The sequence below is a fragment of the Callithrix jacchus genome, chromosome 22 (genome assembly GCF_049354715.1).
Source record: "Callithrix jacchus isolate 240 chromosome 22, calJac240_pri, whole genome shotgun sequence".
NCBI classification, from domain to species: domain Eukaryota; kingdom Metazoa; phylum Chordata; class Mammalia; order Primates; family Cebidae; genus Callithrix; species Callithrix jacchus.
Genome location: NC_133523.1, coordinates 51170130 through 51237570, shown reverse-complemented (window position 1 = coordinate 51237570; position 67441 = coordinate 51170130). Strand labels below are relative to the sequence as shown.

The following is a 67441-nucleotide window of genomic DNA, read 5'->3' as shown; positions in this document are numbered from 1 at the left end:
CTCATGCCTATAATCCTAGCACTTTGGGAGGCCAAGGTGGGCAGATCACTTGAGTGATCAGGAGTTCAAAACCAGTGTGGCTGCTGATATTTAGTAGAGATGGAAACCCCATCTCTACTAAAAAAAAAGAAAAAAACTAGTCAGGCATGGTGGCAGGTGCCTGTAACCCCAGCTACTGGGGAGACTGAGGCAGGAGAATTGCTGAACCCAGGAATTGGAGGTTGCAGGGTGCTGAGATCATGCCACTGTGTTCCAGCCTGGGCAATAGAGTGAGACTCTGTCTCAAAAAAAGAAAAGAAAAGAAAGATGCAAACTTCTGAAGGAAGTAAATAACACCAAGGAATATGTGAAAGTTGCCCAGAGTCCAAAACATTTGGATTTAGTTGGAGAATAAAAAGGAGACCAGCAGGAGGAAAACAGGGACAAGCGCTTTAACCAAAAGCACTAAAGAACAATGAATCAGGACACATGGAAGCTCTGCTCACTAGGAAAGAACACGCAGCCATGTGTGGCTCAGGTGGATTCTACTGGACATATGATTTAATACTTGGGGACCTGGCCAGTAATATAAAGACAGCTATAATAATAGAATTCCACACACCTTCTTTCTTAGAGTATTAAACTGGAAAATGCAAGGTTTTCTGGTGCTTAACACTCCAAATTTATGGTAGGTATTTTTATTAACATCATAATCACTATTTGAGTGTTACAATACATTCACCTTCTTTTGAATTAAGTAGGATAATGATGGAAACTGACAATAATTTTAGTCCCATATGGTTTCGTATCAAAAAACATAAGGTAGATTAGCAGAGATATCATTCCCCCCCATTTATAGACTTAAAGAGTAGATGGTAAAAACTTCGAGGGAAGAGGGAAGTCCCTGGTGTTACAGGATCATAGAGGAGGCATTATTTTCCATGGTGTTAGAAGACTTTACAGAACTACAGAACTTTACATTGTCCCGCATGTCACTGTGGTGTGACTTGAGTTTCTACATACAAACTGTGAAGCTCAGGCTTTGGGTGCACCCTCAGGACAGAGCAAATAGCACCTCCACTGCCTGACAGCAGAGAGCACAGGGGCTCCTATGATGCCTAATGAAAGAAAAGTGCCTGGCTTTGCTCCTATTCCTATGTCCATGACCACCCAAACACCTTTGTGGCCCTACTGAGTCAGCACGACCGTGATGATACAGAAGCATGTGAGTGAGGAAGTTCCCCATAGTCTCACCTTTCTGTAAAATAATAGCTTCAAGACACTCAACACACTCATAAAAGATGCAGGTAAATACATGATTACATGAAAGAGCTGTAGAAGGACCCAGACTGAAAATGCAGGAGACTGAGTTACTTTTTATTTTTCTCTTCCCTCAAGAAAGGGAGGAGAAAAATAATAAGTAACTCAGTATAGAAACATGTATACACATATACACACACACAATAGAGGTCAGAAATTAGGATGATTTTGCTTCCAGTTTCTTGGCTGCTAGCTATTGAATACCTAAATAGACTCAGAATGTTTATATAGTCAACATTTTACCTACAACTTTAGTGCAAACTACAATTCTCATTTTCATGTGAGAGGCATATGAGTAGAGCAGGAAAGTTAAGTATATAACACAAAGTCACAAAGCCCATAGTGTTATTGCTCTTGTTGAACTTGTATCAGTCTGTTTGTCAGGGTCTAGTTTGTTTTCTTTCTCTTTGTGGCCTAAATATGCCAAAAGTTGGGAACTTGTCACTTTTCTTACACCAGAAAAGACACAATTCAAACCAAATACACACACAAACACAGGTACTCAGTCATTTACTCCAATCTAATCCAAGCCCAGAAGAGAACATTTGTGAAGAGATTATCTCAGGTCCATGATACTGTGTGTCTGTATGCATTATTATTATTATTATTATTTTTTGAGATGGAGTTTCACTCTTGTTACCCAGGCTGGAGTGCAATGGCGCGATCTCGGCTCACTGCAACCTCCGCCTCCTGCGTTCAGGCAATTCTCCTGCCTCAGCCTCCTGAGTAGCTGGGACAGGCACGCACCACCATGCCCAGCTAATTTTTTTGTATCTTTAGTAGAGAGGGGGTTTCACCATGTTGACCAGGATGGTCTCAATCTCTTGACCTCGTGATCCACCCGCCTTGGCCTCCCAAAGTGCTGGGATTACAGGCGTGAGCCACCGCGCCCGGCCCGATAACCTATTTTACTAAACTAGGCAGTTGTCAGCTAAACAGCCCTAAATTTTCATATTACAGGAAACAATGCAGGTGAAAATCAAATAGTAAAATTGACATCATAATGTACAGAGAAAAATAGTCTGGTGTGCTAGAGGGAAACTAAAGTGGATTTGATTGCCAATGAAACATAAAATTATAGAGATTATAAAAGCCTTTTAAATACATATAGGCACAAACACAAAGATCCTATAGTTTTTACTTCCGAACTTTAGCGATGAGATAAATACAAATTCACCAACTTTCCAAAAGAACCTCTTGGATCTAAACAGTGATTTTTATCTTAAAAGAAAAATAGGCCATGAACAGTGGCTCATGCCTGTAATCCCAGCACTTTGGGAGGCTCAGGCAAGCAGATCACCTGAGGTCAGGAGTTCGAGACCAGCCTGGTCAACATGGTGAAACCCCGTCTCTACTAAAAATACAAAAAATTAGCTGGGCGTGGTGGCGCGTACCTGTAATCCCAGCTACTCAGGAGGCTGAGGCAGGAGAATTGCCTGAACCCAGGAGGCGGAGGTTGCAGTGAGCCGAGATCTCGCCATTGCACTCCAGCCTGGGTAACAAGAGCGAAACTCCATCTCAAAATAAATAAATAAATAAAAATAAAAATACAAAGCTTAGCCAGGCATGGCAGCATGCACCTATAATCCCAGCTAATCAGGATGCTGAGGCAGAAGAATCACTTGAACCAGAGAGGTAGATTTTCCAGTGAGCTGAGATCATACCATTGCACTCCAGCCTGGCAGACAAGAGCAAGACTCCATCTCAAAAAAAAAAAAAAGAAAAAGAAAAGGAGATTTAAAGCAGGGAGAAAAGCAAAACAGAGAATTTAGGAACTCTATAGTTTGTAGGTTGACCTTAGGGCTCTTTTTCCTTAATGTAAATCTGCACAAAGACCATTTTACATAAACTCTGGCACATAGAGTGCTTAACAGAGGGTCATTCTCCTTGTTTTCCCTTCATTCTTAGATTATTCATTTTCCATTTGCCACTCTCTTACATGCCTCTGAGATGGCTTAAAACACTGGGTGATTAGCCCTTATGTATGTTTCCTGGATGAGCCTTTTTTCTTAAATTAATTTTTGTTGGGGATTTCCCTGTGGGGCTGACACACGTCATGGGTGGTCAATCCCCCAGGCACTCCCACAAGGCCCCAGTCACCCAGGGGCACCTTTTGGCTGAGAGGAGCAAATACCCTTTCTCTCCAGAGCTGAGAAAACTCAGTCTCTCATTTACCTATGAAAACCACAGTTCAGTTTCTCACACCAATGCACACAGACAAGCCAAATCAAGATTAATTTTGGAAAAAAAAGCAATAGAGGAGACCCCTTAGAATTCACCTCTCAACTAGAATTAGAATCCTTTAACAACAAGTTCCTAGGATATTTTTTAAAAAACAGCCAAAAACCACTTTCTGTCAACCGTGCTCAGCCACCCCTATTTTGTAGGTCTTATCCACCATTACACACACCAAGGCCAATCCCCCCACAGTACAAAGTAATCTCTGGTACCTGCAAAGTCAAAGAAGTCAGGTCATGCAATGCAGAAAAACAGAGAGCTTTAGACATAAGAAGAATCTGCCCGCGACTGTTGAAACTCCACAAAGAAAACAGAAAACTCCAAAAGGGTGAGTGGCAACTTTGTTCTGAATAATGTTAGGGGTGTGTGTGTGTGTGTGTGTGTGTGTGTGTGTGTGTGTGTTTTGAGACACTCTATCACCCAGGCTGGAGTGCAGTGGCACTATCTTTGTTCACTGCAACCTCCACCTCCTAAGTTAAAGCGATTCTCCTGCCTCAGCCTCCTAAGTAGCTGGGACTACAGGCTTGCGCCACTGTGCCCGGCTAATTTTTGCATTTTTAGTAAAAATGAGGTTTCGCCATGTCACGGCAATGATAAAATGACATGGCACACTGGTGGGCCTATCTTTTGGAAAGGTGCTTCTGCCCTATCCCATTTAAGCTCGTCCTCAATTTGATCTGCTGTCAGAACCCCACCTCCAGAGTCAAGTCCCACCTCCTACCTCAGGAATAAACCTGAAGGAGGACCTGGGGCTGTACCCTGCACCTGTGGGCCTGCACACCTACCAGGCCCTTCTATCCCATTCAGGCCTTCCCCATGAGCCAGGAATGGCTGTCATGCCAAGGTCTAATGACCTTTACACACCTCAGGATGAATGGGAGTAGCTGGAGCCAACCAGAGGACCCTGTACTGTAGGTATCACTGGAGACCCTCTGGAGCCTGCACTCACTGGGTGAGACTGGGATAAGACAGGCATGGGGGCAGAAGCTTTAACCAGGCTTCCAGGGACCTAAGAAAGAGTCTGGGTGCCTCCAGGGCATTAACAGCCATAGCTAGAAACCCTGTGCTCCTCTCTGGGGTTCCCCAGCCAGGAGAAACTCAGAGGCTTTTCACAGGGAGGGGAGGGGAGGAGAGGGAAGAGGAGAGGAGAGGAGGAGAGGAGATGGGAGGGGAGTGGGGGGGCGGAATAAAACCCAACTTATGGTTTTGTTATTCCTCTACTGTTAATTTTTTTGTTTCATTAATTTCTCCTATTATTTCCTTCTTCCCACTCTCATTCACTTTAATTTTCTCTTCTTGTTCTAAGTTCTTGAGTTAAATTTTTTTTTTTTTTTTTTTTTTTTTTTTTGAGACGGAGTTTCGCTCTTGTCACCCAGGCTGGAGTGCAATGGCGCCATCTCGGCTCACCGCAACCTCCGCCTCCTGGGTTCAGGCAACTCTCCTGCCTCAGCCTCCTGAGTAGCTGGGATTACAGGCACGTGCCACCATGCCCAGCTAATTTTTTGTATTTCTAGTAGAGATGGGATTGCACCATGTTGACCAAAATGGTCTCGATCTCTTGACCTCGTGATCCACTCGCCTCGGCCTCCCAAAGTGCTGTGATTACAGGCTTGAGCCACAGCACCCGGCGAGTTGGATTATTCTTAAGCATTTTCTTTTTCTGTCATACACGATAAGGGTATAAATTTCTCTCTAAATGCTGATTGAAATTTTGTGATAGTTCATTTTGCACCAACTTGACTGGGAAACAGGGTTCCAAGATATTTGGTCAAGCATTATTTTGGGTGTGTCTATGAGGGAGTTTCTGGATGAGACTAACATGTGGATTGGCAGACTGAGTAAAGGAGGTTGCCCTCCCTAATGCGGGTGTATCTCACCCAATGAGTTGAAGACCTTAATGGAACAAGAGGGCTAATTGAGAGGAAACTTCTCCAGCGTGACTGCTTTGAGCAGGGACATTACACTTTTCCAGCCTTTGTACTCAGACTGGAACTACAAATGAGCTTTCCTGGCTCTTCACCTTGCTGATCCTGGAACCTCTCAGCTTACACAATCAGGTAAGGCAAGTCCGTAGTTTGCAAGGTGCTGGCACTAGTGTATAAATCTATATACACACATTCTATTGGTCCTGTTTCCTGGAGAACCCTGACTAATATAGGTTTAGCCTATAAATTATCATATATGTCACTTTTTCCAGGTAAAAACATGACTGGAATTATATATCACCTTTTAATTGTTCAGTTCTAAATATTTTCTAATTGCAATTTTGTGTCTGACTCATGTAATATTTAGCAGTGTGTTTTGGATTTGTAATCACAGGAGGAGTTCTGTTATTAGTTTCAAGTTAAACTTCAGGCCCTATGTACCTCCAGCAGTGCCTTAGACTGGAGTTGATCATTTCTTACTGGTCGAGCCGGTATTAGAAAGTTTTGACAAGATGCTTTTTACTATTTATGTAGCACTTTTAGTTTTCTTCAGGAGACAAGATTGGTCTGAATAATATACCTAACCAGATTCCCAGAGTAGGAGAACATTTTATTTATTACAACTACTTGAAAAATGAAAAGTCACCTGTAATCTACCACCACCCAACATAGGATCTGCTTTTATTTTTACAAATGGCTTTTAACAACTTTTTAATGTGTACACGTAAGTAATCTGCGGCCTGCTATTTTAATCTAACATTAAAATAAGCATCCACCCAGGCCATATTATCTTCAAAATTTCTACAAAATACCTAATATTACATATATATATATATATATTTTTTTTTTTAGAGAAAAAGAAGGGGAAAGAAAGAAAAAGAGGGAAAAAGGAATATTACTTCATTCCTAAAATGGGTTTCAATAATGGCCGATCAATATTTTGAGTGTTTAAAGTGGTTAATGCATATTTTATGTGTTTAAAATGGGGACCTCTATTGTGTTTATTTGTTCTGGCTCTGAGTTCAAGTCCTGGATATCGTTATCAATTTGTTGTCGCGTTGAATCTAACTCTCATTATGTGTCTTATGTATCTGGGTGTTAAGATCTCTTATTATTACATTAATCCTTTTACCCTTGCATCCTTGTAGCTTTGAAATCTATTTTATTAAGTGTGAGAATTGCAACTCCTGCTTTTTATTTATTTATTTTTGCTCTCCATTTGGTTGGTGAGTTTTTTTCCATCCCCTTGTTTTGAGTCTTTGTATATCTTCAGATATATCGTTAGATTTTGTGGATAATATATATTTTGTGTGTTTAACATGGAGAGCTCTATTGAGTTTATTTGTTCTGGATCTTAGTTCCAGTCCCGGGTATCGTTATCAATTTGTTGTCTCATTGAATCTAAATCTCATTATGGGTCTTATGTATCTGGGTGTTAAGATCTCTTATTATTACATTAATCCTTTTACCCTTGTATCCTTGTAGCTTTGAAATCTATTTTGTCAAATGTGAAAATTGCAACTCCTGCTTCTTATTTATTTATTTTTGCTCTCCATTTGGTTGGTACATTTTTTTTTTTTAATTTTTTATTGGATTATAGGTTTTGGGGTACATGAGCAGAGCATGCAAGACAGTTGCGTAGGTACACACATGGCAGTGTGCTTTGCTTTTCTTCTCCCCTTCACCCACATTTGTTTTTTTTTTTTTTCCAACCCTTTATTTTCAGTCTATGTATATCTTTGGATATACCGTTAGATTTTGTCTGTATCTTTTGATTGGGAGATTTGGTCGATTTAAATTTAGGGTTGCTGCCATTTGTTGTTAACTGGCTATTTTGTCCTTTCGTTGATAAAAATTCTTCTTTGTGTTAATGCTCTTTACTTTTTGATGTATTTTTAGAAAGGGTCATACTGATTGTTCCTTTCTGTGTATAATGCTTCTTTTAGAAGTTCTTGTAAAGGAGGCCTGGTGGTAATAAAATCTCTGAGTACTTGCTTGTTCCTAAAAGATTTTATTTTTCCTTCAAATGTAAAGCTTAAATTGGCAGGATATGAAATTCTGGGCTGAAAGTTTTGTTCTTTAAGTATATTGAATATTGACCCCCACTCTCTTCTAGCTTGTAGGGTTTCCATTGAGAGATCTGCTGTAAGCCTAATAGGCTTACCTTTATGGGTAACTTGATCTTTCTCTCTGGCTGCCCTTAATATTTTCTCCTTCGTTTCGATCTTGGTGAATCTAACGATTATGTGCCTTGGGGTTGGTCTTCTTGAGGAATATCTTTGTGGTGTTCTCTGTATTGCCTGGGGTTGAATAGTGTCCTGCTTTGCTAAATTAGGAAAATTTTCCTGGATAATGTCCTGGAGAGTATTTTCCAGCTTGACTTCATTCTCTCCCTCACATTCAGGTACACCAATCAAGCGTATATTAGGTCTTTTCACATAGTCCCATATTGCTTGGAGACTTTGCTCATTCCTTTTTATCCTTTTTTCTCTATTCTTGTCTTGTCATTTTGTTTCATTAAGTTGGTCTTCTACCTCTGATACCCTTTCTTCTGCTTGATCCATTCGGCTGTTTAAGCTTGTACATATTTCACTGAGTTCTCGTGTTGTATTTTTCAACTCCATAAGTTCATTTGTATTCCTCTCTATATTGTCTATTCTTTTCAACATTTCATCTAATCTTTTTTCCAAGTTCTTGGTTTCTTTACATTGGGTTAGAACAAGTTCCTTTAACTCCCAGAAGTTTCTTATCATCCACCTTTTAAAGCCTACTTCAGATAATGGAACACAGTCCTTTTCCATCAGGGCTTGTTCCGTTACTGATGAGTCCTCTTCCATCAGGGCTTGTTCAGTTGCTGATGAGTCCTTTTCCATCAGGGCTTGTTCCGTTTCTGATGGGTTCTGATTTTGAGTATACTCGGCCTTCTTAGGCTGTTTTTTTCCCTTCATTGTAGATGAACCGCCTTTCTAATTAGTTTTCTGAGTCGACGTCCGACTTATTGATTCCCAGTGCTGGGATCCGAGCAACCCACTGTGGCAGCCTAAATAGCAGCGATAAGACTGATGGTGCTCTTCTGCCCGGGAATCTCTGGTCTGGCTTCCCTCTTGAGTCCGCAACAAGCGGCTCTGACTTCCTGGAGCTCCAAACTCCGGTCAGTAGGGGAAGCAGTCCCGTTGGCTCTGCGTGAAGAGCTGCTGCGCCGAGACGCCGGCAAAACCGCTGCGGCAGCCACAAGAGTCGCGCTGGCGACCCGTGGGGCTCCTCCACTGGGAATCGGCTAATCGGTGGGTGACGAAAATTCGTCTAATGATGTGGCGTCGTCTCGTTCTCTGAGCTTTCACTGGGAGCTACAATCCTGAGCTGTTAGTGGTCGGCCATCTTGGATCTAATCTCTACATATATTGATATTTTAGTTGTTTCTGGATTTTCCCTGTAAAATGAAGTGGTTAAAAGCATCCTTTCTGTATCCTGACTACTTTTGTTTTTACTTTATTACTGTGTAACCTTTGGCAATTACTTCCAATTTTATTATCTATATAATAGAGATAATGACAGGACCTACCCTAGAGGGTAGTGGTATGAATTAAATGCATTAGTTACATATGATAGGAAATTTGTCTAGCCCATAGAAGGCATTTAATTAGTGGAAGCTCTTCTAATTGTGAATTCCAACAACATGGTAATTAAGATCACCAAGCATTAGGTTATGATTTATTACCCCAAGCTCATTGTTGCATATTATCTAATTCTGAGCACAGTACTCAAGAGACCTCTTAATTTTTTGTTTCTGTCAAATCAAAGGCTTAAGAAAGAGGATATGTATGATGACAGATCATCCCTCCTCACCAAGAGCTCTGACATCCAAGTGAATGAGGCCTTGGAGTTCCAGGGTCAACTGAGGGGTAACAGGAGGGGATCAGAAGGCAGCCCAGCATACAGATCTGGGACAAGTGACAAATATCCTCTTAAATATTAATGATGTACAGAGAGGCTACCAAAATTTAAGTCAGTCTTTTATGGACCACCAGCATGCATATAGGAGATTTCTGAAATGTGGTGCCCAGGCAGCCAGATCAGGGAAGAAGCTTTGGGAAGGCAGTAAATGTGGTAATAAACTGACTACCTGGCTCATTTTGGACACTGCAGAATTCATGCTGGAAACAAACCATGCGCATGTCATGAATGTGGAAAAGGCTTCTATCAATGCAGCCTTCTACTCTTAAAACGCCAGAGAATTTATGCTCAAAAGGATTTTAGTTGATGTAGAAAATCCCCTAATTGAAGAAAATCCTTTATTCAATCAGAGATGATGGGTACTAGAGAGAAGTCTTTGGAATGCAATGAACTTGGGAAACCCTTCAGTCAAACCTCTTCTCTTATTGACCATCAGGGTTCACACTGGGAAAAGGTCTTCAGGGGCAAAGAATATGGGAAAGTATATTATTCTATTTTTGTGTGTGTGTTGCTATCAAGGAATGCCTGAGGCTGGATAATTTATAAAGAAAAGATTGATTTTGGCCCACAGTTCTGCAGGTTATGCAAGAAGCATGGTGTTGGGGGGCATCTGCTCTTGGTGAGGGTCTCAGGAAGCTTACAATCATGGCAGGAGTTAAAGGGGGAGCCAGCGTATCACATGGTAAGGTGGGAGCAAGAAGATGGTAAGGGAGGCGTCACATTATTAAACAACCAGCTGTCTCATGAACTACCAGATCGAGAATCCACTCATTACCATGGGCATGACACCAAGCCATTCATGAGGGATCCACCACTCATGACCACAAAATCTCCCACCAGGCCACCCACTTCCACACTGGAAATCACATGTCAACATGAGGTTTGAAGGGGATGAACATCCATACTATATCTTTCCACCCCTGGCCCCCCAAATTTCATGTCCTTCTTACACTGCAAAATACAATCATCACTTCTGAATAGTCCCCCAAAGTCTTAACTTGCTCCGAGTATCAACTTAAAAGTCCAAAATCTCATCAAGACTCATTACATGTTCCTTCCACCTATGAACCTGTGAAATCAAACACAAGTTATTTACTTCCAAGATATGATAGTGGTAGAGCCATTGGGTAGATATTCCCATTCCAAAGGAGAAATCAGCCAAAAGAAAGTGGTAATAGGTCCCACACAAGTTTGAAACTCGGCAGGGTAGACATTAAATCTTAAAGCTTCAAAATATTCTCCCTTGATTCCATGTCTCACATCCTGGGCACACTAATGTGCTGAGTGGGCTCCCAAGGCCCTGGAAAGCTCCATCTCTGCACCTTTTCCATGCTGAATTTGCAAGTCTTTGCTGGTTTCCCTTTGCAAGGCTCTACCATTCTCAAGTCTGCAGGGTGGCAGCCCTGTTCCCACAGCTCCACCAGGAAGTGCCCTGGTAGGGACTCCGTGTAGGGACTCCAACCCCACACTTCCCCTTGGCATTGCCCTAGTAGAATCTCTCTGTGGGGGCTCTGCCCTGCAGCAGGTTTCTGCTAGGGCACTCAGGCTTTTCCACATCCTCGGAAATCAAGGTAGAAACTGCCACGCCTCCTTCACTTTTGCATTCTGTACACCTGCAGGCTTAAGACCGTGTGGAAGCCACCAAAGCTTTGGCTTGCCCTCTCCAGAGTGATGACCCAAGCTATATGTGGGCCCCTTTGAGCTGAGGCTGAAGCCAGAGAAGCAGGCATGCAAGGAGCCGTGGTCAGGAGTTCAAGAGCAGCTTGGCCAACATGGTGAAACTTCATATCTACAAAAACACAAAAATTAGCCCAGCATGATGGTGGGTGCCTGTAACCCCAGCTACTCAGGAGGCTAAGGCAGGAGAATCACTTGAACCCAGGAAGCACAGGTTACAGTGAGTCGAGATCACACAATTGCCCTCCAACCTAGGTGACAAAGCAAGACTCCAAATTTTTAAAAATTTAAAAACACATTAATGAGGTCTACCTCTGAGTCTCCGTGAAAACCACAAGCTAAACTCCAATGCCATTTGATTTTTTGGAAATAAGATCTCATTCTGTCCCCCAGGCTGGAGTGCAGTGTGGCATGATAATGACTCACTGCAGCCTCAATCTCCCAGGATCAAGCAATCCTTCAGCCTCAGCCTCCCAAATAGCTGGGACCACAGGTGTGCACCACCATGCCTAGCTAACTTATTTTTTGTAGAGAAAGGCCCTCACCATGTTACCTAGGCTGGTCTCCAACATCTGAGAAATGTTGAGAATCAAACAATTCTCCTACCTTTGTCTCCTAAAGCGCTGGGATTACAGGCCTGAGCCACCAAGCCCGAGTTTGTAATGCCTTCTTTCACAAGATTTAACGTCTGCGGGCAGGAGTATGTGGTATGACCTTCTGTCACATCCCGTGCTGCCTCTTCAGCTCCACCAGCATCTTGTGCTTCCCTCCATGCCAGATGCTGACGTGAGCCTCATGCAGCACATCACACGCGTTCTCTTTCTGCACCGTAGCCGAAGTTGCTGTTGCCTTCTGAGAGGGGATGCTCAGCATTTCCTCACTCCCAAGGCAAACAGCGTCAAATTGCTTCAGGTGGCAGAGCAAGGGGGAAGACTTCCTCTTTCCTTCGACCTTTTTCATTGGTTTGACTATCTTGCTGTATTTGTCACTTGCCGTAAAGTATATGGAATTATCTTCTCTCTTTAGAGAACAGAAGGTGAAAACAGTGATAAAAATTTTTGCGTGGTATTATACCCAAGGTCCACTCTGATGTGGTTGGGAGCTGTGACAATAATAGCAGGAAGGTGAACCGGCAGGAAACCATAACACATGCTCAAGAGAAGGCTTCAGTTTACCGGAAACAGCCCAGTCTCCCTGCCTGGCACAAACTAGCCAGTGGGTGCCAACTGATGTCAGTGTGACTTCCCCCATCTGATTAATATACCCGAAGATGATATTTGTTTGTTGTTGTTTGAGACAAGGGCTCCCTCTATCACCCACGCTGCAGTGCAGTGGCACAATCGTGGCTCACTGCAGCCTCAACCTCCTGGGTTCAACCTCAACCTTCCTGTCTCAGCCTCCTGAGTAGCCGGGACTGCAAGTGCATGCCACTACACCTGGATAATTTTACTTTTTGTAGAGACCTGGCCTTACTATGTTGCTCGAGTTAGTCTCAAACTCCTGGCCTCAGGCTATCCTCCTGCCTCAGCCTCCTTAAGTGCTGAGATTACGGGTGTGAGCCACTGCATCAGCCTAAAGATGGTGTTCAAAGTTGATTTCTCATCTAACTCTGATTCTAGACTGAATGGCACAGACCCTCAAATGTGAGGTGCTGACTAGCAATCCTGGGATCCGGAGATATACCCATGATGGACAGCCCAGAGAAAGCCCCAGTGTTGGGGCGGAAGCCGCCTGCTCAGGTGCAAGAGGCCTAGCCACTTAGGAGTGTTCATAGCATGCACATGATCTGAGGTTAGGTCTGGGAATGCCTCAGCCAGGTGTGCAGAGATGGCTATGGACAGCAGGTGGGAGGCACGGGCACCTGGACTCCCCAGCAAAACCTTCAAGGCAAGTTGAATGTAACCAGTCCCCTGGGCTGTTCGTAACAATCCCAGTCTGGTCCTGCAGAAGGGAGGGAGGCTCATATAGAGGCTTCCTGATAGGGCACTACAGCTGGAGACAGGGGCCACTCACCTAAGGACCTGCATCTTGCAATGAAGCCAACTCATCCCCTGAAATCCAAGTCCTTACCCAAATGGATCACATCCCCATGAGTTTCCCATGTGCTGTCCCTGCAAGCCTCTTTCTGAGGAGCATCAGGTGCCTCCCAGTCCTCCCTTGTGGGATCTAGGGCCTTGTGTCTAAATGCCACCATTGCCTGGAATTAGCCCCATATCCACAGGAAAAAGAGACTAGGGGGCATGGCAGGAGTCCAGGGGAAACCAGCAGAAAGAAGGAGTACAGGGCAGAGAGAGTGGGGAGAGGGGAGAAGAGAAGAGGAGAGAGGGAGAACAAGCACCCAGGCCTGGCCAGGGAATGCCTGCAGCCATGAGGATACCCCACACCAGGGCTGGGGTGCCTGGTGGCCAGAGCCCAGGTGTGCTGCCTCACTAGCTCACCTACCACAGGTCTGTAGGGCAGAGCATCATTTCAGAGGACAGCATGGCAAGAAGCATCCAGGGCCTGGGAGGAACAGAGCTGGAAGGTGTGTGGCTGGGCAGTCCTCCCACTCAGACCCACACTCTGGACTACTGAGTCTCTTTGGGGGCTCAGCTAGCTCAATCCTTGCAGTCTGCAGGCTTGAAGCTCAGTGGAAAGGTGACCAGAAAACAAGCAGGACGTCCATCTATTTCTGCTAGCCCTACCTCTGGACACAGGGAATGCTCAGTGCATTCGGAAGAGGCTCCAGGAAGACCATGGAGGGAGATGCTGCACAGTGAGCCTGGCTTTCTTGTTGGCTTCCACTAGGTCACTGGCACACTGTGCTCCAAGGGGCCCCAGGCTATAATAAGATCACACTTGAGAGTTCATGGACGCTTTTGAGAACCATATATTTGAGATAGAAGTTCACTTGAGATAATAAGTTAATGCGGATAAAAATATTTGGGTACTGGGAGGAAAGCTGTGGCATGACTTCCTTATCTGGCACAGAAAGAGCTTATGGAACGCCATGCTCCGTGCTCAAGGGAGGAATGCTCCTTCGAAGCACAAGAATGCGACCAGGCTTGCTGGCGCCTATCTGACCCCTCTAGCTGGTGTAATGATTAAATCTAGAATAGAACTTGTTCTATATGCCTCAAAGGAAATGCCAAACTGCCCTAGCTATAGATCACCTGCCTGACACCTCATTCCCTTGTTTCCCCCGACACCCCTACCACAATCTTGCTTTGTGTTGTACACCAATAAATGATGTAGGTCTCCAGAACTCGGGGCCTTGGCAGTCTCCACAGTCACGTTGGCCCCAGGCCCCCACTGTATGCACTCTTCACCGGTCTTTTTTCATTTCTTTGTCTCTGCCGTCCCTTGCAACCCCCACAGTCCATTGTCAGGGCTGGTCCCGGACATTTGAGGAATTAAATATAATGAACTGGAAACATTCATACCAGTATCACTTTCACTGAGGGAGACAGACGGGAGGATCTTTTCTCCCCCAACAGAGTCCTGTGCCCCAGAACTCCCACCTACAGCTCACACCGGGGCGCTGCTGGGGAACCTCTCTTCTCCCGGAAGCGCTCCTGGTGGCAGCTGATCATGTTGCTAATGCCCTGGCACACGTTGAGACTGAGCTGCAGGTTGCGCTCTGCAAGCCGGCATCGAAGTGTGCAAGGGCCTTGGCCACGTGCCTGGCCACGAGCTGGCAGCTGTCCTCACCCGCCTCCCCAGCGTCCCTCTCCTGCTCTGGTCCCGTCAGCTCCTCATTGGACAGATCTGCCCCGTGGCACTGCAGCAGCTCCCTCGCGTCGGCCTCCGCCACCTCCGCAAAACCTGCGCTGTGCGCCAGCTCCACGATGTCATGATGGATCTGCAGGAGAATTTCCGCAACCCAGATGCCCACATCGCCGTGGACGCCCTCCGGCCATAGCTTCTTCCACCTTCCATTCAGAGCAACTGGTAGGAGGCCGGGCACAGTAGCTCATGCCTGTAACCCCAGCACTTTGGGAGGCCAAGGTGGGTGGATCACCTGAGGTCAGGAATTGAAGAGCAGCCTGGCCAACTTGGTGAAACCCCATCTCTACTACAAATATATTTTTTAAAATTAGCCAGGCGTGCTGGCGGGCGCCTGTAATCCCAGCTACTCGAGAGGCTGAGGCAGAAGAATCACTTGAACCCGGGAGGCGGAGGTTGCAGTGAGCCAAGATCAGCCACTTGCACTCCAGCCTGGATGACAGAGCGAGACTCCACGTCAAAAAAAAAACAAAAAAACAGAGCAAGCAGTAGGAGTTTCTCCCAGGACTTGGAGATGTGGTAGACAGCATCAAGGACATTGCAGTCCTGCCAGAAGTCCCTCACTGCCGCCCGCCCTCGCGGCCAGGAGGCAGAAGATCCTCCGCAGGCAGCAGGCCTTGAAGAGGGCCGCTACATCCCGGTTCATGGGCTGGAAGAGGGCCGTGGTGATCTTGGCAGGTATTCTGTGCACATGTGGTCCAAGAGGTCGTCCAGGTTCCCAGGGTGGCCAGGGGTGCTGTTCGGATAAGCAGCGCCTTGCAAGGAAGGTCGTGCTGGGAGCAGTGCCTCTCCACTGCGGGGCAGAAGTGCGTGAACCACTCCTGGAGGAGGCTCATGGTGACTCGGGCTTCTTATGCGAGTGCCACACCTCGGGCAAGTTGGGCTTGGAGGAAGCCTTGAGGGAACATGGGCTCTCCGAGGGGTACACCAGCAGGGGCTTCAGATGGAAGTCACCGGCCGCATTGCCACAGAGCAGCAGGGTCAGGAGGTCTCAGGTGGCTTTGACACTGGGGACCGCCTCGTCTTCTACAGGAAAATGAATGTGCTATAGGGAAGGCACTTCTAGAAAGACCCGGGCTTATCCATGTTGAGCACCAGCTGGGGTGTGTAGCCGCCCTCCAGGATCACCCTGCACATTAGTGCTGCGTACCTGTGTGCCACCTTCAGGTCCGCACCTGCAGTCCAGCTGCTCACACCCATGCTTCGCAAGCTGTGGCACACCTTGAAGCCAGCAAACCACCCACAACTGGCCCCGAAGCTCTCGGGCTAGGCGCCCACGCCCTTGCCCTGCTCTGCTTGAGGTTCTCGAACAGGCTGTGGGCTTTCTCCTGAACAAGCACCACACTGACAGGCACGTGGCGCTGGCTCTGGTCCTCAATCCACACTCTCAGCAGCTGCTCTGTATTCTGTATCACCAGGCTGTGGATGCGTGTCAACTTGGTGGCTGCCTGCAGTGTGGCCGCCTGGGAACTCGCCCAGATCTTGCTGTCATGAATGGTGGCCAAGGTGGAGATGGACAGCCCCAACACCTTCCTGATTCTACCAAGCTTCTCTCCAGCTTCAAAGCACCACAGCACCTCGAATTGCACCTCCAGGTTGATGGGCTTGGGGTCCTCCTGGGCTCAAGCAATCCTCCTGCCTCATTCTCCCATGTAGCTAGGACTATGGGTGTGCAGCACCACACCCAGCTAAGTTATTCTGTAGAGATGAGATCTCACTATGTTGCCCAGGATACTCTGGATCCTCTCGCCTCGGCCTCCCACACCCAGCCACCAATGCCTATTTTTAAAGGGGCTGGTCAGCGCTCCCCAAGCCCAGGCAGCCCCATCCCACCCACTTAGGGTTCTTCACCCCCTAGAAGGGTGCCAAGGAGGAGACAGCCAGAGGGAGGACATTCTGGGTAGCAGGAACAGCACAGGCAAAGGCCAATGTGGCTGGGGCGATCTTGCAGGCTTTCAGCTCAGTAAGGTTCTGGATTTTATTATTATTGTTTAATTTTTTTTCTTTTTATTTTCTTTTTCTTTTTTTTTTTGAGACAGGGTCTCTGTCACCCAGTCTGCAGTACAGTGGTGCTATCTTGGCTCACGGCAGCCTCCCCTTCCCGGGTTCAAGTGATTCTCCCACCTCAGCCTCCCAAGTAACTGGAACTACAGAGCTGGCCATTTATTTATTTATTTATTTGAGACAGGGTCTCCCTCTGTCACCAAGGTTGGAGTGCGGTGGCGCCATCTCAGCTCACTGCAACCTCTGCTCCTCCGGAGTAGCTGGGACTATGGGACTACAGGAGTGCGCCACCATGGCCGACTTTTTTCATTTTTTATTTTGATTGAAATAGAGTCTCACTCTGTCGCCAGGCTGGACTACAGTGGCATGATCCTGGCTCACTGCAACCTCTACCTCCCAGGTTCAAGTGATGCTCCTGCCTCAGCCTCTCGAGGAGCTGGGATTCCCAGCACGCGCCACCACACCCAGCTAATTTTTGTATTTTTAGTAGAGACGGGGATTCACCATGTTGGCCAGGATGGTCTCGATCCTCCCGCCTCGGCCTCCCAAAGTGCTGGGATAACAGGTGTGAGCCACCGCGCCCAATCTAACTTTTGTATTTTTAGTGGAGACTAGGTTTCACCATGTTGGTCAGGCTAGTCTCAAACTCCTGACCTCAGGCAATCCACCCACCTATTCCTCCTAAAGTGCTGCGATCACAAGCATGAGCCACCCTGCCCTGTCCGGTCAAGGATGTGGATTTTAATTCTGATTACAGGTGTGAGCCACTGCATCAGCCTAAAGATGGTGTTCAAAGTTGATTTCTCATCTAACTCTGATTCTAGACTGAATGGCACAGACCCTCAAATGTGAGGTGCTGACTAGCAATCCTGGGATCCGGAGATATACCCATGATGGACAGCCCAGAGAAAGCCCCAGTGTTGGGCAGAAGCCGCCTGCTCAGGTGCAAGAGGCCTAGCCACTTAGGAGTGTTCATAGCATGCACATGATCTGAGGTTAGGTCTGGGAATGCCTCAGCCAGGTGTGCAGAGATGGCTATGGACTGAACGCCCTCCCCGTTTCAGTGTAGGGAGGGACACGCACGAGTGCAGAAGGAACAGCGAGGACCCAGTCCCAGGCTGCGAAAATGCAGAACTGCCCAGAGCTGGGCGGGAAAGCGGACGGGGTGTGTGAGTAGAACAGGGACCCGCTGCAGGCCCCGGAGCGTTGGTTCACGAGGGGCAGAGGCCCCGGCCACCCCGGGCGGACCTCGGGCGCTGCCCGAACCCGGTTCGCGGACAAACACCCGGAGTCGTGGAGGAGACCCGAACTCAGGGCGGAGCCGCTACCCAGGAGCTTCCTCAGGACGTGCTGGGTGGATTAATTCACTGTATCAGTTATGGGCACTTGTAATATACCAGGTATTGGGGAGACGGGTGTACTCCACGTCCCGGCCCCCTCCCCGGGCTTCCCGATGCCTCTGGGCACCCCGCGCCAGGACTCACCTTTGGGACCTGCCGGGACTGGCCCAGCCGCGCGGAAACGAAGACAAACCACCCGAAGACCGGAGCTCCTTTCCGCCCTGTCCTCTCCGCCCCTGCCCCTCAGGCGCGACCCCGACCCCACCCCACATTCCACGCCGGCGCGCGGAGAGCAGGCGGGGCTGGAGGGCGGCTCAGGTGCGTCTGTTTCTGCGGAAGCAGCCGGCGTCGGCGCAAGTGAAGGCAGCCCCGGTGGGCGATTACTTTGGCGTCAGGGTGCATCTCAACCGCAGGTGGGTGTTCCTGAGCCCTGCGGCTGACCCACAGATACGGAACAGAACGGAACGGAACCTTCTTGTTCCCAAGCCTGGTGCTGTGTGTTTGTCACTGCAGAAAGGCCACAGGACATGAGATGTGAGAACCATGAGCGAGAAGGCCTAGTGTCTGCCCCCCAGAAATAAAAGATCACTAGGCAGAGTTCATCTGAGATAAGGGCCAAGCCCAGCATCATGCAGAACAGCTGCAGGAGTCTGTCCTTCCAGGCCTGTGCCCTGGGCCACTCACCCATGCTCTGCAGGCCTGTCCTGGAACAAATGCAAGCTTCCCACCAACTCCCTTGTTGCCACTGACCTAGGGCCTCCTGTCTCAGTGTAGCTCCTGGAGGTGGGCAAGAGCACCGAGGATACCCCGGGACACCCGCAAGCTATGCTCCCAGTTGGGGTCATTCTCCACAAGGAATCGAAGGCCAGCAGCAAAGTGAGACACAACCTGGGCCAGCTGCTCACGGCTCTGAACTCCCTCACCAGCCCCCTGGTCTCTGTACTCTTCATGGCTTCTCTGACCTTTTAAAGGCCAAGCCTTTCCCTGCCTCCCAAGACAGCCCCGAGGTGCTAGTGTCCCCATCCTCTGCATCCTGGGGGACACTGTGGAGTGGGGGTTCCCCACAGGCCTGCAGCAGGCAGGCAACATCAGCCTCAGCCACATCCCCAAGAGCCACATGGCTAGCTAGTGCCACAGTGCTGTGGCGGAGCTCGGGCACCACATCAGGCTCAGGGGCACTGGTGGGCACACACTCAGCCCAGAGTTTCCTCCAGGCATTGTTCCTGGTAGCAGGCTGCAGCTCTGCCCAGGCCTCGGCAATACCGTCCACGGCAGTCATGACGGTATAGCTGCACCAGAACTCCCACGTAGAGGGCCAGTCCTCATCAGCAGTCTCCTGGACCAGGTGGCTGAGTGTGCAGCGCAGGTAGTGGGCCGCGAAGGCAGTGCTGACGCCCTGGTTCATGCGCTGAATTAGGGCTGAGGTGTTCTTGGGCAAGAACTCAACGTGCACATGGGCTGAAAGGCCACCCAGATGGGCAGGATGGTAGGGCGCACCATCCAGAAGCAGCAGGGCATGATGTGAGCACAGCAGGTCTCCATGGCAGGGCAGAAGCATCCTGGAAGACTCGGGGAGTCAGCCAGTCATTGCGATTGGAGGACCAGGCCACAGGGAGGCTGGCCTTGGAGCAGCCCTCGAGGGCCCGCGGATTCTCTGAGGGGTGCACTAGCAGGGGCTTTATCTAGAAGTTGCTGGCCACATTGCCACCAAGCAGTAGGGTCAGATGGGCCTTAGAGGCCTTGGCCCAGGCCCAGTCACCCCTTCCAATGCCAGCAGCAAGCGCTTGGGCATCCGTTTCCTGAACAGCCCCGTCTCATCCACATTGAAGACTTGGTGTGGTGAGTAGTAGGCCTCCTCCAGGACAGTACGTAACACCAAGGGGTACTGGGCAGCAGCCTGGGTGTCAGCTATGGCTGGCTCATCCGTCGGCAGCCCTTCCTGGCCCCAAAGCTCTCAGCCTGGGCACCGTCGCCCTGCTCTTGCTGTAGCTGTACAAACAGCCAGCATGCCTTGTCCTGGATGAGCAGTGTGCTGACAGGCAAGTTGTGTTGCTTCTGCTCCCCAATCCACAGGTTCAACAGGCGCTGCACGTGGCCCATCACCACACCCCAGCAGCAAGTCAGCTGTACGGCACTTACTGGAGTGGCAGCGGGAATTAGCCCGGATCTTGTCCTCGTTGAACGGATCGAGGCAACAGTGGAGGTGACCAGCCCTAGGGCCCTGTCAATCCGTGTCAGTTTCTCACTCTCTTCAAACCTCCACAGCACCTCCAACTTCACTCGCAGGGTAATGGAGGCCAACGTCACCAAAAGGTGTCTTTCCCGACACTTGTGGGTGGGGTCTGTCTTCATTCCTCCCCCTGAACCACGCGCCTCGATGAGCTCTCTTCCTCCTGCTCAGCCCTAGCAGCTACCACTGTGCCCACAGTGGCAGCCCCTTGCCCTCTCTTGCCACGCTGCCTCTACCTGTAAGGAGGAGACACATGAGCATTAATCTATGAGCACATGCTGGCCTTCCCACTCCCTGACACAGAGCACCCAGACCTGCTGGCCACTGTCCCAGCAGCATGCCCAGCCCCTTCTTTCTCCGCTGTGAGGAACACTGCACACTCACTTCCCTGCCTTCCGTGTAGCTAGAGAGCAGTGTCACTTGGTTTTTGGCCTATCAGAACAAGAGAGAGGTCTGCTGAGGGACTTCTCTCTCTTCTGCCAGCAAGTGGGGATATAGGAATTGTTCTGGTCAACAACTACCTGAGGCTGGCACACAGGTGGTAAAGAATTTACCAAGACAGGAATGCGCTCAGAAAGGCAATTTATTAGAGAAAAGGGGATACAGGTTGCAAGGGAGCGGCGGGCAACACAGAAGAGGAAAACATTTCTGCCGAGAGGCAGGGGCTGCGGGGAGGTTTTACGAGGCCTGCTGCTTGGGCTGAATACGGGCAGACAGGATTCCTGGTGCAGCCGGGCTGTGAGCTGAGTGCTGGTAATAGGATACTTGGGTCCTAGTGAGCCATTTCTGGTTGACACCATTTCTCTGAACATTCTCTGCCCTTTACTTCTGTTTCTGTTCCTGCCAACTTTCTTTTCTTTTTTTTTTTTTTTTTTGAGATGGAGTTTCACTCTTGTTGCCCAGGCTGGAATGCAATGGCATGATTTCAGCTCACAACCTCAGCCTCCTGAGTAGCTGGGGATTACAGGCATGCGATATTGTGCCCAGCTAATTTTGTATTTTTAGTAGATTGATGGGGTTTCTCCATGTTGGTCAGGCTGGTCTCAAACTCCCGACCTCAGGTGATCCACCCACCTCAGCCTCCCAAAGTGCTGGGACTACAGGTGGGAGCCACCGTGCCCGGCCTATTTTCCAATTTTCTTTTAACTCCTTAGGGGCCCACATTTTCCTCTGACAAAACAACTACAACAAATCTAAAAAAGTGAGGTATGTGGTGCTTTTTTTTCTTTTTTTTTTTTTGAGACAGTCTAGCTCTGTTGCCAGGCTGGAGTGCAGTGACGCGATCTCAGCTCACTGCAACCTCTGCCTCCAGGGTTCAAGTGATTTTCCTGCCTCAGCTTCCTGAGTAGGTGGGACTACGGGCATGTGCCACCACACCGAGCTAATTTTTGTATTGCTAGTAGAGACAGGGTTTCACCATGTTGGCCAGGATGGTCTTGATCTCTTGACCTCGTGACCCTCCCACCTCGGCCTCCCAAAGTGCTGGGATGACAGGTGTGAGCCACCACACCCAGCCAATGCATATTTGATGAAAGCTAGGTTCATAGCTCTGAGAGGGTCTAGGGCTGGGTATGTGGCTTGATTGAAGAAAAGAGGTTTCAGCAAGGGGCCCAAGTATAAACAGTACTATCAGATGCGATGTCGAAGACTGTACTGTGATCACCTTCTGGCTGCCAAGTTGTGCTTAAAATCCATGGGTCAGAGACACTGGGCTGTGCTTTACAGGGGGAGCCCCGTGAAGAAGCCTTTATGGTTGCTCAAAAGGTTGTGTTATGAGGCCCGTGCATGCATAAGGACTGGCTAAGCATGCTAGGTTGGAAGTAACATTGTAGATACTGAAAAATTGGGAGTTTGCTGGGGGTGGTGGCTCATGCCTGCAATCCCAGCACTTTGGAAGGCTGAGGCGGGCAGATCACCTGAGGTCAGGAATTCAAAACCAGCCTGGCCAACATGGTGAAACCCCATCTCTACTAAAAATACAAAAATTAGCCAGATGTGGTGGAGGGCACCTGTAATCCCAGCTACTCAGGAAGCTGAGGCAGGAGAATTGCTTGAACCCAGGAGGCAGAGGTTGCAATGAGCCGAAATCATGCCACTACACTCCAGCCTGGGGGACAGAGCAAGACTTTGTCTCAAAAAAAATTTTTTTTAAAGAGAACACTACTTTGGAGTTTTATCATTATGTCCCTTCCAAGTAAGAGGATAGGACAGCTTGGTAGGACCGGGAAAGAGCACGTGGAAACATTTTTCCCCAGAGTGCATACTAAGGGAGAAGTGGCCAGGCGTGGTGGCTCACACTGATAATCCCAGCACTTTGGGAGGGTGGGCAGGCAGAACACTTGAAGCTCCACAGCAACTTGTAGATTTTCTTTCTAAGTGACCATCAAGACCAGGCTTGCAGGGGTTGTGACTAACAAATGTAATAGGAGATTTGAAGTCACAGAGGCAGTCTGTGAGTCTGAGGTCAGCAGTTTGAGACCAGCCTGGCCAACATGGTGAAACCCATTTCTACTAAAAATACGGAAATTAGCTGGGTGACTGTAGTCTCAGCTACTCGCAAGGCTGATGCAGGAGAATCACTTGAACCCAGGAGGCGGAGGTTGCAGTGAGCCGAGATTGCACCACTGCACTCCAGCCTGGGCAAAAGAGCAGGACTCTACCTCAAAAGAAAAGTTGGGGGGAGGTGAAGCATCCCTGCTGTGGCCTGGCCTGGCCTATATGCTGGTGAGGAGGATTGAGGACCAAAAGGTAGGACCAAGAAAACTACTTAGGGCTGGATAAGTAGCTCCTGTGTAAATTAAAAAGTCAATCTTATTCCCTGCCAGAGTTAGGGTTACTGGATGGCCTGGATGGCTTCTGGACCCCATCAGTCATCTCCTTTTGCCTTCTGAGTTCCGAAAGTTTCTCATAGCCAAAGAATAGACTTAGGAGCATTTGTGGTTGCCATTCTCGCAAACTGGCTCACAAACTGTCTCACAAACTGGGGTTGCTGGTTGTGTGATGACCCTCCGCATGAAGAAGAGGGGCAGTCCTGTTTCCAGTGTCCTGCTTGTTTGCGGTGAGGACAGGGTCGCTAAGGACCAGAATATGGTTGGGAAGCTTTGGGCATTTCCAGCAGATTTGCCCGGCTGATTATAGTGACAGCAGATAGCAGGCTCCTTACTGGCTGTTAGGCTCCATCCTGATGGCTGACCTGGGGCCCTTGGGATGGGCAGAGAATTTGCAATGGCAGCAGCCGTGTAGTGAACCTGCCACTTAATCTTTCTTGATCTTTTCTGTCTCATTCACCCTGCAATTTTTCCTCTTTATTAAAGACGTTGAAGGCCATGTCCAGCAAAGTGGGGAATGGAATTTGTGGTTTTTGGTCTAGTGTTTGGAGTTTGTGTCTAATATCTGGAGAAGCCCGGCTAATAAAAAGAACAGTCAAAATACCGAGGACTTCTCAGCTCTCGGGGTCCATATTAGTACATTTTCTCACAGCTTCGGCCAACCTGCAGTCAAATAGAGCTGGGTTTTCATTTGGCTCCTGTATTACCTCTCTTAGTTCGGCATAGGTGACTGGTTTTGTGACGGCCTTCTTCATGCCTTCAGTTAAACAAGTAATCACATGATGACGGCATTCCCTGCCAGTGTTTTCCTCTCAGTAGCCCCATCTAGGATCAGCATTAGGAACTCCCATTCTCCCCAGGCCAGACTCCTGAGGGTTCCAGGCATGAACCTCATCTGCCCATCATTGAGCTAGAGACCAAAGGCAGGACTTTTCCTCATAAGCACAACAGGTGGCAAAGATCATATAAACAAGGGCCAGGCACGGTGGCTCACGCCTGTCATCCCAGCACTTTGGGAGGCCGAGGCAGGTTGATCAAGAGATCGAGACCATCCCGGTCAACATGGTGAAACCCCGTCTCTACTAAAAATTCAAAAAATTAGCTGGGCATGGTGGCGCGTGCCTGTAGTCGCAGCTACTCAGGAGGCTGAGGCAGGAGAATTGCCTGAACCCAGGAGGTGGAGGTTGCGGTGAGCTGAGATCACGCCATTGCACTCCAGCCTGGGTAATAAGAGCGAAACTCTGTCTCAAAAAAAAAAAAAAAAAAAATCATATAAATATCCTGCCAGTGATATTAAATAAAATGGTTAGTCCTTTCAGTTTTCTTATGAAATGGGAAGGGTCTTGGCTGAAGGAGACAAAAGCTTTGCTTCTATCTGAGAGAGGTCAGACATTGGGAAAGGAAAAATGGACTCTGATGGTTCCTAGATCCACATTTGCCATTTCTCAGAACAGCAGAACCTTCTCTGGACCTAAAGTGGGATCATAAGTGGCCCCCAACCTAGTATGTGAAGAGGACAAGAGTCCCTGCAAAGGAGGTGGAACTGGAAAATGACATCCAAGGTGAGATGACAAGGAGGTGAGGGACAAGGAACACATGGAGTAGGGACAGTTGAACATGAAGATGATATGTGCAGGGTGGCCTCAACCAGTCCAGCTGCCTGGGGAAAGCAGAAAGGATAAAGGAAAGGTTATTGTCAGAAGAGTCAGCGGGGCTAGAGAATTCAGCCAAGCACATTGGATAGGTTTGGCAGAGACTGGGATCCACAGAGACAGTCATAAAATCCTGGACATAAAGAACTTCAGGGCCAGGCGAGGTGGCTCATGCCTGTAATCCCAGCACCCTGGGAGGCCGAGGTGGGCGGATCACGTGGTCAGGAGTTCAAGACCAGCCTGGCAAACAGTGTGAAACCTCATTTCTACTAAAAATACAAAAATTAGCTGGGTGTAGTGTCGTGCGCCTGTAATACCAGCTACTCGGGAAGCTAAGGTAGGAGCCAAGGTAGGAGAATTGACTGAACCCAGGAGGCAGAGGTTGCAGTGAGCTGAGATTATGCCCCTGCACGCCAATCTGGGTGATAGAGTGTCTAAAAAAAAAAAAAAAAGAACTTCAGACCATTTATAGGAGTTGTAACAGAAAAGGCCAAGCTGTAACATAGTATCGGGAGAAAGGGTCTCGTTCAGAGACCAGAATTTCTGACCCAGAAGTTTGTAAAGCAGGCAAGCCACTTTGCTTAGGAAAATTAATCATTTCTTTTTGAGATTTTGGAGGCCAAATTTGTTCAAATGTTTTATTTTTATTTTATTTTATAGACAGAGTATCACCTCTGTCGCCCAGGCTGGAGTGCAGTGGCATGATCTTGGCTCACTGCAACCTCCACCTCCCAGGTGCAAGTGATTTTCCTGCCTCACCCTCCAAAATAGCTGGGACTACAGGTGCATGCCACCACACCCGGCCAATTCTTTTTGTTTGTTTTAGTAAAGACAGGGTTTCACTGTGTTAGCCAGGATGGTCTCAATCTGCTGACCTTGTGATCCACCCACCTCGGCCTCCCAAAGTGCTGGTATTATAGACGTGAATCACCGTGCCCGGACCTCCAGTGTTTTAGAATGCAACCCAGAGGCAAGTCTGAGGGACTAGACAGGGTGTGTCCAATTGTGTGACTGGGAAACCAAGCCGCTTGGGGCTAGTTGAACCAATTTCCACTTGGGGCACCCTACCAAGGAAAAGTGCTCCACTCACACCTGCTGAAGGACCCTGAGGAGCACTTTTCTAACACCTGCCTGTTAGAAAAAGCCTCCCAGAGCTAGGGTGCCTTACCCTGGGATGACCACTAGGGTGACAGTCCCAGGTCAGTCCAGGCACAAATTACACTGAGGGCTTGGCCCAAGGTCTCAGGGGAAGAGGTTGAGGGAAGATTGGCTGTTCTGGTGCTGTTTGGGATCACCTGGATGAAAACATCTGGAGCAGCAGGATGGCTGGCTCTTCAGCGGAGAATTCCGTGAGGTCTAAGTCACTCAAAACGTATGTGGTTTCACCCTAGAGGAGCTGCCATTGCTAACTGCACCACATGCAGAGTTCTGGAACTCTTGACCAGAGAAGGATACGGGAGTCTCTCCCTTCCAGGCAAGGCAGCCAGCTCTGTTGACCTTCAGGCAACACCAGGGAGCAGCAGCCTGGCCAGACATCATCCATCACCAGAGGGGCACTGGAAGCTGGCTGCTGGAAGGCTGAAAAAGGAAAGCAAACTTAGGTCCCTCACCAGAGCAAGCAGTGGTGGTTAGATACCTCTGAATGGACACCTTTCAGTTTCACCAGAGTGTAGTCCTGGCCAGAGACCTTCAGTTGTCTCCACACACTTTTGGACTGTCCACCGAGGGTCCTGAGTAGGAACGGAGAGGGAAAGTGTCCCCCGTAGGGAGAGTCCCCATGTGGGCCACCAAAACATCGTGATCAGTGACTGCCTGAGGCTGGCACGCAGGTGGTAAAATAATTTACCAAGCCAGTAATGAGTTTAGAAAGGCAGCATTACCAGAGAAAAGGGGGAGATAACATTGCAAGGGAGCAGCAGGCAATATGGAGAGGGAAGGCTGTCTGTCAAGACGCAGGGGCCTGAGGGAAGTTTCACACGGTCGTGCTGCTTGGGCTCAATGCTTGCAGACATGATGCTTGGGTGTAGGTGAGCCATTTGCAGCTGACCCCATTTCTCTGAACATTTGCTCCCGTGCATCCGTTTCTGTTCCTGTCAGCTAAACCCATTTTTCCATTTTCTTTTAACTCCTTAAGGCTCCACAGTAATCTCTTTTTTCTTTTTTTTTTTTTTTTTTTTTGAGACAGAGTTTCGCTCGTTACCCAGGCTGGAGTGCAATAGCGCGATCTCGGCTCACCGCAACCTCCGCCTCCTGGGTTCAGGCAATTCTCCTGCCTCAGCCTCCTGAGCAGCTGGGATTACAGGCACGCGCCACCGTGCCCAGCTAATTTTTGTATTTTTAGTAGAGACGGGGTTTCACCATGTTGACCAGGATGGTCTCGATCTCTTGACCTCGTGATCCACCTGCCTCGGCCTCCCAAAGTGCTGGGATTACAGGCTGGAGCCACCGCACCCGGCCCCTCACAGTAATCTCTTAAAACCACAGAGGGAGCCAAGAGAACCAAAAGGTCCTGACCTACTTCCCAGGCAAGATGAGGTGAACTACCCATCTCCACACTTCTCACTTGGAGATAGCAAATGTCACTGTGGGAAGCTGAATAAGGTCACCTAAATATGTCCATATGGTAATCCCAGGAAACCATGAGTAAATTACCCTACATGGCAAAAGGAACTTTGTAAATTAATCTCGAGATACGGAAATTGTCCCGAGTTATTCCAGCAGTCCCTAATTACAATCACAGAGGTACTTATGAAAGGAGGCAGAGGGGCAGGGCCAGGTGACTCACCTGTAATCCCAGCACTTTGGGAGGCTGAGGCAGGTGGATCATGAGGTCAGGAGTTTGAGATGAGCCTGACCAACATAGTGAAACCCTGTCTCTACTAAAAATGCAAAAATCAGGCCAGGCACAGTGGCTCACGCCTGTAATCCCAGCACTTTGAAAGGCTGAGGCGGGTGGATCATGAGGTCAAGAGATCAAGACCATCCTGGCCAACTTGGTGAAACCCCAACTCTACCAAAAGTACAAAAATTAGCGGCATGGTGGCGAATGCCTGTAGTTCCAGCTACTCAGGAGGCTGAGGCAGTAGAATCGCTTGAACCCAGGACGCAAAGGTTGCAGTGAGCCGAGATGGCACCACTACACTCCAGCCTGGGGACAGAGTGATACTCTGCCAAAAAAAAAAAAGGAATGAATGAACACTGAAATAAAAAAACACAAAGTCAGATGCAAAACTGCTTAGTGAGCCGTGAGCTACAAGATGATACACTGGGCAGAAAGCATTTGCAACCTATCAGCGTGCACAAGGTAGCATCTAACTGGACAGCATCTGGACTCCTAAGTTTTCCTAACACTTTCGTAAGTTTTTCTAACAGTTCTACCTCTGACTATCCCTGTCTCTCTTCGCGCTGTCATCTTTCTCTAAGTCTTTGAAATCTGTCAGTCCATCTCACTGTATCTCTGATTTCTGTCCCTTTTCTCCCTTCTTGCCTCTGTCCCTCTCCCTTCCTGTCTGCCTGAGTCTGGATATCTGCACTTCTTGTCTCTGTGAACCCATTCTGCGTTTCCCTCTTTGTGTCTCTTTCATCTGCATCCCTTTCTTATCTGCCTCTCTCTTGCTAACTGTTCTGACACCTGTTTCCCCAGGACCCTCTGACAGCCCTCTTATAACTTCGGCCCGTATGACTACATTTGTTCACTTATTTTCACTGTCTGTGCTCGTGTCGAGTCTCCGGCCCTCCCAGTCTGTGGGTCTCTCTCTGACTCTCTGTCTCTGCCTCTGTCTCTCTCTTCTTCCCTCTCCTCTCTGTCCTTCGTTTCTCCTTGCCCTTGACTCTCTGGTCTCTCTGTTTCTGTCTTTCCTCGCTGTTTCTATCGACCGGCATCTCTGCCCCAGTAATCCTCCCCACCTCCTCATCCCACATGCCCCATTGCTTTTCCAACATGTCCCCTTACATGCCCGCCCCATCTCTGGGGTGCTCAGGCGATGCCGGGTTCCTGGATTACCACGGAGACGTTCGGGGCCAAGATCACACAGGAACGTCACCGCGCCGCGCGCGCACCTACACACGAAGGTCCCTGACGACTACGTCTCCTCGAACACTTGGGGCCAAGCCTTTCTCCATTTTGCGGTCTAGGAAGTAGCAGAGGAGGCCCCTTCATGCAGGGCGTTGCCACGGAGACGTGGGGCGACGGAGTTCTAATGAGGGCCGGGATTGGTGCAGAACCCTGCTAATCTCAGGAAGCACCGTAAAGAATTGAGGAAAACGTGGTGGGGGGCATGCGCGAACTGCAAGGTGGTACTGCCGTCTGTTGTCCCCGAGAAGCTTGCACACGTCAACGTACGGATTCGAGGAGGGGAGCATGGAGAGAAGCGGCCAGGAGTGTGGCCTGATCATTGCGACCACCGCTACCCCCAGGGGACGGGAGGAGAGGGTGTAGAAACGGAGGCGAGGGTGGGGGAAGGGCAAGGAGGCGCTTGAGCTGGTGCGCGGAGCGTCTTGGGAGACGTAGTCCAGCGGGGAGGGGGAAGTCGAAGACTGCGCGTGCTCAGGAGCGCGGAGCGGCCAGCTGAGCGCAGAGGTGAGGGCGGGGTCCTCTCAAGCGGGAGGGTTAGGGTGGGGACCGGGGCTGTGGCTGCAGACTCAGGGATTTCGGCTGCCCGGAGAGACCGGGAGCGGGGGAAGGAATCCGGGCACTCCCTGCGGAGGATCCCAGGGCCTGAGCGCGAGGCTTATCAATCACTCCTCGTTGCCACGGCAGGCTTTTGGAGCCCCGCCCCCGGTTGCCTAGGCGTCTCCAGGACGTACCTTGGCACCCTGGAGCGGAAGTTGCCGCCTGGACTTCTGGGAAGTGTATTTCGGGACCCTCCCTAGATACCTGCTGTTTTGGCTATGACCCAAGTTTCTCCCAGGGTTTCTGGTTCACTTGGCTCATTGAAGAGTAGAAGCTTAGCCCCCAGGATCAGGCGGCCTTCGAAATCGATGCTACCCACGGGGGGAATGATTCTGCGGCGCAATCCCATTCATAAGCGCAGATTCCTTCACAAAGCCCCAGCTGCAGAAGGAGCAGCTCGAGCAGGAAGGTCAGCCCCACTTGCAAATGGGGAAACAAGTTCACAAAGGCACAGTGACCTGAAAATGGGCGGAATCAGAATCTCGGGACTTCCTTGCAGGCTCCTATTCCAGTGGTCTTGGAGCCTTTGTGGCCTCCCACCCCCACCCCTTGCGAAGCTCACCCATCCCCTTCCAACCCCACCTAAATCAGGAAGCTGAGGAGATGGGCATTGCGTGGTGTGATAAGTTGGGCTCAGAAGATGGGACTGAGTAGAGAGAGAGGGGGTACCTGGGGGCTGAGCCATACAACTGCACAGATTGAGATGGGTGATTAGGTGGAGCGAGGCTTCCCTCTGGGACGGGAATGATCGTGGACCCAAGTGAGGGACCAAATCTAAGTAGATGAGAGAGTAGACCGTCAGGTAAGGGCCGGTGATGGGTTGGGGGAGAGGGCAGCGGTGATTCTGATGCCCAGGCTATATATAGGTGTATAGGTGTCATCCAGCTGGTAAAAGAGAGCTTCAGGGCGGGAATGAGGTTGCACATGTAGAAGAAAGGAAGTATATAGAGAGAAGTGTATTCTAGACCTGTGGGCCAGGATGGTGGAACATACCTGTAAGTCCCAGCACTTTTGGAAGTCAAGGCAAGAGGATCAGCTGCTTAAGCCCAGGAGTTCAAGAACAGCCTGGGCAACATAGTAAGATCCCATCCCTACAAAAAAAAATAAGAAATTAGCTGGACATCATGGCGCATCGCTGTTGTCTCAGCTATTTGGGAGGCTTAACTGGGAGAATCTCTGGAGCCTGGGAGGTCAAAGCCACAGTGACAATGATCTTGCCACTGTACTTCAGCCTGGGCAAAAGAGTGAGATCCTGTCTCAAAAAAAAAAAAAAAAAAAAAAGACCTGTGTTTGGAGCAGGGAGACTATCATAGACTCTGCACAGGCCCAAGTGGAGAGAAGACCAGGAATAGAGGTGGCTAAGGGAGGGCTTTCAGCTGCACAAGTCTGTGGGCTCTGACTGGCCTTTCTTTGCCTCAGTTTCCTCATCTGCCTTCCACATAGGTTAGGTCTGAGGATCGAACAGTACAGCACAGACTAGGTAGTGAAACATTCACTGTCTACCCTTGCAACGGCCTCATCCTATTTCTTCACCAGGGGCAGTCACTGGCCTCAGCTACCTGACCTGGTACCCTCTATGAGGCCTGCAGTGCTGGGCTCCCCAGACCGAGCACCCCCAGAAGACGAAGGGCCTGTCATGGTGAAGCTGGAGGACTCTGAGGAGGAGGGTGACGCTGCCCCATGGGACCCAGGCCCTGAAGCTGCACGCCTGCGCTTCCGGTGCTTCCGCTATGAGGAGGCCACAGGGCCCCAAGAGGCCCTGGCCCAGCTCCGAGAGCTGTGTCGCCAGTGGCTGCAGCCAGAGGTGCATTCCAAGGAGCAGATGCTGGAATTGTTGGTGCTGGAGCAGTTCTTGGGTGCACTGCCCCCTGAGATCCAGGCCCGTGTGCAGGGGCAGCAGCCAGGCAGCCCCGAGGAGGCTGCTGCCCTGGTAGATGGGCTGTGCCAGGAGCCGGGCGGACCTCGAAGATGGGTGAGTGAGTGACCATGAGTGGGGTTCAGGACTGGAGCATGGTCCAGCTCTGCCTCACCCTGGGTGGCACCATGCTTGGCCAGACACACATCCTCCCTTGTGGTACAGAAGTGGCCACCTGCAACAGAGACCCTGTGCAAGGTTGCCCAGGGCGGAAGGATTCCAGGGCCAGCCTCCCAAGCCCAGTCCTGCATCACGTGTAGTCACATGGATACAAGAGCTGCAGGCTAGGGGAAGATGGGGAAGGTACTGGAAGGCCATGGGTGTCAGAAGCAGGAGAGAGACTGCAGGTGTTCCCTTCATTCCTTGCTCGGAGCCCAGGGAAGTTAGTAGGTATTTACAAGGCAGGCCCCTGGGATCCTACAGTAGGATGGGCACACACATACCCAGGTTAAGGCCAGTCCCACTCTCCAGTTGGACCTCTGATGGTGGGGGCACCTCCCCAGGTCACAGTCCAGGTGCAGGGCCAGGAGGTCCTATCAGAGAAGATGGAGCCCTCCAGTTTCCAGTCGCTACCTCAAACACAGCCTCAAACTCCAGAGTCTGAGCCTGAAACACCTCCTGGGACTATGCAGGGATCATCACTGAGCCTGCAGGTGAAAGAGGAGCCAGAGGTTACAGAGGACTCAGGTGAGGGCATGCAATGTGGGCAGTGCCTAAGGTCTGATTGAATGGGCGGGGAGCCTGGCCTTAGCAATCAGTCAGAAGTTCGCTGGGCCAGGTTTGTTATAAATGGAATGGTTTCCATGTGCCAGCAGCCCCCATGTTCTACCCAGTCAGGTCTCACCTCCAACCTAGCCAGTGCTGTCACTACCCCTCGCACTCCAAGCCTGACTGCCACAACCCTGTACCCATGACCCCCCAGAATGTACTTGGAAATGGGGTTTCCAAGTACAGATGGCATGTGGTGTTCAGTCCCCAAGGAGATCCATTAGGCAATGTCTGCTTGTCACTGGAGACCAGACAGCAGGCCGAGGTGCAGGTAGGAGCTGATCAGGGGGGACCTTCCAGTGTTAGGGGTATGGCCCCCATTCACCTCCCAGGCAGGGCACCTGAACTAGCTGCTCTCATCCTGCCTTTCCCATGTGGACCTTTGTACAATACCTCTGACCCCTGCTGACCATCTTGTCCCACAGTTCACAGGGCTACGGGGGCACAGACCTAAGCCCATCTCATCCCACTGCAGCTCAGCCTCTGGTCTTCCAGGGTATTCTGCTTTACCCAGCCCCTAAGCTGGGCCCTCAGCTGCCCTGCACTGCCCTCCGCAACCCAAGCCCACAACCAGGAATCCCGCCTCTCTGAATGCCAAAACCTGGCATACCACTAAGAAGGGCAGTGGGTGGAAGCTCACCCAGGCTCCCTGAAACTCGCTCAGGCTTTCGTCTCTAGATTTCCTGGAGTCTGGGCCGCTAGCTGCCACCCAGGAGTCTGTACCCACCCTCCTGCCTGATGAGGCCCAGGTAAGTCCTGGCCAGGTCCATATTCTCCTCCTTTCTCTTGCAGTCACTGGGTGGGGTCAGGTAGGTCCCTCCCTGAGCCCAGCTAGGCACAGATGAGCAGTGACCACTGTGATTTCAGGGATGTGGGACGGTGCTGGACCAGGCCTTTCCCCACACCAAGACTGGGCCTGAGGGTCCCTCATGGAGGGAGCACCCCAGGGCCCTGTGGCATGAGGAAGCTGGGGGCATCTTCTCCCCAGGTAAGTGAGATGGGGTGTGGTAGGCCCTCTGCATGGACAGCACTCTCTCCGCCGACCCCGCTCCTGGCCCTACTCAGGCAGCCCTCTTACTCCAGCATCCCCAAGTTGCCCCGTTCCCTAGACCATCCCCCATAAGGTTTAACCTACTCTAGCATCTTCTGCCCTTAAAAAAAAGCCACCCACCACTGATCCCACAGCCCGCCTACTTTCTACTCCCACCACAGTCAAACCTTTTACTAGTAAGGCCTGTAATTCCCATACCCACATTCTCTCCCAGTCCTGGCATCCTAGATGGCCTCCTGGGCTTGCATCCTGCTGGTCAGGCATCAGGACAGATAGGGTTGGGACCTGACAAGGATAGCAGGTTAGTGGACAGAGCAGGTGGACAGAGGGACCTTGACACAGGATAGGGATCCTGCCCAATCATCCAGGCATTACAGGCCAGAGGCCCACTGTCACCTACCTCTCAGCCACCACCTTTGTCTGGCATCATCCGGGCTCCCCCTACACCCCATCTTCTCTTCTGTTCCTTCCTGTTTTCAGACCCAGGATCTCCTCTTTCTCAGTTCACACCTTTGTTTTGGTGGAGCTTTGTGGGTGTTCTGGTGTGGGAGATAAAATTCTGAGATGTCCCGCATCTGAAACACATTGTCTCAGCCTCAACATTAGATTGAAGTTTGGCTGGAAGAATTCTTTTTATGTATTCAGTCACAGACCTTTCTTACCGCTATTGTCAGTGAGCCTTTTCAGTCTGAAATTCACATCTCTCAGTTCTGGGAAACCGCCTTGAAATGTTTATTTTATTTCCTTCCCTTCTATTGTTCTATTCCGTTTCTGGGATCCCTGTTACTTGCCTATTGGCCTCTGGGATGGGTCCTTTAATATAATTTTTTTCACTCCAAGTTTCCCTCCCTTTGTCTTTCTACTCTATTTTCCAGGAAATTTTCTCACTTGTATGTTTCAGCCCTTCTGTTATGATTTTCATTTCTGGTAGTTTTTTTTTTTTTCTTAGGGTCTCACTGTTTTGCACAGGCTAGAGCACAGTGGTGCCATCATTAGCTCGCTGTAACCTCAAACTCCTGGGCTCAAGTGATCCTCCCACCTCAGCCTCCCAAGTAACTGGGACTACAAGGCTTTTTTTAAATTTTTTGGTAGAAACAGGTTCTCACTCTGCTGCCAGGGCTGGTCTTGAATTCCTGCCTCAAGTGATCTTCCCACCTTGTCTCCTCCCACAGTGCTAGGATTACAGGCATGAGCCACTGCATCTGGCCTCTTCTAGCATATTTTTGATTTCCAAGAGTGTTTTTGTTCTCTGAATGCTCATCTTTTTAGCTGCCACCTGTTGTTCTTTCATTTGTAATGTCTTTTCCTTATTTCTCTGAGAACAGCAGTAACTTTAAAAAAAAAAAAGTTTTCTTAAAAAAACAGCATTGTCTCTGTTCTCTTCCAGCTGTTGGCTCATATGCAAGAGAGGGGGACCACAGATCCAGCTGGCAGCTCTGGGCAGGTAGATGAGGGGCTTATTAGCTGTGACAACAAACCAGGGCTGGAAGGGACTTGGGGGAAGCCCACTCACCAAGGAGACCCTTTTCTTAGGGGATGTGAGCAAGCAGCTTGAGTATGAGCAGAGACTGCAGACAGATCCATAGGGCAATGTGGCTAGGCCAGTTTGGGGGCGCTCTCCACGGTGAGCATGTTTAGAGCCATCCTCTGAATTCTACAAGGTACCTTTAGCCTCCTGCCAGCATCCTTGGGAGAGAGGCTGACATCTCAGCATCCAGTGGGACTATTTACATAATTCTCCTGACTTACTCAGTGGTTTCCCACCCTTCACATAGCCTTCTGCAAGGATGGGAGAAGAAACCCAGGAGTCAAAGTCACAGCAGTGCATACTGTTGGCTCAGAATTCTGTGCAGACAGAGCCCACAGTAGCAGCTCTGCCCAGCACTGGCTTCTGAAACAGCCTCTCCAGCCTGCTGGGTGCCCTGCCCATTCGCCTGCATGGGCAGAGGTACCAGGTACCTCCAACTCCTGAGTTTTTAGAACCTTCTTAGCCAGGTGCAGCGGCTCGTGCCTGTAACCTCAGCACTTTGGGAGGCCTTGGCAGTTGGATTGCTTGAGTCTAAGAGTTCGAGACCATCCTGGGCAACATGGCAAAACTGTGTCTCAACGAAAAAAATAATACAAAAAATTAGCTGGGCATGGTAGCACATACCTGTAGTCCCAGCTACTTGGGAGGCTGAGGTGGGAGTATCACCCAAGCCAGGAAAGTCAAGGCTGCAAGTGAGCTGAGATCGTGCCACTGCACTCCAGCCTGGGCGACAGGAATGAGACCCAGTCTCAAAAAAAAGAAAAAAAAAAAGAGTCTTGGTATAAATCTGTGCCTTTTCTTTGCAGCCAGAGGGGTTTATCTATTTATTTATTTATGATACGGAGTCTTGCTTTATTTAAAGAGACAGGATTTTGCTCTGTTACCCAGGCTGGTCTTGAACGCCTGACCTCATGTGATCCTCCTGCTTCAGCTTTCCAAGTAGCTGCAATTACAGGCTCAAGCCACCACACCTGGCTCAGAGAAGTCTTTTTATGTCTTCATCAGGACAATATTCTGAATAGCTAATACACTCATGTGTTAGGAAATTCAAAAGGCACAAGACCATATACAGTGAAATGACTCTTCCCTGCCTGTACCACACAGTCCTACTCTCTAACAGCCAACATTCCTTCTTTCTTACATGTCTTTCTAAAAAGACTCTATACATAGAGAAGCAAACACATTTACAGACACATGTTCATCCCCACCCGCCTTTCTTTTTGTTGTTTTTTTGAGATGGAGTTTCATTCTTGTTGCCCATGCTGGAGTGCTTGCAATGGCATGATCTTGGCTCACCACAACTTCAGTTTCCTGGGTTCAAGCGATTCTCCTGCCTCAGCCTACCAAGTAGCTGGGATTACAGGCATGTGCCACCATGCCCAGCTAATTTTGTATTTTTAGTAGAGATGGGGTTTCTCCATGTTGGTCAGGCTGGTCTCGAACTCCTGACCTCAGGTTATCCGCCCACCTTGGCCTCCTAAAGTGCTGGGATTACAGGCGTGAGCCACCATGCCCAGCTCATTCCCCTTTTTTAAAACACACATGGGCTGGGTGTGGTGGCTCGTGCCTATAATCCCAACACTTTGGGAGGCCGAGGAGGGTGGATTATCTGAGGTTAGGAGTTTGAGACCAGCTTGGCCAACATGATGAAACGCCATCTCTACTAAAAATATAAACAATTAGCCAGGAGTGGTGGTGTGCGCCTGTAATCCCACCTACCTGGGAGGCTGAGGCAGCAGAATAGCTTGAACCTCGGAGGCGGAGGTTGCAGTGAACCACTCCAGCATGGGTGACAGAGCAAGACTCAATCTAAAAAAAAAAAATGGATGTTTAATCTCCACCTTGTTCCAAATGTGGCATTTTTTTGTGCATCTTCCAACTTCAATACACAGCAGCAAGTGCTCTACATCCTTGGACAGCTACATAGAACCCTGCTGCGGCTCACTGTAGACATACCACTGAAAACCTTGTATGTAGGTCGTTTAGCACAAGGAGGAATACAACTGTTGAAGAAGTACCTAAAAGTGGAATTACCTGGTTAAAGTGTGGGACATTTGCTGTTGTGATGGATTCTGCCACACCATCTTCCCACTTATATTCACCAGCAATACACAGGAACACTTGAGTCCCCGCAGTGAGGGTATGGAAATGGCAGCTGAGTTCAGCCCAAAGGTGCATTTTTTCTTCCTAGGAGGAGATGGAGTGCATTTTATGGGATATAAGCATTAGTTACATTTCCTGTCCTGTTCACATCCTTTGTACATGTACCTATTAGGTTATTGGTCTTTCTTGTTGATTTACTGTAGCTCTTAGGAGGTTAATTAGCCCTTTGCCTGTGGAGAGTTTTTTAGTTTGCCATTTGCCCTTTTTTATTTTTTTATTATTCTATTTATTTACATTATTTATTTATTTTGCCATGTGTCTGGTTTTTGCGGATTTCCTTTGATGTACTCTAATTTATCTGACTTTTCTTTGGCGGCCTGTAGATTTTCTTTCACCCACTAAAAGCCCTCACTGCTCTTTCAGTCTTCTTGATTGAACCTCCTCCAGGCTTCCCACCTTCTCCAGGCCCTGATTCTCAGTTGCAGTTGCTGATGCCTCCTCCTTCACCCAGCCTCTGATGCTGGAGTCCTCACAGCGTGGCTGGGACCCACTTCTCTCCTCTGTAGACACCCATCCTGTGTTGATCACTTGCAGGCCCAGGGTTCTCTGTGCCACATGTATGCCCCAGAGCCCTTGCTCACGTTTCCCCACAGCATGCATGAAGTTTGTGTTCCTCAGATGCCCCACAGACATCGCAAGGAAGGCACATTCAAACCCCAGACCACCATCTGGGAGTCCGCACTCCCTTTCTGTTGGCTCCACCTCCAGCCTCCCTGAGACCTACCCACTTCCTTGCATTTGCAGAGATCATCACTTTCTGCCTAGACAGTGCCCCCACGCTTGCCCTACAGCCCTTCCAATAACGATTTTTTCCTACTTAAATTGGACCTGGAAAGCTTTTTCACACAACCCAGTCTTCCTCCTCCTGCTGGATTCTGTCTCACTGTCGCCTTCTCAGAGAAGTCTGTACAGACCCGTCTTTGTCACATCCATCTCCCTCATTGATCAGTTTTAGGTCCCTGTAGTTTTCATTGTGTCCCCAGGGCTGAAGTGGGTCCGGGCGCGGTGGGCATTCTGTCATGAATGAGTGGTCCCCTTGTGCATGCAGGGTTTGCGCTGCAGCTGGACAGCATCTCCTCAGGTCCAGGTAGTGTAAGCCCCCACCTCCACATCCCCTGGGACCTCGGCATGGCTGGCCTTTCTGGCCAGATCCAATCACCCTCCTGCGAAGGTGGCTTTGCGCATGCGCTTGTGCTCCCCAGCGATCTGAGAGGTGAGCAGGACCCCACGGACGAGGATCCCTGCCGGGGTGTGGGCCCAGCTCTGGTCACCACCCGCTGGCGCGCCCCCAGGGGCCGGAGCCGGGGCCGCCCCAGCACTGGGGGTGGAGCGGTTAGGGGCGGCCGTTGCGATGTGTGTGGCAAGGTATTTAGCCAACGCAGCAACCTGCTGAGGCACCAGAAGATCCACACGGGTGAGCGACCATTCGTGTGCAGTGAGTGCGGCCGCAGCTTCAGCCGCAGCTCACACCTGCTGCGCCACCAGCTTACGCACACCGAGGAGCGGCCGTTCGTGTGTGGCGACTGTGGCCAGGGCTTCGTGCGCAGCGCGCGCCTGGAAGAGCATCGGCGAGTGCACACGGGCGAACAGCCTTTCCGTTGCGCTGAGTGCGGCCAGAGCTTCCGGCAGCGTTCCAACCTGCTGCAGCACCAGCGCATCCACGGCGACCCCCCGGGCCCTGGCGCTACGCCCCCAGCCCCTCCTGGCGTGCCCGAGCCTCCCGGCCCCTTTCCGTGCAGCGAGTGCCGCGAGAGCTTTGCAAGGCGCGCCGTGCTGCTGGAGCACCAGGCCGTGCACACGGGCGACAAGTCCTTTGGCTGCGTTGAGTGCGGCGAGCGCTTCGGCCGCCGCTCAGTACTGCTGCAGCACCGGCGCGTGCACAGCGGCGAGCGGCCGTTCGCCTGTGCGGAGTGCGGCCAGAGCTTCCGGCAGCGCTCTAACCTCACGCAGCACCGGCGCATCCACACCGGGGAGCGGCCCTTCGCCTGCGCCGAGTGCGGCAAGGCCTTCCGCCAGCGGCCCACGCTCACGCAGCACCTGCGCGTACACACGGGCGAGAAACCCTTTGCCTGCCCCGAGTGTGGCCAGCGCTTCAGCCAGCGCCTCAAGCTCACGCGTCATCAAAGGACACACACCGGCGAGAAGCCCTACCACTGCGGCGAGTGCGGCCTGGGCTTCACGCAGGTCTCGCGGCTCACGGAGCACCAGCGCATCCACACAGGTGAACGGCCCTTCGTCTGCCCTGAGTGCGGCCAGAGCTTTCGGCAGCACGCCAACCTCACCCAACATCGGCGCATCCACACAGGCGAACGGCCCTACACGTGCCCTGAGTGTGGCAAGGCCTTCCGCCAGCGGCCCACACTCACACAGCATCTGCGCACCCACCGACGAGAGAAGCCCTTTGCTTGCCAGGAATGTGGCCGCCGCTTCCACCAGAGCACCAAGCTTATCCAGCACCAGCGTGTCCACAGCACCGAGTAGCTCCAGCCAGGATGCACTGTGTCCGCAGTGGTCCTACTTCACCTGGAGGTTGCGAGGCTGGCGATTACATAAGTATAAGCAGGTCCACCAAGCTTATACTCATAAGGGCTTGGCCCCTGTAGGTGTTCAATAAACCGTAGATGGAAACTGGATACTCACCCACTCAGTGCCTCCCCAACTGTGCGGTCCTTCATTGCCCACCTCCAGCCACATTGCCCACCCTCCAACCCCCACAGTGCTGCGATGGTGTGCACTGCTGAGCTGGTCCTGGCGTCTCTTAGCTGGCAGGGACACCCTGTGGGCCTAGGACCCAGAGTTGTGAGGGAGTACTGTTCAGCTGGTCTGGAGGTCTCTGGTCTCAGAAGGGTGCCCCATAGGCCTAGGAGACTCATGAAGAGGACGCACTGGTGTGGGTGTCTCCAAGGGGCCCAGTGAGCCTGGTTCTGACAGGCACATAAAAACTACTCCTGGGCCGGGCGCGGTGGCTCACACCTATAATCCCAGCACTTTGGGAGGCCAATCAAGAGATCGACCAGCCTGGTCAACAGGGTGAAACCCCGTCTCTACTAAAAATACAAAAATTAGCTGGGCATGGTGGTGCACACCTATAGTCCCAGCTACTCGGGAGGCTGAGGCGGGAGAATTGCTTGAACCCAGGAGGCAGAGGTTGCAGTGAGCCCAGATCGTGCCATTGCACTCCAATCTGGGTAACAACAGCGAAACTGTCTCAAAAAAACAACTACTACTACTGGAAGCACCTGCTGTTGCCAGAAGAGGTGCTGCTGCCCTATTCTTTTCTCCCTTCCCAACCCGTTCCAGTCTGCCCCTAACAGCTGCAGGTGAAGAGGGGTGTTTGTAAGATCTCTGCCCTGCACAGTGATGCCTAGGTAGGCAGGTCTGGAGCGTAGCCCTGCCATCTCACGGAATTTTCCCTTGATACTAAGACTGGGGCCTCCAAGGGTTGGGAGAACAGTCAATCCTCAGGGAGGTTACCAGCCTCCCAAGACCACCAGTCCTCCTTGCTCCAAGTCAGTGTTGATGATTCCCATGATACTACCTCTCCCACCCTAGCTCAGCTGTCCAGTTACCCTCACCCTAGCAGCACTCTACTCCTTGCAGTGGTCATGAGCAGCCAAGGCTTTCTACCATCGGTGGGAGCAGCCCCTGAAGAGTTGTACCCATGGGGACATTCAGCATCTCACCCTTAGAGGAACAAAGGGAAACAGTGGGATCACAGCACTTCTTACAGTTGGGAGCCCAGGATCCCACTTGGATCTGCCAGCCCCCAGGTTTGGGGGTGGTACTGTGCCTAAACTTCCATATTTCCAACCTGCATGCTCCCCTCCCCACCTTGTTATGGCTACCCCCTGGGGTATGGGCCAAGCCAACCCGCAGGGGAGGACCCAGACAGGCCATATTCTCCCTAGCCAACCAACATCATATGATCGAGCAGGAGCAAACTGATACCTGGTAATCCAGATTCTGCCTTAGGATGTCTTTGTAAAACTCCTTTACACCTAGGAAACTATTTCCTAGGTTTAAAAACTGGAAGATTTTACCTGGCAATTCAGATTTTTCAGGACTTCCCTGTTCTTGTGTTTACAACCAGCAGGCGATGAGGGTGTAGGATGCCGCAGATGGAACCCCAGCCAGGCTGGGAAGCAAAGGCTGCAGGCTCTGGGCCACTTTCCCTGACCTGTGGTAATCATTCCCATCACTAGAGTTGAAGTCTTCTCCCGCCCTGGCCTCACGCACACTGGAAGGTTTCAGTCAGGAGTGGATTCAGCAGCTTAGGTGAAAGTGGACAGATGCTAAAAGCGCAGGTTGAGCATACTGCAAGCTTCAGGACAGCATCTCCGGGACCCAGTGCCATTGCCTATTTTGGCCCAGCCATCTTCCCCTTTCATCCCATTGGCCAGGTCCTTCACACAGCACCCCCCCACACACACACACACACCCCTCCGGCGGGTGACTTGGGTGCAGGTAACACAGGGTGGAAAGCAGTTTCAAAGGGGGTCTATGTGCAGCAGGGTCCAGCTTGAACCTTAAACCCCAGTCAAGGTCTCACTCTGGCTAGGTATCGGGCTAGCCTTGGCCCTGGACATTTCAAGGAACTAAGACTCAAGGCTTGTTGTCCAAGCTTCTTCCAGGGGTGCAGCCAGACTTTCCCCTGCTGCTTCTAGTCACCCCAACCCACAAGGCTGGAGGCGTGGCCTCAGGGAAAGCAGACAAGCCACCCTTGGCCAGAGACCACTCCTGGGCGAGGAGCTGCAGAATCAGAGGGGTGGCGCCTGGGCCCCTCCGCAGGCAAGTGCCACCACACCAAGCGCTCGCGAGCACGATGGTTTCCGTGGTGACGGCGGAAGTGGCTGACCCGCAGGGTTCTGTTTCCTCCCGCCCTCCCAGACACACTGAGCTGCGATTGGATGGGAAGCTGACTCCCGCCTATATCCCCTTTTTCAGATAGTGGGTTGAAAGCCGTGAGACCGCAGTGCGTCTCTGCTGGAATTGGGGGCCCACTCCCAGAGCTGCCCGGCTCCGCCCCCACATCGCGTTCCCCAAGTGTCCAGCCCGACAGGTCTTCCTCTACACCACCTTAACCCTCCAGAGTGCTTACCACCATCTGGCACAATACATGTTTTGTTAGTTTACCTCAATCAGAATCTCCAGGAACTGGGATCTTTGGGTTTGCGATGGGACAATGAAGGTGCTCGACCTCGCACCCTCTGGGTAACGCCTCTAGTCTCACTCAGAGTCTCGCCGCGATCACCCTGCCTTTGTCTGTGACCCATGGGGTCAAAGGCTCTGACCCACCCGCGCCGCGCTCTGCACAAGTACAACATAGGATGAAGTGACCGCGAGCGAAACACCCCACGTCTGCCCCACTCAAAGATGGCGGCTAACCACACTTCCTGCCCGACCCCGCTAGAGTCACCGGAAGTGACCCGCCGGGCAGCCGAAGCGTCAACTCCAAGAACGGAAATACCCGAATCCAGCCGAAGGAGGCCGAACCCCAAACTCCATCCCTGAGCAACGCGAGTTTGCCGCGGCTGCGCAGGCGCACAACGCAGGCCGGGCGGGAAGACCCAAAGCGGACAGGCGGCGGAAATATCCGAAGCGGCGGGGCGCCCGAGGCCGTTACCGACCTCCGCGCTAAAGCCGCTGCTGCCGCGGAAACCGATCCTTCAGTACTCAGCCCCCGTCACCGCGGCTGCCCCGTCCTCCTCCCACCCCGAGCCGCAGCTCCCTCGCGGACGGATCAGCTGAGCGGCCAAACGGCGCGGCCGGGGGAAACCAGAGTCCGCAGCTGCGGCGGGGCCTGAGACCAGAGCGGGCGAGGGCAAGGAAGGAGCAGCCGGGGGCGATAGGGGCGGGGCCGGGCGGCCCGAGAACACCCGAGTTTGGCCGAGCGCTGCCGTTCGAGCCCGAGACTCCAGGCCAGGCCAGAGCCGGACTACGGGAGCCGAGTCGGGCCGCGCGGTGGGCGCGGAGCAGAGCAGAGCGGCGCGGCAGGCCGGGCGGGTGGCGAGAGCCGCGGAGGCCGCAGCGGCGGGTCCGAGGAGCAGAGGCGACGCGGGCGGCGGCGGGAGGCCGGGTGGCCGGGGTCCCGGGCCCCGCGGCGGCGGCAGCGGCGGCGGCGGCGGCAGGATGATCAAGCTGTTCTCGCTGAAGCAGCAGAAGAAGGAGGAGGAGTCGGCAGGCGGCACCAAGGGCAGCAGCAAGAAGGCGTCGGCGGCGCAGCTGCGGATCCAGAAGGGTAGGGGGTCAGGGGATGGGGCTGGAGCCAGAGTCGGAGTTCAGGGCCTGAGGCTGGGTGATGTGGGCGTCAGGAGGGGATCATGCGATCGCCGAGGGTCAGAGGTGGAGGGCCCCTAGTGTAGCGGGTCGGAGGTCAGGTCTTGAGGGTTGGGGTCATGCAGTCACGGGGAGGGGGGTCAGAGATAGGGGCCCAGTGTGTGGTGGTTTAGGATATTAGGAAGGCCTGTGTCTGGTACGAGGGACCCGGAATCTCAGAGTCAGGCAGTGGAGTGGAGGAGCTGGGGACTCGAGAGTCTGGGGGTTAGACGGGAACTTGGGTTTGGGATGACAGGAGGAGAGAGGGATAGTAGAGGCCAGGGGCTGGGGATATGAATGGGAGAAGACTCCGTGTATCTCAAGAGTCAGACGGGTGGACTAGGTTGGAGGACCCGAAACTCATGGGCCTCAGAGTCACAGCAATTTGGGGTATGGGGTGACAGGTGGTGGAGAGAAGGTTAGTGACTACCAGGGATTGGAGACAGGGGTGAGAAGAAATTTAGCCTATTGTGCTGTGAACCTCGGAGTCAGAGGGAGTGGGCTAGGGTGATGAGGGTTTGGGGACTTGAGAGTGTGGGGGTCAGGTGGGAAGAAGGCCTTTTTCTCTCTCAGAGAAAAAGGACAGTGAGGACTGAAAATTGGTGAGGGTAGGCAGGACCCTTGACTTTGGGTGGACAGGTAGGAACATCTTGGATGGGGAGCCTGGGATTCAGGGTGGTCAGAGGATATTTGGAGCGGGAGCATTTGGGAGCTATGGATGCAGAAAATTGGGCGTTTACCCTGGGCCAGGAGTTGGGACACGCAGACTGAACATACCTGTTTGGGGTATGCCATATATCCACAAGAGCCAAACAGGAGAAGGGAGAGGGCTGGAGGTGTGGAGCACAGCCCAGGACAGAGGCTTGGGGGTCCAGGAGGAGGCCATAGGGGCTGTGCTGACAACACCTGCCCTAAGTGTCCTGCTGTCTCCCTCTTTGTCACTTTTTCCCCCTCCCTCTTTCTCCCTCCCCCTTTCTTTCCCCAACTCTCTGCTGCCCAAACCCAGACATAAACGAGCTGAACCTGCCCAAGACGTGTGATATCAGCTTCTCAGATCCAGACGACCTCCTCAACTTCAAGCTGGTCATCTGTCCTGATGAGGTGAGGGTGCATATGGCTGGATTCACAGAAGCAGATCAAGAGTGTCCCCACTGAGAGGACGGAGACATGTTCTGTCAGGCCCCACAGGATTGAACCCTAAAATCTTCTTCTCCCCCTTTCCCTCCCAGGGCTTCTACAAGAGTGGGAAGTTTGTGTTCAGTTTTAAGGTGAGTCCCAGGTGGGCAGGGATGGCTGCCTGGACTGAGGAGGCAGCAGCTGAGGCCCTTCCAGGCACCAATCCATCTCCCTTTTCTTTTCCTGGAACCAGGTGGGCCAGGGTTATCCGCATGATCCCCCCAAGGTGAAGTGTGAGACAATGGTCTATCATCCCAACATTGACCTCGAGGGCAACGTCTGCCTCAACATCCTCAGGTGAGGGCACTGGCCCTCTACTGCCTTCCCCAGCCCTGCCTGTCATACCCCCCTCATGGTCTTCTGGGCACTACATCAGTCTCTGTGCCTACCCACCCCTTTGTTGTCTGTGGTTTCTTCATTTCCCAGTCATCTTCCTCATGGCCTGACCTTGGTTTTCTCCCTGTCCTGGCCTGCTCCACACCCTCCCTCCCAGTCTCCCACATCCTCACTCTCCTATGCCCTGGATCTGACCTGTCCAATATCAGAGGGGCCTATGGCAATCTCCCACTCACCAAGCCCTGACCCTGATGCTCTCTGTCCACAGAGAGGACTGGAAGCCAGTCCTTACGGTAAACTCCATAATTTATGGCCTGCAGTATCTCTTCTTGGTGAGTAGGAATAGGTGGTTGGGTTTGGGGAGATCGGTCTTCTGTCTCTCTGGCCTGTTGACCCCACCTGTACTGGCCACAGGAGCCCAACCCCGAGGACCCACTGAACAAGGAGGCCGCAGAGGTCCTGCAGAACAACCGGCGGCTGTTTGAGCAGAACGTGCAGCGTTCCATGCGGGGTGGCTACATCGGCTCCACCTACTTCGAGCGCTGCCTGAAATAGGGTTGGCGCACACCCACCCCCGCCACGGCCACAAGCCGTGGCGTCCCCTGCAAATATTTATTGGGGGCCACCGGCAGGGGGTTGGGGGGCAGCCGGTGGGGGAATTCCCTGCCTTGGCCTTGCCTCCCCTTCCTGCTACCTGCCCCTAGTTTGTTTTTTTTTTTTAAACCACCATGTGATTAAGGTCGGTGTTGCCTCCCCCGACCCACTCAGCAATGGGAAATGAATTGGCTTGTCTAGCCCCCTGCTGGGTGTTTGTTCAGCCCCCACTCTGGGCTGTGGAGTGGGTGGGCAAGGGGCCTGGGTAGCTGGGCCCAGGCAACCCACCCCTCCACCTCTGGAGGTCCCACCAGGCTATTAAAGGGGAATGTTACTGCATGGCCTCTGCTTCTTACTTCTATGGGGTTGGAGGGGGCAGCTGCGGTCCACTAGGGTCTGCAAAGCTGGGGGGTGGTGGAACGTGTATTAACAGGTGGCATTGGAGCACCCTACAACAGAATGCCCAGTGCCTGGGCAGCTCTGGAGTTGGTGGGGTTACCAGGCCTGAGCCTGGGGTTGGTTGGGATGAAGCCCACTCTAGGATGAGAAGCGTAGTCAGGATCCAGTGGTCTCTGGCTTCCTGGCCAAGAGGCCGGCACAGTGGAAGGGCAAGCCATCTCTAGCTCTGCCCCTTTCTTGTATGGGTGGGCCCACCGAGGAGGAGAAGCCTCCTGTGGCTCTTCTATCTGAAACCTCAGGCAGAAGTCGGGGTCTTACGGATAAGCTGGGTCCTCAGGTGTAGACTGGGTGGAAATCGGCCAAAGATGCACCACCTTCGCCTGAGCGCCCACCCTGGTACTGGCTTGGGTCACTCGGACGGGAGTCAAACATAAAACACCTTCCGAGGCGCGGAGGGAACGGGAGCTGTTGCGCATGCGCTCGGACACTGGCCCTATCCGGGGCGAGTGCGCACGCGCGCTCTGGAAGCCTCCCAGCCTTCCGGGTGCGGGCGAGGCGTGTTACGTCACGTCGTTTAATCCGGAAACGGCGGCGGAGGCGACAGAACCGAGGGGCCTTAGTTGAGGGGTAAGCGGGGGATCCGAGAAAAAGAAGCGTGACCCGGAAGCGGAAGCGGGTCCCCGTCTCAACTCCGGTGAGTGGCCCCTGTTGCACCGTGAATCCCGGGCGGGCGTGCGGGCGGCAGCGTACGAGGCCTTCTACTCGCCCGGGTGTCTGGTGCCTCCCTTCTCCCTGGGACCCTGTCTTCATCATCGAGGTTTCTACCACCACCTTGCCTCGGTGCCGGGCCCACTGACTCTCCGTCCTCGGTGTATACTGCGACCCAGCTTCCATCATCCCATCCTCGGTGTGCTGGATGCCCCAGCGCCCCCAGCCGTCTCCCTCAACATTCAGGGTCATTCACATCCCAATGCCTTGTCCGAAGCTTCACAGCCCCACATTCACCTGTTCTTGGTACTTAGGGTCTCGCCTATCCTGTCCTCTATCAGAGCCCCCACAATTGCCCTGTCCTCGGGGTCCCAAAAACACCAGTGCGCCGACTGGCGTCGCCCTCTGCTCAGTCTATCAGCGACTCCAGGGCCTCACCCATGGGGCTAGAGAGGGAAGCTGAACTTGCAAGCCTTAACTTCTGTGGGAGCATGGTGATGGAGGGTCTTGGGTCAGCACATGATGGATAATTTTCAGCTCTACCTGTCCCCCTTTATGTGTCCCCGGGACAGTCCCAGTGTTCTCAGCTGCTCCCTTTTGGCCCCTTATTCGTGCCTCCAGTCTCCATTAGCCCCTTCCCATTTGGCAAAGTTCCCGTGACCCTCTTCTGCTTCTTGCCCTCCTTCCCGGCCCCTTGCCCTACAAGTGGGCCTCACATCTGTCTCAGGCCTGCCAGTGGGCTCCTGCCACCATGGACCTGTTGTTCGGGCGCCGGAAGACACCAGAGGAGTTACTGCGGCAGAACCAGAGGGCCCTAAACCGTGCCATGCGGGAGCTGGACCGTGAGCGACAGAAGCTAGAGACCCAGGAGAAGAAAATCATTGCAGACATTAAGAAGATGGCCAAGCAAGGCCAGATGGTGAGTGTGGGTGGTCAGGGGCAAGTTGCTGTCAGTCAGGCACGGCTGTAACAACAGTGAACAAAACAGACCAGACACCCAAACACAGGTGCTTTCAGCAAAACGAGTGCAGTGAAAGGTCAGCAGGGCCACCCTAGTTTGGAGGTCTGGAAGGCTGCCTACAAGGAATTGGTATGAGAACTAAGGCTTGAGTGATGAGAGTGAGCCTACAGATCTGGGAAGGGAATGTGTCAGGCAGACAGACGGCAAAATGGGAGATGACAGGTGAGCTTCAAGAGTTGGGCATGGGCCAGACAATTCAGAATTGTGGGCCACAGTGGGAGCTGAGTTGAAAGGTTAGGGATTAAGGTTGTGGGTGCAGTGGCTCCCAGCACTTTGGGAGGCTGAAGTGGGCTGATCACCTGACGTCAGAAGTTCGAGAACAGCCCGGCCAACGTGGTGAAACCCATCTCTACTGAAAATATAAAAAGTAGCTGGGCGTGGTGGCTCATGCCTGTAATCCCAGCTACTTGAAAGGCTGAGGCAGGATAATTGCTTGAACCGGGCAGGCAGAGGTTCCAGTAAGCCAAGATCGCACCACTGCACGCTAGCCTGGGTGACAGAGCAAGATTCTGTCTCAATTAAAGAAAAAAAAAAGGGTTAGTAACTATTAACGATAATCTAGCTGTGTGCAGCAGCTCATGCATGTAATCCGAGCATTTTGGGAGGCTGAAGTGGGTGGACCACCTGAGGTCAGGGGTTCGAGACCAGCCTTGCCAACGTGGTGATACCCTGCTCTACCAAAAATTAGCCAGGCGTGGTAGTGCATGCCTGTAATCCCAGCTACTCGAGAGGCTGAGGCAGGAGAATCGCTTGAACCCGGGAGGCAAGAGGTCGCAGTGAGCCAACATTGTGCCACTGCACTCCAGCCTAGGCAACAGAGCAAGACTCCATCTCAGAAAAAAAGAGGATGATGAACTATGGCCAAGAGGCTGGTAAGAAATAGCCAGAACCAGTAGGGAGAGCATGAAGGAGGAACAGAGCCTTTGATGGGTGAGGAGTTTGAGAAAATACCATTTACTGGGATGGGCAAGCAATATGTTTGGAGAGGAAATCAAAAGCTGAGCCTCAGATTGGTTTGTATGTGGTTCTGGATAGTTTGAGGTATGGGTTTGTATTAGGTGGAGGAAGAAGCAGATCCTTTGTCTAAGTCAAAAGAATGACTCAAAACATGGAGGCAAAAGGACCCCTGAGGAGTGAGCCTGGGGCCTTTCTTTTACCATTTACAGATCAAGAGAAGTGAGAAGGGCCTTACAAAAGAGTCCAGGAAGTTGGTGACCCGAGGCAGAGTTAGGTCAGGAGGGAGGGGACCAGTAACCTTTGGGTTAGCCACAAGTCTGGAGACTTCAGTGAGAATGGTGGAATTGCAAATGGGGGGAAGCAACCACCAACTAATGGGGTGTCAAGAAGCACAGTATAATCCCATTCCTGTGCCCTTCACACCCTCGTCTGCTCTGCAGGATGCCGTTCGCATCATGGCGAAAGACTTGGTGCGCACCCGGCGCTACGTGCGCAAGTTTGTATTGATGCGGGCCAACATCCAGGCTGTGTCCCTCAAGATCCAGACACTCAAGTCCAACAACTCGATGGCACAAGCCATGAAGGGTGTCACCAAGGCCATGGGCACCATGAACAGACAGGTGCGCTTTTCCCAATTCCCCTGCCCACTCCCACTGACCCGTACGGACCACACTCACACTCCTCCCACTTGCAGCTGAAATTGCCCCAGATCCAGAAGATCATGATGGAGTTTGAGCGGCAGGCAGAGATCATGGATATGAAGGAGGAGATGATGAATGATGCCATCGATGATGCCATGGGTGATGAGGAAGACGAAGAGGAGAGGTATGGAGAAACTGGAAGGGTAGAGATGTTTGTCTGGCCCTCGTGGAATATTGCTTAGCCCTCATTGAGTTACATCTCTTCCCTAGTGATGCTGTTGTGTCCCAGGTCCTGGATGAGCTGGGACTTAGCCTGACAGATGAGCTGTCAAGTGAGTGCTCTAAATCCTGGGCCCCATTTCCCACCCAGTGCCCAGCCACAGCCCCAAGCCCTCCCTCTCCCTGCATTACTCCCCTCCACTCCACTCAGCCTGAATCCCCCTGCTCTAACCTCCACTTTCTCTGCAGACCTTCCCTCAACTGGGGGCTCCCTCAGTGTGGCTGCTGGTGGGAAAAAAGCAGAGGCCACAGCCTCAGCTCTAGCTGATGCTGATGCAGACCTGGAGGAGCGGCTTAAGAACCTGAGGCGAGACTGAATTCCCCCTGCCACTCCCAAGAGGACCAGGATGCCCAGGATCTTTTACCAGAACTCCTCTGTAATAAAGGAGATTGGACACTAGTCTCTAAGCCCATGTGACTTTTGGCTGGGATCCCTGGGAGGGCAGTTATCACTAAAGAGCACTTGGCACAAGGCTAAGGGATTGAGGTTTGGGGCAGGGGTGGACAAGCAAAGTCCACCTGAGATTTTCAGGGGTTCAGAGCTTAAGGTGAGCTGTGGGTCCTGCTGTCACCTCTCCCAAGATAGTAGACACCCCAAACAGCCTGAGAGGATCTCTAGAGTCCAGGCCTCCCATCTTCCAGGCTGTAGTGCCCAAAACTATTTTGGTCCAGTGATGTGAGGACAGTCCAAACCAACCAACAGAGGCAAGGGGGCAGCCTTGGGATTCACAGGGCTCAACTATAGCTCGATCAGGAATGATGTTAAGCGGCCTTAGCAAAGGGGGACAGGAACAAAACCACATTTGGAAAGTGTCAGTTCACTATGGTACCATCCAAGGATGAGAAACTATGGCACCAAAGCTTAACAACCACTCAGTAGAGTGGCCGTGCTACACCTGAGGCTGAGTCTACACAGGGCTGCAGGTCAGCCCACACCTAGCTGGTATCCCACAGAGTACCCAACAAGCCTCTAGTGTGTACCTTTGCTGTGTGACCCTCCCCACAGCCAGAAAGGGCCAGGAAGCACTCTTCCCCACTCCCTAGGCATCCATACAGATGGGGGTTCAGGTAGGCTGAGGACAAGACCACCCCCACCAGGGCCACCAGTGCTTGATAAAGCTGACTAGTAGATACAGTCAATAAACCAGGCCCCAGGACCACAGCCCCCCAACCAGCCAAGGCCTGAGGAACTGGTGAAGTTTTTATTAAATCCACAGAAGTAAAAACCATTATCGTGAGGAACTCGGGGATGGGGCCACCAAGGAGTGGGAGTCAGGCCACCAGGGGAGTGGGAGTGGGGTGACAGGACAGAAGAGAGCCAGGCTGGGCTGGCAATGGGGGCTGCAGCCTCACGGGCCATCACCAGGGCCACCAGACAGCTCCTGGGAACTCAGGCCAGCACCAGGCAGGCTCATCGGCGGGGGCTCCACCAGCACAGCAGAGAACTTGGTGTCGCCGAAGGCCTCGTTCATGCGCGTCTCGAAGAAGCGCTGCAGGCCGATGATGGACTGCACGTCTGCCTTGTCCTAGGCCAAGCAGGAATGTACTGGATGAACGGGTCCTAGTTCTTTCCTTCACATCTCCCCCTGCCCACAGCCCCTCCATTCCACTGGCTCACCTCAGTTAACTTGTTGAATTGCTTGAACATGCGGCCCACATCCTGCGCAAACTCCTGTGGGGAGCTATAGGGAGGTGACAACTTCTCCTGGAGACGGGCACGGATCAGGGTCAGATCCAGGGTGCCACCAGGCTGGTCCTGCAGGCAGAGATCACACATACATGCACAGGTTGAGGGTGAGACCTGCCAGGCACCACCCCCTTCCCCTCTCCATTTCTAGGGACTCACCAGGGAGAAGGTGGAGTCGGTAGCCAGCTGATGCAGGGGGCGGCAGGGCTCATGACAGAACAGGGCCAGCAGTACACGCTCACATTTCTACAGATGGTATAAGGGATGTAACAGCTCTGGGCAGCACCTATAAAGCCTTTCTGGTCAACCCCACCTAAGTAACCCCAGCCCTCACCCGCTGGTTGACTGGCGAGAGCTTGGCCACCACGCCAGTGCTGTCTGCACCATCCAGGCTGAGGCTGCCATCCTCCTCCTTCAGGTCAGGGAGAACATGGCAGAGTGAGCAGCTCCACTCCTCCCTAGGGTTGAGAGAGTAAGGGTCCGCACATGATCCTGTCCAGAGAGCCCACACCAGACTAGAGCCCTGCCAGCCTCACACTCACCCTGGCACATCCTGCAAGGCAGGCAGGTGGCAGTCCAGGTGGAAACAAAACTCACACTGGTTGCACATGACCAGATCACCTGCCTTCTGGCAGACACGGCAAATGGTGGCACTGTCATCCAGGGTTCCCGGACCACCACCTGGAGCTGAGGTACCTTCAGGAGCCACCACCTCCAGCCCTGAGCTGGTGCTGCCACTGGGTGAGGCCAGGCGAGGACCCTCGGTACCAGGACCCTCCGGAAGAGCCATAAGCACAGGTTTGGTCTCAGGGCCCTCAGTGGCAGCAGGAGGGGCTCCAATGGCAGCCTCTGTCTCCTCCTCCTGCAAGGTGGTGATACGGGGTGTTTAATGGTGTCCAGACCTGGACTATTAGGCTTCATTCCACAGGTACAGTTCTTTGGGACAGGCATACCTTGACAATGGCCAGGCCAGCCAGGGGTGGGGCCCCAGGGGTTCCTGCAGGCACAGTCCCTGGCTGGCCGGCAGCTGCAGCAGCAGCGCCACGTTCAATAACAATAAGGTTGTAGTCCTCAGTGGTACTGCCTGGGAAGACCTTGAAGACGGGTGGCTGGCTGTCAGCAGTGAGGTCCAGGTCCAGGCGTTCAAGGCTCACTCGTGGGACCTTGCGCATAAGGCCGCTCACCTCGCCCTCACCTGAGCGGGACCTACAGGTGCAGAAACCTGGCATAAGCACACCCTCACCCTCCATCCACCTCCATCCATTCATTCTCCACCCCAGGGGAACTGCCATGCTCACCGTTTCACACCTGATACATGGGGCTCTGCACTTGAGTAGGGATCATCTGCTTAGAAAAATAGAGAAAGACTGGCAGGTTGAGGTAGAAACAGCACCGAGGCCCTTCCCCAGCCACCAGGCAGACCCACTCACCTGACCCAAAGCCATAGCCTTCCTGCACCTCCATAGGCTGTGAACAAAGCAGAGCCCTCTGCCTCAGTGGAACAGGAACCCTACTACCCTATTGGACCCCATTCCCTGCCCACCCCTCCCTGGGTCCTCTCTCCTGTTCACCTGGCTGCTGCCAGAGCCCTGCTTGCTCAGTGGCCCTGGGGCTCTTGGAGGAGCCATGGGTGCAGGGCCTGTCGAGTTAGTGCCAGGACGCTCTGCCACAATCTTGCCTGCACAAAGAGAGAAACGTAAGTAGGTGCAGCACGTGGGGTATGAACAAGGTAGAGCAAGGTAGAGCTGGGACCCACCGAAGGCCTCGGCACTCTTGGTCCAGGCATTGAGGTCCCACTGAAACTTCATCTCGCCATGTGGCTCCACAGGATCCACAATCATCTTGAGGGCCCGGTGGAGCTGGAAGTAGATCTGGTTGGGAATGAAAGGCAGAGAAGAATGAACACACCAACAACAAACAGGGATGTGAGGTATTGGGAGCCACCTGACTGGAACCCACCGGCCAGGAGCCCACCAGTACCCACCAACTTCTTAGAAAGCAGGAGGGCTGTGTTGTTGTCACTCTCCAGAGCCCAAGAAGCAAAGCGCAGGATGTGCTCCTGGTGCTTCTGGATCTTGGTCATGGTCCAGTGCTGCCGTTCCAGGCGCTCCTGCTGCCCCTCAGTCACCTTCTGCAGATGGAAAAGTGTATGAGGTAAGCAGAGAAGGCAGACAGCACAGGGAGGGCTCCTCACCCTGGAGAGCATCATGCATCAACAGAAGGGGCTCAGGGACAAGGCTTACCTGGGCATCGTTGACCAGCACACGGCCCCGTTTATTCAACTCCTTCATGATCTGCAGGATGGCCATCTTGACGTCCACTTGCACACGCTTCTGTACGTCAGACACCTGGCGGATCCTAGGGAACAGAGCAGGTCAGGCTAGGAAAAGTCTTGCTGCCCAGGCCATCCGCGCAGCCCCAGAACCCACACTTACGAGCTGCGAACCTCCTTGGTGCTCTTCTGCAATGTTGCATGTTTGTCCCCAAGGCGCTTCACCAGTGAGGCCAGGAGCTTACGCTGGTTCCTCACTGCATCCTCTAAGAACTGGTACCTGAGATCAGACAGATGTGTTCCTGAACACTGAGCTAGGGAATGGGTGGCACCCACCCACCCTCTATGCCTTGGGACTCACTGGTGGTCCTTGTGGGCATTGAGCTGGCAGTCTCGGCAGGTCAGAGTATCACAGCTCTCACAAAAAAGCACAAGGGGTTCATGCTTGTGTACGTTGCAATAGACGGTACGTTCACCATCCCGAGACTTGGCTGGCCCTGGGGAGTGAGAACAGTTAAGGCTGGACCTTGCCCTTCACCACCCCCAACTCAGGAAGCAGACTGAGCTTGGGACTCACTTCCTGCCTGTTCTGTGACACTGGGCCATCTACTGGGAAGATGTAGAGGGTGTGGCCAGGAAAGAAAACAGGCCTGCAAGCCCAACTCCTTGCTCCCAGAATTCTCTGCCCCAACATAGCTGAAAATTACATCTCTTTCTTCTAGCTTCTGAAGGTGACATCAATGTACAAGTAACAACCTCTGGAAAAAGAGGGCTGCCCACCTTCCTCACAGTTCCCTTTACTGAAAACTTCTCCCAAGTAGACATACTCAGAATTCTGCCTATAAACCACCCTGGACTTTTTTTCTTCTCTTTTCATTGTTAACCTCCTCCCTCTTCCCTGACAAAAGAACACCAGGGTCTCTCTTTTTGAGACATATTCTTGCTCTGTCACCAGGCGCCAGGCTGTAGTGCAATGGCACAATCTGGGCTCACCGCAACCTCCACCTCCTGGGTTCAAGTAATTCTCCTGCCTTAGCGTCCCGAGTAGCTGGGACTACAAGCGCGCACCACCAAGCCCAGCAAATTTTTGCAGTTTTTAGTAGAGACAGGGTTTCATCATGTTGGCCAGAATGGTCTCGATCTCTTGACCTCACGATCCGCCTGCCTCGGCCTCCCCAAAGTGCTGGGATTACAGGCGTGAGCCACCACGCCCGACCACACCAGGATCTCTTACAATCCAAGGGCCCAGAGAAAACCTTGCAGAGCCTCTCGTGCTGGAAGATGAAATGTCAAACCAGGACCCTCAGAACGGTGGTCACACACCCCTCTTGAGCAGAATCTTGGAGCTCAGAATAATCCCACTCAAAGACCAACACATTAGTAACCTCCGAAAGCTGGGAAAGAGACTTCCCCAATGCCACCCACTCCTGCACCCTAACCCTTGCCTGGAACATCTGAAATCTAGGACACCCTGCAGCCCCTACCTATCCCTCCTGGTTCCTCAAGCCCCACAGCCACCATCTTCCACCAATGCCATCCTCTGGGATGGCAAGAATCACAGTATGGCTAGCAAAAGGCCACTCATGGAAGGAATCTAGGCCAAAAACTGGGCTAGACTCAAAAATCTCTCAATTTCCTTTCCAAACCAAAGCTAGTGTATGTCTACAAAAAGCTGGAAATGCCAAACCAAACTCTGGGTAAGTCGCTGACAAATCAAACCTAAAACACTTCCAGCAATCATCATCACTTATACTCCATGGATCCACAAAGCCTCACTTTCCCTAGCAGTGTCTTGTACCACATGTGTGCCAGCGAACCACTAACCCAGTAAGCCCTTCACACCATGCCTTTCCCTGTTTGCACATGCTGGGCCCTTCACCACCAAGACTGAGAAGTCCCTGATAAGTAACCTTAAACCCTTTATACCCTCCTGCAGCACAGTAAGGTCTCCCCTGTCTCCCGTTCTTGTTCCCTCCCACCTACACCCAGAAGACTACACACCACAACCCCAGTTTTCCTGCTTTTGGAGTTCTGCCCTCAGGCCCTTCAAGTGGCACCCCCTAGAGAACTCTAGAACCCATCCACCAGATGCAACCAACATTAGGAAAGCAGCTGAGGACACACTGGAGAGCAACTTCAATAGCCCCCTCAGCCTCATGTACCAGTAGAGCGCACAGTGTGATCCTTGGTGTACTTCACCCGCTGGTGTGCCTCTACACAGGTCTCACACAGAGGCTCCGAGCACTCCACACAGTAGCTGGTGGCTGGGGCATTATCCTCACAGCTAGTGCAGCACTGCCAGATAAAGACAAGATAAGAGAAAGCAAGACAACCTGATAGGTCCACATTTACATTCCAGAAAATACAACCCGAGATCAAGATTGGTCCCTGGACCCAGCCTAGGCAGCCCACCCAGAGCCTTGGGAAAGGGGAGTTAACAAGCCTGGAGCTGGTGCAAAGCTCCTCCTGGCCACATGTCCCCTCCCCATAAGCAGAGACCTCTTTGTGGATGCTGAGGTAGGACGCACCTGGTTCGCATCCTGGGCGTCGGTGGCAGTCTTGCTGCCACTGTCACGCATGAAATAATTCTCCACGATGTCTTTGGAGAAGCATTGTTGCTTGCATACGGGACAGTCCACCACTTCGAGAGACAGGGATGTGGGAAACTGTTACAAGTTCCCACCCAGGATATGGCCGGCCACATCCCCCTGCCGGCCGCCCCCCCACCCGACCATTATCCCGCAGCGAGCCAGCCCCTCCCCTCCCCGAGCCTTTTTTCTCCAACTTAAGTCAAATGTCCCATTCTCAGCGGCCGGCCCAGACCCACGTTGCTATGCAGAACCCAGGAAGTACTCCCCGTGCCCTGTCCGAGCCCCCATCCTCTAGCCCAGGTGGCATCCTCATCTCTGCACCCAGGCGGAATCAAAGGCAGAGAGTGGGGGAGGGGTGGCCGGAGCCCTGACCACTTCGTACTTACCTGCGCCGTCTCCCGCCGCCCCGCCGTCCCCCGAACTGTTGGCGGAAGCGGGCGCCGCGGGGCCTAGGCAGGCACTACAGGCCGAGTGCAAACAAGGCAGCAGGCGGGGCTCCCTCTCGGGTCGCAGGCGCTCTCTGCACACGCCGCAGTGCTCCAACAGCTCCAGCGCCTCGGCGCCGCCCCCCGCGGGCGACGACGCCGCGGCCGAGGCCGACGCCGAGCCTGCGGCCGAAGAGGCGGTGCTGCGCTTTTCGCCGCCAGCGGAGCCCTCACCCGGGCCGGGGCTGCCAGAGGCGGCCGAGGCCGCTGCTGCCGAGGCCGCCGCCGCCGAGGCCGCCATTCACACGCCGCCGGGGGCGCCCAGGGGGGAGGAGGGGCGCGGGGCCCGCCGCGCAGGCGCAGAGGCGCTCGCCGCCAACTGCTGGGCCGCTGCCGCCGCCGCCGCCGCGAGGCCGATCGCCGCCACGCGCCTCCTGGGCTGCTGCCCACCGCGCGCAGGACGCTGTTTGCGACACGGCCAGCTGCCGCTTGCTCGCTTTACGAAGGCGCCGCCCGCGCTTCTCCAGCCGCCGCCGAAATCCTCACCACGCGCCACAAGCACACCCGCTCGCCCGCGCGCTGCTCGCAGAAAGAGCCGCGACTGAGGGGCGGGACAGAAATAACTGGCGCCGACGACGCCGCGCACGCGCAAGGGGCGCCGCACGCCCGGGGGCGGGGCCCAGGACGGTCGGTGCGGGGAAAGGCCCCCAGTACGCAAGCGCCCACCCCGGTTCCCTCCACCACCGCCAGCCCTACCTCGGTGGGGCTCTGATGGTAGCGGGGCGGGGCATACGTGACGTCACTGCCGCAATGTAATCCGCCAGCGGGGCGTGCGCACCTTTATAGAGTGTGAGTCCCGTCTCAGCGCCGCCTCCAGACCACACTGAAGGAGGCCATTGAGCGCCCAAGCGCGTGGGCAGTTCGTACCAACCCCTCAACCAGCGTCTCTTCGTCCCGCTTAGAGTCTCTCCAGCCTCGGCGTCACTAAGAGTTCGGGATAGGGGGCAGGGCCGATGGGGAGGTGGGCGGGGCCAGGATCGAGTGAAGGGCTGTGCCCAGGGGAGAGGGGAGGAGAGTCTCCATCCTACTAGGAGGGAGGCAGCTCCTGGGTGAGCGCAGAGGCTGACTTTTGGAATCTAGCCACGTTATGATTAAACTTGAGAAACACAGAGAGTGGGGAGGAGGTGAAGGGGAAAAAAAAAGAAAAAGAAAAAATAATAGTCGTGAGAAACACAGAAACTCACAAATCAAATGTAGATCACGGCCGGGCGCCATGGCTCATCCCTGTAATCCCACCACTTTGGGAGGCGAGTAGGGAGGCTCCATTTAGCCCAGGACGCCGAGGCGCAGTGAGCTGGGACTGTGCCACTGCACGCCAGCCTGGACAACAGATCGAGAAAAATGTTTTTGTTTTGCTGTGTCGCCCAGGCTGGAGTGCAATGGCGCGATCTCGGCTCACTGCAACCTCCGCCTCCCGGGTCCAAGCAATTCCCCTGCCTCAGCCTTCCGAATAGCTGGGATTACAGGCGCTCACTACCACGCCCGGCTAATTTTTGCATTTTTAGTAGAGACAGGGCTTCACCATGTTGGCCAGGCTACTGTCGAACTTCCGATCTCAGGTGATCCACTCGCTTCGGCCTCCCAAAGTGCTGAAATTACAGGTGTGAGCCACTACGCCCGGTCCCCCCGCCCCAAAAAATGTAAATCACAAGAGGCTACAGAGCAAGGAGTGTGAAATCCCATCCAGCCCCCCCAGGAGTCCCTTCTGCTTGTTTTAGTCAGCAGCTACCCTGACTTTGACCCTTTTCCAGGTGGGAAAACTGAACCTCAACAGTGGGGAGTCCCAAGGAGGGAAGGAAGCAGGCCTTTGTGGGGAGAATCCTGTCTGAGGGACGCAGGATCTGGAGGGGAGGGATCCTGCCTAATGGGAGAAGCAGGGTCTGTAGGTAGAGGCAGACCCGCCTGGGGACTATCAGCGCGTTGAAAACCATGAGGCTGGTCCCGGGGGATGGGCTTCAGCCCCCAGTGCAGGGTCCCTGGTGTCCGGAGGTCTCCGGGCCAGGTGACAACGGCGGGGTGGGGGGTAGGTGGCAGCTTCTGGAGGATGTTTGGAGGCCGCGAGGACTGGCGCGAACAACCATGAAACCCACTCGCCACTCTCGAAGTGCACACAGGTAAAGGTGGCGAGCCGGGCGGGGCGTGAGGGTCACGGGTCACAGCCTCCCCAGGCCCAGCTCCCAGGTGCCCGCACGTGGTGGGAGCACGGGCAAGTCGGCCGCTGGGCCGGGTGTGGCCTTTGTTCCGGACGGGGACTGGGGGCCGCGGGGCTTTGTCCCCGCCCCTGCCTTTGTTCCAGCCCTGGCGCGCTGCCCCCCAAATCCGGGCCCGCCCCCTCCGCGGCACAGTCACCGCCTCCACGCCCAGCCTGCCCCTTCTGGCGCCACGCCTCGCGAGCCAGCCCGCCCCCTCCAGCCCACCACCCTGACTAGGCCCTAGCCCCGACCCTCGCTTCCTTCCTCTGATAATAGGGAAAGTTGGTGGCAGAGGCTGACGCGGGAAGATCGAGGCCCAGGGGTTGACTGCAGTCAGCTATGATCGCGCCTCTGCACTCCTGTCTGGGGCGGCAAAGCGAGACCCTGTCTCGTTAAAAAAAAAAAAAAAAAAAAAAAAAAAGCTGAAGCTGGCATGCACGGGGCAAAGTGTGGGCGTCATTTAGGAATCATTGGGGTGGCTGGGCACGGTGGCTCACGCCTGTTAATTCCAGCACTTTGGGAAGCCGAGGCAGGCGGATCATCTGAGGTTAGGAGTTCGAGACCAGCCTGACCAATATGATGAAACCCGGTCTCTACTAAAAATATGAAAATTGGTGGGGCCTGGTTGCATGTGCCTGTAATCCCAACTTCTTGGGAAGCTGAGACAGGAGAATCGCCTGAACCTGGGATTCAGTGGTTGCAGTGAGCCGAGATGGCACCACTGCACTCCAGCCTGGGCAGCAAGAGCAAAACTCTGTCTCAAAAAAAAAAAAAAAAAGAATACTTGGTGAGCACTTTCCACAGCCCTATCCTTTACTGGTCCCCCAAACACTGGAGAGTAACCCAAACCTGCCCTGGTCTCTAGAGCAGACAAGGGTACCAGGGCCAGAAGATTAAAAGAGCCAGGCATGGTGGCTCATGCCTATAATCCCAGCACTTTAGGAGGCCAAGGCAGGTGAATCAGGAGGTCAAGAGATCAAGACCATCCTGGGCAACATAGTGAAACCCCATCTCTACTAAAATATAAAAATTAGGCCGGGTGCGGTGGCTCACGCCTGTAATCCCAGCACTTTGGGAGGCCGAAGTGGGTGGATCACGAGGTCAAGAGATCGAGACCATCCTGGTCAACATGGTGAAACCCCGTCTCTACTAAAAATACAAAAAATTAGCTGGGCACGGTGGCGCGTGCCTGTAATCACAGCTACTCAGAAGGCTGAGGCAGGAGAATTGCCTGAACCCAAGAGGCGGAGGTTGTAGTGAGCCGAGATCGTGACATTGTACTCCAGCCTGGGTAACAAGAGTGAAACTCCGTCTCAAAAAAAAAAAATTAGCTATTCGTGGTGGCGAGAGTTGGGAGGCTGAGCCAGAGGAATTGCTTGAACCTGGGAGGCAGAGGTTGTAGTGAGCCAAGATCGTGCCATTGCACTCCAGTCTGGGTAACAACAGCGAAACTCCATCTCAAAAAAAAAAAAAGATAGGTGTAGTAATGTGCAGTGGTCACTCAGACTACACCCAGGCCAGTTGAGGACTGCCTACTGCCCAGTTGTGTGCCTACCTGAAGATAGCCACCCTCACCCTCTTTCTTCCCCAAACCCCACACCTGTGTGTGTTCTCCTTCCCATCCACAGGTGTCACCCCAAAGCCACTTTCTGAGGACGCTTTATGGCTACATCACTCAAATTTCTTTTTCTTTTTCTTTTTTTTTTTGAGATGGAGTCTTGCCCCTGTCACCCAGGCTGGAGTTCAATGGCACAATCTGGGCTCACTGCAACCTCCACCTCCCGGTTTCAACTGATTCTCCTGCTTCAGCCTCCTGAGTAGCTGGGATTCAGGTGCCCACCACCACACTGGGCTAACTTTTGTATTTTTAGTAGAGATGGGGTTTCACCATGTTGACCAAACTGGTCTTGAACTCCTGACCTCAGGTGATCTGCCTGCCTCGATCTCCCAAAGTGCTGGGATTACAGTGGGATTACAGGCATGAGCCACTGCACCTGGCCTTTTTTTTCTTTTTCAGACAGAGTTTTGCTCTTGTTGCCCAGGCTGGTGTGCAATGGTAAAATCTCAGCTCACTGCAACCTCCGCCTCCTGGCTTCAAGAGATTCTCCTGCCTCGGCCTCCCCAAGCAACTGGGATTAATGACATCCACCACCATGCCCGGCTAATTTTTTGTATCTTTAGTAGAGGTGGGGTTTCACTATGTTCTCCAGGCTGTTCTCAAACTCCTGACCTCAGGTGATCCACCTACCTCCGCCTCCCAAAGTGCCAGGATTATGGGCGTAAGCCACTATGCCCAGCCCTGTCTCCATTATTATAGTTTTTAAAATGTTAAAAAAAAAAAAATAGGCCAGGAGCGGTGGCGCACACCTGTATTACCAGCACTTTGGGAGGCCAAAGTAGGCAAATCATGAGATTAGGAGATTGAGACCATCCTGGCCAACATGGTGAAATGCTGTCTCTACTAAAAATACAGAAATTAGCCAGGCACGGTGGCTCACGCCTGTAATTCCAGCACTTTGGGAGGCCGAGGTGGGTGGATCATGAGGTCAAGAGATCAAGACCATCCTGGTCAACATGGTGAAACCCCATCTCTACTAAAAATACAAAAAAATCAGCTGGGCATGGTGGTGCCTGCCTGTAATCCCAGCTACTCAGGAGGTTGAGGCAGGAGAATTGCCTGAACCCAGGAGGCGGAGGTTGCAATGAGCCGAGATCGCGCCATTGCACTCCAGCCTGGGTAACAAAAGCGAAACTCCATCTCAAAAAAAAAAAAAAATACAGAAATTAGCTGGGTGTGGTGGTGTGTGCCTGTAATCCCAGCTACTTGGAAGGCTGAGGCAGGAGAATCCCTTGAATCAAGAAGTCGGAGACTGTAGTGAGCTGAGATTGCGCCTTGCGCCACTGCACTCCAGCCTGAGGACATACAGAGACTCCGTCTCAAAAAAACAAAAAAATACAATAAAATAAAATTCACAGATGGGTGCAGTGACTCACGCCTGTAATCCCAGCACTTTGGGAGGCCAAGGTGGGCAGATCACAAGGTCAAGAGATCGAAACCGGCCGGGCGCGGTGGCTCAAGCCTGTAATCCCAGCACTTTGGGAGGCCGAGGCGGGTGGATCACGAGGCCAAGAGATCGAGACCATCCTGGTCAACATGGTGAAACCCCATCTCTATTAAAAAAAAAAATACAAAAAATTAGCTGGGCACGGTGGTGCGTGCCTGTAATCCCAGCTACTCAGGAGGCTGAGGCAGGAGAATTGCCTGAACCCAGGAGGCGGAGGTTGCAGTGAGCCAAGGTCGCGCCATTGCGCTCCAGCCTGGGTAACAAGAGCGAAACTCCGTCTCAAAAAAAAAAAAAGAGATCGAAACCATCCTGGCCAACATGATGAAACCCCATCTCTACTAAAAATACAAAAATTAGCCAGGCATGGTGGCACACACCTGTGGTCCCAGCTACTTGGGAGGCTGAGGCAGAAGTGAGCCTCCTGTGTGAACCCAGGAGGCAGAGGTTGCAGTGAGCCAAGATTGTACCACTGCACTCCAGCCTGGAGACAGCAAGATTCTGTCTCAAAAAAAAAATTCACACATCTAATTTATAATTTAGCCAGTTTAAAGTGTACATTCGGTGGTATTTCATACATTCACAATATTGTTCAAGCACTACCTCTATCTATTTCCAAGTCATTTTCATTACTTCAAAAGGAACCCTCAGTAACCATTAGCACTCACTCCACAGTTCTCCTCCAACCAGCCCCTGACAACCGCTAATCTACTTTCTGTCTCTGTGAACTTTTTAACTTTTTGGTGGAGGCTTATGATATGTAGAGATAAATGCAGGGAGCACCTCGGGTAACCCAGTATGATAGCAAAGAACAGAACATCTCTAGCTCCCAGAAACCCATGTCCCTTGTAGCTGCCATCCTAATTTCACAGAAAAGCTTTGCCTATCCATGAAACACATGGGATTGCCAGATGCGGTGGCTCACTCCTGTAATCCCAACACTTTGGGAGGCTGAAGCAGGCGGATCACCTGCGGTCAGAAATTCGAGATCAGCATCATCAATATGGTGAAACCCCGTCTTTAAAAATAATAATAAAAATAAAAATTTAAGTTAAAAAAAACAAACACATGGGGTTTTACTTCTCAGTGCACATTTGTGCGGCCATGTTTGACCTTAGTTCGTCCCCTCCCTCGCCTTGCTGTGTAGAGTCTCACTGTATGAATATCCTTCAGTTTGCTTACATGTTCTCTGGACTGCATTCTCCCTCCTGCCTGGGCTGTGATTAACACAGCTGCTACAGTGGCAATGCCGTATGTGGCTTTTGGCTGGGTGTTTTTTTAACTGTAATGAGGAACTAACAGAAGGTTTTAGCAGAACGTGGCATGATCTGATTCCCATTTCAAGGGTTCCAGTTAGGGAATGGGTGGAAGCAGGATGGAGGACAAAAGATGAGTGTCCAGCTAGATCTTCTCAATTGCTCTTTGGAATCACTATGATTCTTCTGTTAGTTTCCTGTGGATTTCGTACATATTACCACAGAGGTGGTGGCTTAAAACAAAAGTTTACTCTCTCAAAGTCCTGAAGGCCAGGAGAGGATCCTTCCTTGCTTATTCCAGTTTCGGTGGCTCCGAGATTTTCTGGGCTTGTCACTGCATCGCTGCAATGTTGAAGTCTAACTAATATCTTGAAATATCTCTGTTCTCACTTCATATTGCCTGTCTTCTGTGCATTGTTGCTATGGACTGAATCGTGTCCCCTAAAATTCATGTGTTGGAGCCCTAACCCCCATTGTGATTATATTTGGAAATGGGGCCTTTGGGAGATAATTAGGGTTAGATGATGTTCTGATAGTGGAGCCCGCATAATGGGATTAATGCTCCATAAGAAAAAATGCCTTTAGGAGGCCGAGGCAGTTGGGCTGCCTGAGGTCAGGAATTCAAGGCCAGCCTGGCCAACATGATGAAACCCTGTCTCTACTAAAAAATATAAAAATGAGCCAGGTGTGGTAGTGAGTACCTGTAATACCAACTGCTCGGGATGCTGCGGCAGGAGAATCACTTGAACTCAGAAGGCGGAAGTTGCAGTGAGCCAAGATCACACTGCACTCCAGCCTGGGCAACAAGAGCAAAACTCTGTCTCTTCGATGGTACCCATCCAAATTAAAAAAAAGAAAAAACTCTTGTCTCAAAAAAAAAGAAAGAAAAAGAAACGAAGAAAAGAAAAAATGCCAAAGAGCTCCATCCCAGCTTCCCCCAACCTAGCAAGAGGACAGTCCTCAGAATAAAACCTATTTTGCCTGCACCTTGATTTTAGACTTCCCCTTCCAAAACTGTGAGAAATAAACTTCTCTTGTTTGCACCATGTAGTCTATGTTATTTTCTCCTCTGCCTCTCGCTTATGACTCGTGTTAATTTACATGTAGGGCTCACCAAATAATTCAAGACACTCTCCCCATTTCAAGATCCTAAGTCACAATTACAAATACCCTTTTTCCCAATAAGGTAACACTTCCAGGTTCCAGAATTAGGATGTATATATCGTTGGGGCCATTTCCAGTTACTTCAATCCCCATTTCACAGATGCGAAAAATAATTATCGGAGAGTAGAAGGGGCTGTCCAGAATTCTACAACCTGTATGAATCCAACCCAGTCCTGGACTTGTCTGTTCCCTTCCCAAAGCATCCTGTAGCTCCCAGGGAAAGGAGGGAGGGGAGAGGACAGGAGACATTCAGAGCCCAGAGTATCATCCTTTTCCCTGCTAATAGGAATCAGGACTCCTGGGACTGTACAGGGATGGAACTATACAGGGAAAGTCCCAGCTAAGCCTGAAACACTTTGTTATATTACAAAGCAAGAAGGGCCCAAAGAATGATGGAAATATGTTAAAAGGACATAGACGCCAAACCCGATCAAACAACTGGAGCATCAGAAAGAACAGTGACTGTCATCGGCTAATGCACAATGAATCCACACTACCCATGAGTCCTTAAGTGTTCTCAAAAAACAGATCCAGAAAAATAAACCATCTGTCACCATATGATGCTGATTTCAAGCCAGCCCCTCACTCTGAGAACTTGGCATCAATCCTGCCTTCCCAAGGGGAACTGTATTTCAGGGGAACACATGGCCCCAGTTCTTGCTTGCTTACAAAAGAATGCCCACTGATAATTAGATGCTACCATTTGAAAAAGCCTAATTTCCCAACCCATAATGAAATCCCTGCACTGGCCAGGATTATCTACCTACGTTATGAGGTACATGGAGGGTGTGGTATCAACATGGCTGCTTTCAGGGAACCCCTAAGTGGACAGGAGACAGTCCAGCTGTCAGTGCCCCACATTAAGGTTGGTGATGTGGAGATCCCACCTGACAAATGCTGTATATATTTCATAGCATATAAATTAGACATCAATACAACTATTTAAAAAGGAGAAGGAGGCCGGGCGTGGTGGCTCACGCCTGTAATCCCAGCACTTTGGGAGGCCAAGGCGGGTGGATCACGAGGTCAAGAGATCGGGACCATCCTGGTCAACATGGTGAAACCCCGTCTCTACTAAATACAAAAATTAGCTGGGCATGGTGGTGTGCGCCTCTAGTCCCAGCTACTCAGGAGGCTGAGGCAGGAGAATTGCTTGAACCCAGGAGGTGGAGGTTGCGGTGAGCCGAGATCGCGCTATTGCACTCCAGCCTGGGTAACAACAGCGAAACTCCGTCTAAAAAAATAAATAAATAAAATAAAAAGGAGGAGATGAAGTTCAAAGAAGATATCCAAATGGCCAATAAATGCTCCACATCAGTGTTCATCAGGGAAATGCAAATCAAACCACAATGAAATACTGTTTCACACCCACCAGGATGGCTTAAAAATAACCGAAAATGACAAGTGAGAGTGAGGATGTGGAGAAATTAGAACCTTCATACTTTGCGGTGGGAATGGAAAATGGTGTAGCCACCATGGGAAACAGTCCGGCAGTTCCTCAAATAGTTAAACATGATCCAGCAATTCACCTCCAAAGTATATACCCACAGGAATTGAAAACAGGTCCTTGTGTGGGAGTGCTCATAGCAGCACTATTCATAATAATTAAAAGTAGGGCTGGGCGCCGTGGCTCATGCCTGCAATCCCAGCACTTTGGGAGGCCGATGTGGGCGGATCACCTGAGGTCAGGAGTTCAAGACCAACCTGACCAACATGGAGAAACCCCATCTCTACTAAAAATACAGACTTAGCCAGGCATGGTGGTACATGCCTGTAATCCCAGCTACTCGAGAGGCTGAGGCAGAAGAATCGCTTGAACCTGGGAGGTGTAAGTTTCTATGTGTGGAGACAGCACCACTGCACTCCAGCCTGAGCAACAAGAATGAAACTCCATCTGGGCTGGGCACAGTGGCTCATGCCTGTAATCCTAGCACTTTGGGAGGCCGAGGCGGGTAGATCATTGAGGTCAGGAGTTCAAAACCAGACTGGCCAACCAGTGAAACCTCGTCTCTACTAAAAACTACAAAAAAAAAATTAGCCAGGCGTGGTGGCAAGCACCTGTAATCCCAGCTACTTGGGAGGTTGAGGCAGGAGAATCGCTTAAACCAGGAGGGCAGAGGTTGCAGTGAGCTGACATCCTGCCACTACACTCCAGCTTGGGCAACAGAGTGAGGCTCCATCTGAAAAAAATAACAACAACAACAACTAAAAGTAGAAACAACTAAAACGTCCATTAGCTAATGAATTAACGAATGAACATAGAAAAGTGGTACATCCATACCATGGAGATGTGCGTGTGCTCACGCGTGTGTGTATGCGTGCATGTACACTCTCATGGCAAGGTCTCTGTCATCCAGACTAGAGTGTAGTAGTGCCATCATGGCTCAATGCAGCCTTGACCTCCCAGGCTCAAGTGATCTTCCTGCCTCAGCCTACCCAAGTAGCTGGGACTCCAGGCATGCACCATTATGCTTGGCTAATTTCTGTATTTTTTTGCAGAGAGGTTTTGTCATGTTGCCAAGGCTGGTCTGAAACTCCTGGGCTCAAGCAATCCACCTGCCTAGGCTTCCCAAAGTGCTGGTCTTGTAGGTATCATGAGCAACCACGCCCAGCCATAATGGGGTCTCATTCAGCCATAAAAAGGAAGTACTAATATGTGCTATGACACAGTTGAATCTTGAAAACCTATGCTAAGTGAAAGAAGTCAGATACAAAAATCACATATTGCATGGTTCAATTTTTTTTTTTTTTTCTGAGGCGGAGTTTCACTCTTGTTACCCAGGCTGGAGTGCAATGGCGCAATCTCGGCTCACCGCAACCTCCGCCTCCTGGGTTCGGGCAATTTTCCTGTCTCAGCCTCCTGAATAGCTGGGATTACAGGCACGCGCCACCATGCCCAGCTAATTTTTTGTATTTTTAGTAGAGACGGGGTTTCACCTTGTTGACCAGGATGGTCTCGATCTCTTGACCTCGTGATCCACCCGCCTCGGCCTCCCAAAGTGCTGGGATTACAGGCGTGAGCCACCACGCCCGGCCTGCATGGTTCAATTTATATAAAGTATCCAGAATTGGGGGTGAGGGCTAGGGGAGTGAGAGCATTAGGAGAAATGCCTAATGTAGATGACTGACGGGTTGATGGGAGCAGCAACCCACCATGGCACCTGTATACCTATGTAACAAACCTCCACGTTCTGCCTATATATCCCAGAACTTAAAGTATAATAATAATGAACAAAATTCCAGAATCAGCACATTTATATAGATAGAAGTTTAGGTTAATGGTTTCCAGGGTCTGGG

The 67441-nt window shown here is 51.9% G+C and overlaps 5 protein-coding genes across 47 annotated transcripts; 3 read left to right on the top strand and 2 right to left on the bottom strand.

The window, feature by feature from the left end:
- Positions 1-17014: 17014 nt before the first annotated feature.
- Positions 17015-46328, bottom strand: LOC108589535 (tigger transposable element-derived protein 1). 36 transcript variants are annotated; one of them, XR_013531177.1, is made up of 9 exons: positions 42143-42397; positions 36881-37033; positions 36566-36655; positions 33719-33893; positions 31943-32146; positions 30578-30675; positions 26208-26490; positions 18347-20668; positions 17015-18212 (listed from the first exon to the last, which is right to left on the bottom strand). XR_013531177.1 is itself a non-coding variant. In XM_078361067.1 (9 exons), exon 9 carries the CDS (start codon positions 19758-19760, stop codon positions 19149-19151), a length of 612 nt encoding a protein of 203 aa, XP_078217193.1. In that variant the 5' UTR covers positions 19761-20668; positions 26208-26490; positions 30578-30675; positions 31943-32146; positions 33521-33603; positions 33719-33893; positions 36566-36655; positions 36881-37033; positions 42143-42397; the 3' UTR covers positions 17015-19148. The 36 variants fall into 36 exon arrangements, 24 of the variants coding, with proteins under 24 accessions (XP_078217193.1, XP_078217194.1, XP_078217196.1 ...); XM_078361067.1 differs by adding an exon at positions 33521-33603 and having other exon boundaries at positions 17015-20668; XM_078361068.1 differs by adding an exon at positions 33517-33603 and having other exon boundaries at positions 17015-20668; positions 33719-33857.
- On the top strand, positions 29169-39652 carry MZF1 (myeloid zinc finger 1). 2 transcript variants are annotated; one of them, XM_008988858.3, is made up of 6 exons: positions 29169-29491; positions 31121-31556; positions 32003-32186; positions 32946-33016; positions 33135-33255; positions 38058-39652. In XM_008988858.3, exons 2-6 carry the CDS (start codon positions 31161-31163, stop codon positions 39488-39490), a joined length of 2205 nt encoding a protein of 734 aa, XP_008987106.1. In that variant the 5' UTR covers positions 29169-29491; positions 31121-31160; the 3' UTR covers positions 39491-39652. The 2 variants fall into 2 exon arrangements, with proteins under 2 accessions (XP_008987106.1, XP_035141769.1); XM_035285878.3 differs by lacking the exon at positions 29169-29491 and adding an exon at positions 29758-29993.
- UBE2M (ubiquitin conjugating enzyme E2 M) lies at positions 42936-45769 on the top strand. The gene is made up of 6 exons (XM_017967523.3): positions 42936-43247; positions 44331-44425; positions 44554-44592; positions 44694-44797; positions 45105-45168; positions 45251-45769. Exons 1-6 carry the CDS (start codon positions 43139-43141, stop codon positions 45389-45391), a joined length of 552 nt encoding a protein of 183 aa, XP_017823012.2. The 5' UTR covers positions 42936-43138; the 3' UTR covers positions 45392-45769.
- A 77-nt stretch (positions 46329-46405) lies between the features above and the next one.
- On the top strand, positions 46406-49835 carry CHMP2A (charged multivesicular body protein 2A). 4 transcript variants are annotated; one of them, XM_078361057.1, is made up of 6 exons: positions 46406-46523; positions 47265-47456; positions 48956-49135; positions 49210-49340; positions 49427-49488; positions 49625-49835. In XM_078361057.1, the coding sequence occupies exons 2-6, from the start codon at positions 47289-47291 to the stop codon at positions 49750-49752; spliced, it is 669 nt and encodes a 222-aa protein (XP_078217183.1). In that variant the 5' UTR covers positions 46406-46523; positions 47265-47288; the 3' UTR covers positions 49753-49835. The 4 variants fall into 4 exon arrangements, with proteins under 4 accessions (XP_078217183.1, XP_078217185.1, XP_078217184.1 ...); XM_078361059.1 differs by having other exon boundaries at positions 47244-47456; XM_078361058.1 differs by having other exon boundaries at positions 46406-46646.
- Positions 49836-50566: 731 nt separating this feature from the next.
- On the bottom strand, positions 50567-57013 carry TRIM28 (tripartite motif containing 28). Of its 4 annotated transcripts, none has more exons than XM_078361042.1 (17): positions 56372-57013; positions 55923-56035; positions 55557-55689; positions 53756-53891; positions 53558-53674; positions 53366-53480; positions 53107-53253; positions 52879-52993; positions 52694-52800; positions 52553-52610; positions 52421-52469; positions 52076-52328; positions 51665-51984; positions 51457-51580; positions 51282-51368; positions 51054-51191; positions 50567-50961 (listed from the first exon to the last, which is right to left on the bottom strand). In XM_078361042.1, the coding sequence occupies exons 1-17, from the start codon at positions 56709-56711 to the stop codon at positions 50785-50787; spliced, it is 2529 nt and encodes an 842-aa protein (XP_078217168.1). In that variant the 5' UTR covers positions 56712-57013; the 3' UTR covers positions 50567-50784. The 4 variants fall into 4 exon arrangements, with proteins under 4 accessions (XP_078217168.1, XP_078217169.1, XP_054106404.1 ...); XM_078361043.1 differs by having other exon boundaries at positions 52421-52466; XM_054250429.2 differs by having other exon boundaries at positions 52553-52589.
- Positions 57014-67441: the final 10428 nt, after the last annotated feature.

What these genes read in the sequence shown, in the direction of transcription:
- LOC108589535 (XM_078361067.1), bottom strand. Translation starts at nt 19,760, where the DNA reads ATGCTTCTGCCCTGCCATGGAGACCTGCTGTGCTCACATCATGCCCTG.
- MZF1 (XM_035285878.3), top strand. Translation starts at nt 29,803, where the DNA reads ATGACCCAAGTTTCTCCCAGGGTTTCTGGTTCACTTGGCTCATTGAAG. An exon ending in GGAGCAGCTCGAGCAGGAAG is followed by an intron (nt 29,994 to 31,120) that starts GTCAGCCCCACT and finishes TTTCTTCACCAG; the next exon opens with GGGCAGTCACTGGCCTCAGC. An exon ending in TGGGGGCATCTTCTCCCCAG is followed by an intron (nt 33,256 to 38,057) that starts GTAAGTGAGATG and finishes TTGTGCATGCAG; the next exon opens with GGTTTGCGCTGCAGCTGGAC.
- UBE2M (XM_017967523.3), top strand. Translation starts at nt 43,139, where the DNA reads ATGATCAAGCTGTTCTCGCTGAAGCAGCAGAAGAAGGAGGAGGAGTCG. An exon ending in GTCTGCCTCAACATCCTCAG is followed by an intron (nt 44,798 to 45,104) that starts GTGAGGGCACTG and finishes CTCTGTCCACAG; the next exon opens with AGAGGACTGGAAGCCAGTCC. An exon ending in GCCTGCAGTATCTCTTCTTG is followed by an intron (nt 45,169 to 45,250) that starts GTGAGTAGGAAT and finishes TACTGGCCACAG; the next exon opens with GAGCCCAACCCCGAGGACCC.
- CHMP2A (XM_078361057.1), top strand. Translation starts at nt 47,289, where the DNA reads ATGGACCTGTTGTTCGGGCGCCGGAAGACACCAGAGGAGTTACTGCGG. An exon ending in TGGGCACCATGAACAGACAG is followed by an intron (nt 49,136 to 49,209) that starts GTGCGCTTTTCC and finishes TCCCACTTGCAG; the next exon opens with CTGAAATTGCCCCAGATCCA. An exon ending in CCTGACAGATGAGCTGTCAA is followed by an intron (nt 49,489 to 49,624) that starts GTGAGTGCTCTA and finishes CTTTCTCTGCAG; the next exon opens with ACCTTCCCTCAACTGGGGGC.
- TRIM28 (XM_078361042.1), bottom strand. Translation starts at nt 56,711, where the DNA reads ATGGCGGCCTCGGCGGCGGCGGCCTCGGCAGCAGCGGCCTCGGCCGCC. An exon ending in AGGCTATGGCTTTGGGTCAG is followed by an intron (nt 52,470 to 52,552) that starts GTGAGTGGGTCT and finishes TATTTTTCTAAG; the next exon opens with CAGATGATCCCTACTCAAGT. An exon ending in TCTCGCCAGTCAACCAGCGG is followed by an intron (nt 51,369 to 51,456) that starts GTGAGGGCTGGG and finishes TACCATCTGTAG; the next exon opens with AAATGTGAGCGTGTACTGCT.